This window comes from Lytechinus variegatus, chromosome 2, assembly GCF_018143015.1.
Source record: "Lytechinus variegatus isolate NC3 chromosome 2, Lvar_3.0, whole genome shotgun sequence".
Taxonomy (NCBI): domain Eukaryota; kingdom Metazoa; phylum Echinodermata; class Echinoidea; order Temnopleuroida; family Toxopneustidae; genus Lytechinus; species Lytechinus variegatus.
The window spans coordinates 4,608,040-4,680,128 of record NC_054741.1 but is presented as its reverse complement, the minus strand read 5'-3'; the positions used below and the strand labels follow the sequence as shown (position 1 = coordinate 4,680,128).

At 36.1% G+C, this 72,089-nt stretch overlaps 1 protein-coding gene across 1 annotated transcript; it reads left to right on the top strand.

Moving 5' to 3' along the window:
* Positions 1 to 40,070: 40,070 nt before the first annotated feature.
* Positions 40,071 to 67,953, top strand: LOC121407118 (acyloxyacyl hydrolase-like). Its single transcript, XM_041598048.1, has 19 exons — positions 40,071 to 40,361; positions 43,971 to 44,066; positions 44,551 to 44,611; positions 45,832 to 45,994; positions 46,612 to 46,685; positions 48,194 to 48,257; positions 48,763 to 48,833; positions 49,106 to 49,154; positions 50,038 to 50,181; positions 51,396 to 51,465; positions 51,942 to 51,972; positions 52,900 to 52,982; positions 53,337 to 53,376; positions 54,071 to 54,145; positions 54,742 to 54,817; positions 55,566 to 55,781; positions 56,591 to 56,687; positions 62,361 to 62,437; positions 66,924 to 67,953. Exons 1-19 carry the CDS (start codon positions 40,184 to 40,186, stop codon positions 67,053 to 67,055), a joined length of 1,797 nt encoding a protein of 598 aa, XP_041453982.1. The 5' UTR covers positions 40,071 to 40,183; the 3' UTR covers positions 67,056 to 67,953.
* The last annotated feature ends 4,136 nt before the right edge of the window (positions 67,954 to 72,089 follow it).

Sequence of the window (72,089 nt, the reverse complement as noted above, 5' to 3'; positions counted from 1 at the left end):
CAATTTTGGGCAGTATTAAACCCAACGCGGGAAACACATTGTCCAGTATGATGAAAAATAAGCAGAAATTACTTTAGAATGGTCAAAGTTTTCATAACACTGGATAAATAAAAATGCCCAATGTTGGTTGGACACATAATTACCCTCATGGAGCAGTTTTACCCAATTTTTTTCAGAGTGATATGGTTAAAATAAGCCTTTAATGAATTGTATGAATCGAATTATTTCAACGACTCTTAAATATGGTTTTAACTGTAATCATAAAAAATGAGTACCTCCTTTAAATTCTCTGCCGTGAATGAACTAGTTTTAGTAAGGGTAGGCTTTGGGGGCGGCTTGAGGATTTTTTTTTACATTGGTCATTTATTGCCTCTTATGGGCAGCACGAGGATAGGAGACTATACTGACTAAGCAGCTGGGAATCGGTGTATGTAATTATTATTTATAATTGTAATAAGAGGGAGCACATAACATTCAAACTGCTTTTAAATATTTTCATAACCTTTCATCTACGTGTATAAGACCCACGATTGGGGACAGGAGTGTAAACAGCGGGGGATTCCCTCATTATCAACATCCAATCTCCCAGCATACTTCCCAAGAAGAGAGAAATTCCCTTTTCATGTACAACCATGGGATGTCTATCGCGAGCTTCAGAAACTTCAAGTAGGAAAGAGCGCTGGTCCAGACGGCATTTCTACCCGCTTGATCAGAGAATATGCCCTCGAACTTTCCACACCGATCTGCGAAATAATCAATGCTTCACTGGAACAAGGTATTGTACCACAACAATGGAAAGAGTCAACAATAGTGCCTGTACCTAAATCTTCCCCTGCAACCATTGATAAACTGAGACCGATCGCCCTCACCAGCCATTTTGCAAAACTTGCTGAGAAATTTGTTTGCAAGTGGCTACTCCGAGACATAGAAGGCACATTGGACCCTCATCAATATGGAAACAGGGCTAAGACATCTACCACGCACTACCTTGTCAACTTGTTAGACTTCCTCCATTCCAATGCTGACAAACCTGGTTATACCTCAACAGTAGTACTGACTGACTTTTCAAAAGCATTTGATCTTGTAGATCACAACATTGCTATTCGCAAAATCTTTTCTCTTGGAGCTACACCTGAACTAATCCCATGGCTGTCGAGTTTCCTAACTCAACGAACCCAACGGGTGAGGTATAGTGGTGAATTATCAGACCAGCGAGTAACACATGCTGGCGTCCCTCAAGGGACACGATTGGGCCCCTTGCTCTTCCTCGCACTCGTGAATGATGCCCTCCTTGAATCATCGGTCCCTAGGTGGAAGTACGTTGATGATCTTACACTGGCAGAGAGTCGACTATCAACATCCACTGGCATCATTTCAATCGCTGTGCACGAACTAGAGACTTGGTGTAGAAACGCTAATATGAAGCTAAACCCTAGCAAATGTCAATCCCTTCAAGTGTCTTTCGGTAGAAACCCCCCATTGCCACAAGAAATTAGCATCTCTAATCAAGTCATCGAAAATTCAAATCATGTAAAACTGTTGGGTGTCTCAATCCAAAATGACTTGAAGTGGAGTCTTCACATCACTGACATCGTATCCAGAGCAAGTAAAAAACTGTACATGATTCGTAGTCTGAAAAAGTTCAACCTCTCTAGAAAAGACCTACTAACTATCTTTACATGCTATCTACGACCCATATTAGAGTACTGTGCACCTGTGTGGCACTCGTCCATAACAGCCAATGAATCAAAACAAATAGAATCTATCCAGAAAAGAGCATTGCGTATAATTTTTGGCAAAGATTATTACTCGTATGATAATGCACTTTCAACTTCTGGCCTTACAACCTTATATGACAGACGTGTCACTTTGTGTATGAAATTTGCACTATCCCTTGAAAAGTTCTTTCCTCACTGGCTACCCCCCAAACAATCTGAATTTAGAGCCCTCCGAAATAGCGAGAAATATAGACTGACGAAGTGCCGCACAGAACGATACAAGAAAAGTACCATGCCCTATCTAATCAGGCTTTTAAATGATAGATGAGTAACACATGTGTTTCTATGAATGATCTTATAATGTATTAATTACCCTTTTTATATCCATGATGAATATTACCAATTTCCTATGTATGTTCAAATAATTATATATTCATTGTATAACAAACACCAGATGAACGAAACAATGGCCAATTTTACCAATTATGACTTTATCCTATTTTGTAACAATGCCCCATCTATTTTGAAACTTAAATAATAATTTGCTGAAAGATAGTTTTTACCCCCCCCCCTTCCATATTATTCCCATTATGTTGAACCTTTTCGATTTTGTGTTCAGCAGGACCGTTTTTCCTCTTTATGTTCTACTTGTAAACGCTTCCTTACACACACACTCAAATTATCATTTCTCTTATTTTTGAATCATTATTGTTCAGTGAAATAATTATGGTTAATCGAAATTAGTATTGCAATTAGAATCACTATTTTTTAAATTTGAATTATCACTGTATATTTGAATTATAATGGCTATATTGAATTAAGATTATTATTGTAATTGAGATTTTACCATGTTTATGTGCAATTTATATGTTTTTATTGTAAATTCAATGTCAATTCAGCCTTCGTAGCTGCTAAATTGAATAAAACATATCTTGAATCTTGAATCTTGAGGGCAGGGATTTGGGGGAATACATATGAACAATATATATGTTGACTTACGTTCTACATACACAAATGTATTTCAGTATGTCTGTATGTTTAATACTTTTTCATTGTTTATATTTATTATATGTATGTTATTGTATGCAGGGCCCCCAAGAAAATCAGTGCTTAGTCCACTGATAGGGTTACTCTCGGTAGACAAAACAAAATAAGTAAATAAATGAGATTTTTATCCGATTTTGTTGAAGTTTTTAGCATTTTGCTCTGTGATTTTTTTCATTGTAAGAATATATAGCTAATATCTGTCTGGGAGATGGTATCCTGTGAATGAGCGTACTGGGCTTGCCCCTTAAAGTGTAGGAGAACGGAACGCCCAGTCAGATTATGTTTTTTTTTAACTTTTGTTATTTGTAAGAATGTAGTTAATATCTGTCTGGGAGATGGTGTCCTGTGAATGATGAGCCTATACTGGGCTTGCCCCTTCAAGTGTAGGAGAACGGAACGCCCAGACAGATTATGTTTTTTTTTAACTTTTGTTATTTGTAAGAATGTAGTTAATATCTATCTGGGAGATGGTATCCTGTGAATAATGAGCCTACTGGGCTTGCCCTTTAAAGTGTAGGAGAACAGAACGCCCAGTCAGAATAGGTTTTTTATTTTTTTTACTTTTGTTATTTTTAAGAATGTAGTTAATATCATTCTGGGAGATGGTGTCCTGTGGATAATGAGCCTACTGGGCTTTCCCCTTAAAGTGTAGGAGAACGGAACGCCCAGTCAGATAATGTTTCTTTTTAACCTTTATTTGTAAGAATGTAGTTAATATCTGTCTGGGAGATGGTGTCCTGTGAATAATGAGCCTACTGGGCTTGCCCCTAAAAGTGTAACGGAGAACAGAACGCTCAGTCATATTATGTTTTTTTTTTTGTTGTTGTATTTGCAAGAATGTAGTTAATATCTGTCTGGGAGATGGTGTCCTGTGAATGATGAGCCTATACTGGACTTGCCCCTAAAAGTGTCGGAGAACGGAACGCCCAGTCAGATTTTGTTTCCTTTTTACTTTTGTTATTTGTAAGAATGTAGTTAATATATGTCTGGGAGATGGTGTCCTGTGAATGATGAGCCTACTGGGCTTGCCCCTTAAAGTGTAGGAGAACGGAACGCCTAGTCAGATTTTTTTAAAAAACTCATTTCATTTGTAAGAATGTAGTTAATATCTGTCTGGGAGATGGTGTCCTGTGAATGATGAGCCTACTGGGCTTGTCCCTTAAAGTGTAGGGGAACGGAATGCCTAGTCAGATTATGTTTCTTTTTAACTCTTGTTATTTGTAAGAATGTAGTTAATATCTGTCTGGGAGATGGTGTCCTGTGAATAATGAGCCTACTGGGCTTGCCCCTTAAAGAGTAGGAGAACGGAACGCCCAGTCAGATTATGTTTTTTTTTTAAACTTTTGTTATTTGTGAGAATGTAGTTAATATCTGTCTGGGAGATGGTGTCCTGTGAATAATGAGCCTACTTGGCTTGCCCCTTTAAGTGTAGGAGAACGGAACGCCTGGTCAGATTTAAAAAAAAACTCTTTATTTGTAAGAATGTAGTTAATATCTGTCTGGGAGATGGTGTCCTGTGAATGATGAGCCTATACTGGACTTGCCCCTTAAAGTGTAGGAGAACGGAACGCCCAGTCAGATTATTTTTTTAAAAAAACTTTTGTTATTTGTGAGAATGTAGTTAATATCTGTCTGGGAGATGGTGTCCTGTGAATAATGAGCCTACTGGGCTTGCCCCTTAAAGTGTAGGAGAACGGAACGCCGAGTCAGAATATGTTTTTTTTAACTTTTGTTATTTGTGAGAATGTAGTTAATATCTGTCTGGGAGATGGTGTCCTGTGAATGATGAGCCTATACTGGGCTTGCCCCTTCAAGTGTAGGAGAACGGAACGCCCAGACAGATTATGTTTTTTTTAACTTTTGTTATTTGTAAGAATGTAGTTAATATCTATCTGGGAGATGGTATCCTGTGAATAATGAGCCTACTGGGCTTGCCCTTTAAAGTGTAGGAGAACGGAACGCCCAGTCAGAGTAGGTTTTTTATTTTTTTACTTTTGTTATTTTTAAGAATGTAGTTAATATCATTCTGGGAGATGGTGTCCTGTGGATAATGAGCCTACTGGGCTTTCCCCTTAAAGTGTAGGAGAACGGAACGCCCAGTCAGATAATGTTTCTTTTTAACCTTTATTTGTAAGAATGTAGTTAATATCTGTCTGGGAGATGGTGTCCTGTGAATAATGAGCCTACTGGGCTTGCCCCTAAAAGTGTAACGGAGAACAGAACGCTCAGTCATATTATGTTTTTTTTGTTGTTGTATTTGCAAGAATGTAGTTAATATCTGTCTGGGAGATGGTGTCCTGTGAATGATGAGCCTATACTGGACTTGCCCCTAAAAGTGTCGGAGAACGGAACGCCCAGTCAGATTATGTTTTTTTAAAACTTTTCTTATTTGTAATAATGTAGTTAATATCTGTCTGGGAGATGGTGTCCTGTGAATAATAAGCCTACTGGGATTGCCCCTTAAAGTGTAGGAGAACGGAACGCCTAGTCAGATTTTTAAAAAAACTCATTTCATTTGTAAGAATGTAGTTAATATCTGTCTGGGAGATGGTGTCCTGTGAATAATGAGCCTACTGGGCTTTCCCCTTAAAGTGTAGGAAAACGGAACGCCCAGTCAGATAATGTTTCTTTTTAACCTTTATTTGTAAGAATGTAGTTAATATCTGTCTGGGAGATGGTGTCCTGTGAATAATGAGCCTACTGGGCTTGCCCCTAAAAGTGTAACGGAGAACAGAACGCTCAGTCATATTATGTTTTTTTTTGTTGTTGTTGTATTTGCAAGAATGTAGTTAATATCTGTCTGGGAGATGGTATCCTGTGAATGATGAGCCTATACTGGACTTGCCCCTAAAAGTGTCGGAGAACGGAACGCCCAGTCAGATTATGTTTTTTTTAAACTTTTCTTATTTGTAATAATGTAGTTAATATCTGTCTGGGAGATGGTGTCCTGTGAATAATAAGCCTACTGGGCTTGCCCCTTAAAGTGTAGGAGAACAGAACGCCCAGTCAAATTATGTTTCTTTTTTACTTTTGTTATTTGTAAGAATGTAGTTAATATCTGTCTGGGAGATGGTGTCCTGTGAATGATGAGCCTACTGGGCTTGCCCCTTAAAGTGTAGGAGAACGGAACGCCTAGTCAGATTTTTAAAAAAAACTCATTTCATTTGTAAGAATGTAGTTAATATCTGTCTGGGAGATGGTGTCCTGTGAATGATAAGCCTACTGGGCTTGTCCCTTAAAGTGTAGGGGAACGGAATGCCTCGTCAGATTATGTTTCTTTTTAACTCTTGTTATTTGTAAGAATGTAGTTAATATCTGTCTGGGAGATGGTGTCCTGTGAATAATGAGCCTACTGGGCTTGCCCCTTAAAGTGTAGGAGAACGGAACGCCCAGTCAGATTATGGTTTTTTTTTTAAACTTTTGTTATTTGTGAGAATGTAGTTAATATCTGTCTGGGAGATGGTGTCCTGTAAATAATGAGCCTACTTGGCTTGCCCCTTAAAGTGTAGGAGAACAGAACGCCTAGTCAGATTTTTTTAAAAACTCTTTGTAAGAATGTAGTTAATATCTGTCTGGGAGATGGTGTCCTGTGAATGATGAGCCTATACTGGACTTGCCCCTTAAAGTGTAGGAGAACGGAACGCCCAGTCAGATTATTTTTTTTGAAAACTTTTGTTATTTGTGAGAATGTAGTTAATATCTGTCTGGGAGATGGTGTCCTGTGAATAATTAGCCTAATTGGCTTGCCCCTTAAAGTGTAGGGGAACGGAATGCCTAGTCTTATTATGTTTCTTTTTAACTCTTGTTATTTGTAAGAATGTCTGGGAGATGGTGTCCTGTGAATAATGAGCCTACTGGGCTTGCCCCTTAAAGTGTAGGAGAACGGAACGCCCAGTCAGATTATGTTTTTTTAAAAAACTTTTGTTATTTGTGAGAATGTAGTTAATATCTGTCTGGGAGATGGTGTCCTGTGAATAATTAGCCTACTTGGCTTGCCCCTTAAAGTGTAGGAGAACGAACGCCTAGTCAGATTTTTTAAAAAACTCTTTATTTGTAAGAATGTAGTTAATATCTGTCTGGGAGATGGTGTCCTGTGAATGATGAGCCTATACTGGACTTGCCCCTTAAAGTGTAGGAGAACGGGACGCCCAGTCAGATTTTTTTTTTAAACTTTTGTTATTTGTAAGAATGTAGTTAATATCTGTCCGGGAGATGGTGTCCTGTGAATAATGAGCCTACTGGGCTTGCCCCTTAAAGTGTAGGAGAACGGAACGCCCAGTCAGATTTTTTTTTTAAACTTTTGTTATTTGTAAGAATGTAGTTAATATCTGTCCGGGAGATGGTGTCCTGTGAATAATGAGCCTACTGGGCTTGCCCCTTAAAGTGTAGGAGAACGGAACGCCCAGTCAGAATATGTTTTTTTATTTTTTACTTTTGTTATTTTTAAGAATGTAGTAAATATCTGTCTAGGAGATGGTGTCCTGTGAATAATGAGCCTACTGGGCTTGCCCCTTAAAGTGTAGGAGAACGGAACGCCTAGTCAGATTTTTTTTAAAACTCATTTTATTTGTAAGAATGTATCTGTCCGGGAGATGGTGTCCTGAATGATGAGCCTACTGGGCTGGCCCCTTAAAGTGTAGGAGAACGGAACGCCCAGTCAGATTTTTTTTAAAAACTTTTGTTATTTTTAAGAATGTAGTTAATATCTGTCTGGGAGATGGTGTCCTGTGAATGATGAGCCTATACTGGACTTGCCCCTTAAAGTGTAGGAGAACGGAACGCCCAGTCAGATTATTTTTTTTTAAACTTTTGTTATTTGTAAGAATGTAGTTAATATCTGTCCGGGAGATGGTGTCCTGTGAATAATGAGCCTACTGGGCTTGCCCCTTAAAGTGTAGGAGAACGGAACGCCTACTCAGATTTTTAAAAACTCTTTTTATTTGTAAGAATGTAGTTAATATCTGTCCGGGAGATGGTGTCCTGTGAATAATGAGCCTACTGGGCTTGCCCCTTAAAGTGTAGGAGAACGGAACGCCTAGTCAGATTTTTTTAAAAACTCATTTTATTTGTAAGAATGTATCTGTCCGGGAGATGGTGTCCTGAATGATGAGCCTACTGGGCTGGCCCCTTAAAGTGTAGGAGAACGGAACGCCCAGTCAGCCAGTCAGATCATGTATCATTATTTTTTGTATTTGTAAGAATATAGTTAATATCTGTCTGGGAGATGGTGTCCTGTGAATAATGAGCCTACTGGGCTTGCCCGTTAAAGTGTAGGAGAACAGAACGCCCAGTCAGATTATGTTTTCTTTTTTTTTGTATTTGTAAGAATTAAGTTAAAGGGATGGTCCGGGCTGAAAATACTCATGTCTAAATAAATAGAGTAAAATTCACAAAGAAAAATGCTGAACATTTCAACAAAATAAGATAATAATTAATGAAGTTATTCAATTTAAAAGTTTATCAATATTTTGTGAATCATTTATATGCACATTGTCATGAATATTCACTTGGTGGGCTGATGATGTTATATCCCCACTTTCCCTTTTCTTATGTTATGGTATCCTGTGAATGATGAGCCTACTGGGCTTGCCCCTTAAAGTGTATGAATACGGAACGACAGGTCAGAATATTATTTCTAAATTTTTGTTATTATTAAGAATGTAGTTCATATCTGTCTGGGAGATGGTGTCCTGTGAATAATGAGCCTACTGGGCTTGCCCCTTAAAGTGTAGAAGAGAACGCTCAGTCAGATTTTTTAATTGTTGTATTTGTAAGAATGCTAGTTAATTCTGTCTGGGAGATGGTGTCCTGTGAATGATGAGCCTACTGGGCTTGCCCCTTAAAATGTAGGAGAACGGAATGCCCAGTCAGATTATGTTTTTTTTAAACTTTTCTTATTTGTAATAATGTAGTTAATATCTGTCTGGGAGATGGTGTCCTGTGAATAATAAGCCTACTGGGCTTGCCCCTTAAAGTGTAGGAGAACAGAACGCCCAGTCAAATTATGTTTCTTTTTTACTTTTGTTATTTGTAAGAATGTAGTTAATATCTGTCTGGGAGATAGTGTCCTGTGAATGATGAGCCTACTGGGCTTGCCCCTTAAAGTGTAGGAGAACGGAACGCCTAGTCAGATTTTTTTAAAAAACTCATTTCATTTGTAAGAATGTAGTTAATATCTGTCTGGGAGATGGTGTCCTGTGAATGATAAGCCTACTGGGCTTGTCCCTTAAAGTGTAGGGGAACGGAATGCCTCGTCAGATTATGTTTCTTTTTAACTCTTGTTATTTGTAAGAATGTAGTTAATATCTGTCTTGGAGATGGTGTCCTGTGAATAATGAGCCTACTGGGCTTGCCCCTTAAAGTGTAGGAGAACGGAACGCCCAGTCAGATTATGGTTTTTTTTTTTTAAACTTTTGTTATTTGTGAGAATGTAGTTAATATCTGTCTGGGAGATGGTGTCCTGTAAATAATGAGCCTACTTGGCTTGCCCCTTAAAGTGTAGGAGAACAGAACGCCTAGTCAGATTTTTTTAAAAACTCTTTATTTGTAAGAATGTAGTTAATATCTGTCTGGGAGATGGTGTCCTGTGAATGATGAGCCTATACTGGACTTGCCCCTTAAAGTGTAGGAGAACGGAACGCCCAGTCAGATTATTTTTTTTGAAAACTTTTGTTATTTGTGAGAATGTAGTTAATATCTGTCTGGGAGATGGTGTCCTGTGAATAATTAGCCTAATTGGCTTGCCCCTTAAAGTGTAGGGGAACGGAATGCCTAGTCTTATTATGTTTCTTTTTAACTCTTATTATTTGTAAGAATGTCTGGGAGATGGTGTCCTGTGAATAATGAGCCTACTGGGCTTGCCCCTTAAAGTGTAGGAGAACGGAACGCCCAGTCAGATTATGTTTTTTTAAAAAACTTTTGTTATTTGTGAGAATGTAGTTAATATCTGTCTGGGAGATGGTGTCCTGAGAATAATTAGCCTACTTGGCTTGCCCCTTAAAGTGTAGGAGAACGAACGCCTAGTCAGATTTTTTAAAAAACTCTTTATTTGTAAGAATGTAGTTAATATCTGTCTGGGAGATGGTGTCCTGTGAATGATGAGCCTATACTGGACTTGCCCCTTAAAGTGTAGGAGAACGGAACGCCCAGTCAGATTATTTTTTTTTAAACTTTTGTTAATTGTAAGAATGTAGTTAATATCTGTCCGGGAGATGGTGTCCTGTGAATAATGAGCCTACTGGGCTTGCCCCTTAAAGTGTAGGAGAACGGAACGCCCAGTCAGATTTTTTTTTTTAACTTTTGTTATTTGTAAGAATGTAGTTAATATCTGTCCGGGAGATGGTGTCCTGTGAATAATGAGCCTACTGGGCTTGCCCCTTAAAGTGTAGGAGAACGGAACGCCCAGTCAGAATATGTTTTTTTATTTTTTACTTTTGTTATTTTTAAGAATGTAGTAAATATCTGTCTAGGAGATGGTGTCCTGTGAATAATGAGCCTACTGGGCTTGCCCCTTAAAGTGTAGGAGAACGGAACGCCTAGTCAGATTTTTTTTTAAACTCATTTTATTTGTAAGAATGTATCTGTCCGGGAGATGGTGTCCTGAATGATGAGCCTACTGGGCTGGCCCCTTAAAGTGTAGGAGAACGGAACGCCCAGTCAGATTTTTTTTAAAAACTTTTGTTATTTTTAAGAATGTAGTTAATATCTGTCTGGGAGATGGTGTCCTGTGAATGATGAGCCTATACTGGACTTGCCCCTTAAAGTGTAGGAGAACGGAACGCCCAGTCAGATTATTTTTTTTTAAACTTTTGTTATTTGTAAGAATGTAGTTAATATCTGTCCGGGAGATGGTGTCCTGTGAATAATGAGCCTACTGGGCTTGCCCCTTAAAGTGTAGGAGAACGGAACGCCTACTCAGATTTTTAAAAACTCTTTTTATTTGTAAGAATGTAGTTAATATCTGTCCGGGATATGGTGTCCTGTGAATAATGAGCCTACTGGGCTTGCCCCTTAAAGTGTAGGAGAACGGAACGCCTAGTCAGATTTTTTTAAAAACTCATTATATTTGTAAGAATGTATCTGTCCGGGAGATGGTGTCCTGAATGATGAGCCTACTGGGCTGGCCCCTTAAAGTGTAGGAGAACGGAACGCCCAGTCAGCCAGTCAGATCATGTATCATTATTTTTTGTATTTGTAAGAATATAGTTAATATCTGTCTGGGAGATGGTGTCCTGTGAATAATGAGCCTACTGGGCTTGCCCGTTAAAGTGTAGGAGAACAGAACGCCCAGTCAGATTATGTTTTCTTTTTTTTTGTATTTGTAAGAATTAAGTTAAAGGGATGGTCCGGGCTGAAAATACTCATGTCTAAATAAATAGAGTAAAATTCACAAAGAAAAATGCTGAACATTTCAACAAAATAAGATAATAATTAATGAAGTTATTAAATTTAAAAGTTTATCAATATTTTGTGAATCATTTATATGCACATTGTCATGAATATTCACTTGGTGGGCTGATGATGTTATATCCCCACTTTCCCTTTTCTTATGTTATGGTATCCTGTGAATGATGAGCCTACTGGGCTTGCCCCTTAAAGTGTATGAATACGGAACGACAGGTCAGAATATTATTTCTAAATTTTTGTTATTAAGAATGTAGTTAATATCTGTCTGGGAGATGGTGTCCTGTGAATAATGAGCCTACTGGGCTTGCCCCTTAAAGTGTAGAAGAGAACGCTCAGTCAGATTTTTTAATTGTTGTATTTGTAAGAATGCTAGTTAATTCTGTCTGGGAGATGGTGTCCTGTGAATGATGAGCCTACTGGGCTTGCCCCTTAAAATGTAGGAGAACGGAATGCCCAGTCAGAATTCTTTTTCTCGAATTTTTGTTATTTGTAAGAATGTAGTTAATATCTGTCTGGGAGATGGTGTCCTGTGAATGATGAGCCTACTGGGCTTGCCCCTTAAAGTGTAGGAGAACGGAACGCCCAGTCAGAATATGTTTTATTAATTATATTTTGTATTTGTAAGAAAATCATTAATATTTGTCTCGGAGATGGAGTCCTGTGAATTATGAGCCTACTTGGCTTGCCCCTTAAAGTGTAGAACAGAACGCCCAGTCAGAATATTTTTTTCTTCAAATTTTTGTTATTTGTAAAAATGTAGTTATTTTTGTCTTGGAGGAGGTATCCCGTGAATGATGAGCCTACTGGGCTTGCCCCTTAAAGTGTAGGAGAACGGAACGCCCAGTCAGATTATGTTTTCTTATTTTTGTATTTGTAAGAATGTTAGTTAATATCTGTCTGGGAGATGGTGTCCTGTGAATGATGAGCCTACTGGGCTTGCCCCTTAAAGTGTAGGAGAACGGAACGCCCAGTCAGATTATTATTTGTCAAATTTTGGTTATTTGTAAGAATGTAGTTAATATCTGTCTGGGAGATGGTATCATGTGAATGATGAGCCTACTGGGCTTGCCCCTTAAAGGACAAGTCCACCCCAACAAAAACTTGATTTGAATAAAAAGAGAAAAATTCAACAAGCATAACACTGAAAATTTCATCAAAATCGGATGTAAAATAAGAAAGTTACGGCATTTTAAAGTTTCGCTTATTTTGAACAAAATAGTTCTATGAACGAGCCAGTTACATCCAAATGAGAGAGATGATGACATCACTCACTCACTATTTCTTTTGTATTTTATTATATGAAATATTTTTATTTTCTCATCATTGTCACGTGAAATGAAGTTTCATTCCTCCCTGAACACGTGGAATTCCATTATTTTAACATTTTGTGCTTCAGGCAAGGAGGTCCTAATCGTCAAATTCGTAAAAATTGAAATATTGTATAATTCAAACAATAAAAAACAAAAGAAATAGTGAGTGAGTGACATCATCGACTCTCTCATTTGGATGTAACTGGCTTGTTCATATAACTATTTTGTTGAAAATAAACGAAACTTTGAAATGTCATAACTTTCTTATTTTACATCTGATTTTGATGAAATTTTCAGCATTGTGCTTGTCTTATTTTTCTCTATTGATTCAAATCAACATTTTTCTGAGGTGGACTTGACCTTTAAAGTGTAGGAGAACGGAACGCCAAGTCAGATTTTCTTTTTCTCAAATCTTTGTTATTTGTAAAATGAAGTTAATTTCTGTCTAGGAGAAGGTATTCTGTGAATGATGAGCCAATTGGGCTTGCCTCTTAAACATGTTAAAGTGTAGGAGAACGGAACGCCCAGTCAGATTGTTTTATTAATTATATTTTGTATTTGTAACAAATCATTAATATCTGTCTGGGAGATGGTGTCCTGTGAATGATGAGCCTACTGGCTTGCCCCTTAAAGTGTAGGAGAACGGAACGCCCAGTCAGGTTATCATGTTTTTTTTTAGTATATGTATTTAGTATTTGTAAGAATGTAGTTAATATCTGTCTGGGAGACGGTGTCCTGTGAATGATGAGCCTACTGAACCTGCCCCTTAAATGTAGAAGAACAGACGCCCAGTCAGATTATGTTTTCTTTTTTTAAACTTTTGTTATTTGTGAGAATGTAGTTAATATCTGTCTGGGAGATGGTGTCCTGTGAATAATGAGCCTACTTGGCTTGCCCCTTAAAGTGTAGGAGAACAGAACGCCTAGTCAGATTTTTTAAAAAACTCTTTATTTGTAAGAATGTAGTTAATATCTGTCTGGGAGATGGTGTCCTGTGAATGATGAGCCTATACTGGACTTACCCCTTAAAGTGTAGGAGAACGGAACGCCCAGTCAGATTATTTTTTTTTAAAACTTTTGTTATTTGTGAGAATGTAGTTAATATCTGTCTGGGAGATGGTGTCCTGTGAATAATTAGCCTACTTGGCTTGCCCCTTAAAGTGTAGGGGAACGGAATGCCTAGTCTTATTATGTTTCTTTTTAAATCTTGTTATTTGTAAGAATGTAGTTAATATTTGTCTGGGAGATGGTGTCCTGTGAATAATGAGCCTACTGGGCTTGCCCCTTAAAGTGTAGGAGAACGGAACGCCCAGTCAGATTATGTTTTTTTAAAAAACTTTTGTTATTTGTGAGAATGTAGTTAATATCTGTCTGGGAGATGGTGTCCTGTGAATAATGAGCCTACTTGGCTTGCCCCTTAAAGTGTAGGAGAACGAACGCCTAGTCAGATTTTTTAAAAAACTCTTTATTTGTAAGAATGTAGTTAATATCTGTCTTGGAGATGGTGTCCTGTGAATGATGAGCCTATACTGGACTTGCCCCTTAAAGTGTAGGAGAACGGAACGCCCAGTCAGATTATTTTTTTTTAAACTTTTGTTATTTGTAAGAATGTAGTTAATATCTGTCCGGGAGATGGTGTCCTGTGAATAATGAGCCTACTGGGCTTGCCCCTTAAAGTGTAGGAGAACGGAACGCCCAGTCAGAATATGTTTTTTTATTTTTTACTTTTGTTATTTTTAAGAATGTAGTAAATATCTGTCTAGGAGATGGTGTCCTGTGAATAATGAGCCTACTGGGCTTGCCCCTTAAAGTGTAGGAGAACGGAACGCCTAGTCAGATTTTTTTAAAAACTCATTTTATTTGTAAGAATGTATCTGTCCGGGAGATGGTGTCCTGAATGATGAGCCTACTGGGCTGGCCCCTTAAAGTGTAGGAGAACGGAACGCCCAGTCAGCCAGTCAGATCATGTATCATTATTTTTTGTATTTGTAAGAATATAGTTAATATCTGTCTGGGAGATGGTGTCCTGTGAATAATGAGCCTACTGGGCTTGCCCCTTAAAGTGTAGGAGAACGGAACGCCCAGTCAGATTTTTTTAAAAACTCGTTTTATTTGTAAGAATGTAGTTAATATCATTCTGGGAGATGGTGTCCTGTGAATAATGAGCCTACTGGGCTTGCCCATTAAAGTGTAGGAGAACGGAACGCCTACTCAGATTAAAAAAAAAACTCTTTTTATTTTTAAGAATGTAGTTAATATCTGTCTGGGAGATGGTGTCCTGTGAATAATGAGCCTATTGGGCTTGCCCCTTAAAGTGTAGGAGAACGGAACGCCCAGTCAGATTTTTTTTAAAAACTCGTTTTATTTGTAAGAATGTAGTTAATATCTGTCTGGGAGATGGTGTCCTGTGAATGATGAGCCTACCGGGCTTGCCCGTTAAAGTGTAGGAGAACAGAACGCCCAGTCAGATTATGTTTTCTTTTTTTTGTATTTGTAAGAATTAAGTTAAAGGGATGGTCCGGGCTGAAAATACTCATGTCTAAATAAATAGAGTAAAATTCACAAAGCAAAATGCTGAACATTTCAACAAAATAAGATAATAATTAATGAAGTTATTAAATTTAAAAGTTTATGAATATTTTGTGAATCATTTATATGCACATTGTCATGAATATTCACTTGGTGGGCTGATGATGTTATATCCCCACTTTCCCTTTTCTTATGTTATGGTATCCTGTGAATGATGAGCCTACTGGGCTTGCCCCTTAAAGTGTATGAATACGGAACGACAGGTCAGAATATTATTTCTAAATTTTTGTTATTATTAAGAATGTAGTTAATATCTGTCTGGGAGATGGTGTCCTGTGAATAATGAGCCTACTGGGCTTGCCCCTTAAAGTGTAGAAGAGAACGCTCAGTCAGATTTTTTAATTGTTGTATTTGTAAGAATGTTAGTTAATTCTGTCTGGGAGATGGTGTCCTGTGAATGATGAGCCTACTGGGCTTGCCCCTTAAAATGTAGGAGAACGGAATGCCCAGTCAGAATTCTTTTTCTCGAATTTTTGTTATTTGTAAGAATGTAGTTAATATCTGTCTGGGAGATGGTGTCCTGTAAATAATGAGCCTACTGAGCTTGTCCCTTAAAGTGTAGGAGAATTACGGAACGCCCAGTCAGATTATTATTTGTCAAATTTTTGTTATTTGTAGGAATGTAGTTAATATCTGTCTGTGAGATGGTGTCCTGTGAATAATAAGCCTACTGAGCTTGTCCCTTAAAGTGTAGGAGAACGGAACGCCCAGTCAGATTATGTTTTATTAATTATATTTTGTATTTGTAAGAAAATCATTAATATTTGTCTCGGAGATGGTGTCCTGTGAATTATGAGCCTACTGGGCTTGCCCCTTAAAGTGTCGAACAGAACGCTCAGTCAGAATATATTTTTTCTTCAAATTTTTGTTATTTGTAAAAATGTAGTTAATTTTTGTCTTGGAGGAGGTATCCCGTGAATAATAAGCCTACTGAGCTTGTCCCTTAAAGTGTAGGAGAACGGAACGCCCAGTCAGATTATGTTTTATTAATTATATTTTGTATTTGTAAGAAAATCATTAATATTTGTCTCGGAGATGGTGTCCTGTGAATTATGAGCCTACTGGGCTTGCCCCTTAAAGTGTCGAACAGAACGCTCAGTCAGAATATTATTTCTAAATTTTTGTTATTATTAAGAATGTAGTTAATATCTGTCTGGGAGATGGTGTCCTGTGAATAATGAGCCTACTGGGCTTGCCCCTTAAAGTGTAGAAGAGAACGCTCAGTCAGATTTTTTTAATTGTTGTATTTGTAAGAATGTTAGTTAATTCTGTCTGGGAGATGGTGTCCTGTGAATGATGAGCCGACACGGCTTGCCCCTTAAAGTGTAGGAGAACGGAACGCCCAGTCAGATTATGTTTTTTTATTGTTGTATTTGTAAAAATGTTAGTTAATTTCTGTCTGGGAGATGGTGTCCTGTGAATGATGAGCCTACTGGGCTTGCCCCTTAAAGTGTAGGAGAACGGAACGTCCAGTCAGATTATTATTTGTCAAATTTTGGTTATTTGTAAGAATGTAGTTAATATCTGTCTGGGAGACGGTGTCCTGTGAATGATGAGATTACTGAACCTGCCCCTTAAATGTAGAAGAACAGACGCCCAGTCAGATTATGTTTTCTTTTTTTTTTGGTATTTGTAAGAATTTAGTTGAAGGGATGGTCCGGGCTGAAAATATTCATGCCTAAATAAATAGAGTAAAATTCACAAAGCAAAATGTGAAAAATTCAGCAAAATAGGATAATAATTAACCAGGTTAATAAATTTTAAAGTTTATCAATATTTTGTGAATCATTTATATGCACATCGTCATGAATATTCATTAGGTGGGCTGATGTTATATCCCCACTTTCCCTTTTCTTATGGTATTACATGAAATAATAATTTTTTATTTTTTCATACATGAGTAAATGATGTGTCTCCATTATAATGAAATAGGTTGCGGCAATAAATACTTATTGCACTTAGTCAGTAACCCAATTGTTTTAGTTCTTGGTAGAACAATTTTGAATAAACCTAATCTCATATAATAAAATACAAAACAACAAGTGTGGATATAACATCATCAGTCCACCTAGTAAATATTCATAGACACATGCCTAGAACGGTTTCAGCGGAATTATTCCGCTGAAACCGTTCTAAGCATGTCTCTATGAATAAAATTTGATCAAAATCGGATCACAAATAACGAAGTTATTTCATTATTATAATGAAATAAATTCGTTATTTGTGATCCGATTTTGATCAAATTTTAAGCATTTTGCTTTGTGAATTTCAGATTATTATTTCTAAATTTTTGTTATTATTAAGAATGTAGTTAATATCTGTCTGGGAGATGGTGTCCTGTGAATAATGAGCCTACTGGGCTTGCCCCTTAAAGTGTAGAAGAGAACGCTCAGTCAGATTTTTTTAATTGTTGTATTTGTAAGAATGTTAGTTAATTCTGTCTGGGAGATGGTGTCCTGTGAATGATGAGCCGACACGGCTTGCCCTTAAAGTGTAGGAGAACGGAACGCCCAGTCAGATTATGTTTTTTTATTGTTGTATTTGTAAAAATGTTAGTTAATTTCTGTCTGGGAGATGGTGTCCTGTGAATGATGAGCCTACTGGGCTTGCCCCTTAAAGTGTAGGAGAACGGAACGCCCAGTCAGATTTTTAAAAACTCTTTTTATTTGTAAGAATGTAGTTAATATCTGTCTGGGAGATGGTGTCCTGTGAATGATGAGCCTACCGGGCTTGCCCGTTAAAGTGTAGGAGAACAGAACGCCCAGTCAGATTATGTTTTCTTTTTTTTGTATTTGTAAGAATTAAGTTAAAGGGATGGTCCGGGCTGAAAATACTCATGTCTAAATAAATAGAGTAAAATTCACAAAGCAAAATGCTGAACATTTCAACAAAATAAGATAATAATTAATGAAGTTATTAAATTTAAAAGTTTATCAATATTTTGTGAATCATTTATATGCACATTGTCATGAATATTCACTTGGTGGGCTGATGATGTTATATCCCCACTTTCCCTTTTCTTATGTTATGGTATCCTGTGAATGATGAGCCTACTGGGCTTGCCCCTTAAAGTGTATGAATACGGAACGACAGGTCAGAATATTATTTCTGAATTTTTGTTACTATTAAGAATGTAGTTAATATCTGTCTGGGAGATGGTGTCCTGTGAATAATGAGCCTACTGGGCTTGCCCCTTAAAGTGTAGAAGAGAACGCTCAGTCAGATTTTTTAATTGTTGTATTTGTAAGAATGTTAGTTAATTCTGTCTGGGAGATGGTGTCCTGTGAATGATGAGCCTACTGGGCTTGCCCCTTAAAATGTAGGAGAACGGAATGCCCAGTCAGAATTCTTTTTCTCGAATTTTTGTTATTTGTAAGAATGTAGTTAATATCTGTCTGGGAGATGGTGTCCTGTAAATAATGAGCCTACTGAGCTTGTCCCTTAAAGTGTAGGAGAACAGAACGCCCAGTCAGATTATTATTTGTCAAATTTTTGTTATTTGTAGGAATGTAGTTAATATCTGTCTGTGAGATGGTGTCCTGTGAATAATAAGCCTACTGAGCTTGTCCCTTAAAGTGTAGGAGAACGGAACGCCCAGTCAGATTATGTTTTATTAATTATATTTTGTATTTGTAAGAAAATCATTAATATTTGTCTCGGAGATGGTGTCCTGTGAATTATGAGCCTACTGGGCTTGCCCCTTAAAGTGTCGAACAGAACGCTCAGTCAGAATATATTTTTTCTTCAAATTTTTGTTATTTGTAAAAATGTAGTTATTTTTGTCTTGGAGGAGGTATCCCGTGAATGATGAGCCTACTGGGCTTGCCCCTTAAAGTGTAGGAGAACGGAACGCCCAGTCAGATTATGTTTTATTAATTATATTTTGTATTTGTAAGAAAATCATTAATATTTGTCTCGGAGATGGTGTCCTGTGAATTATGAGCCTACTGGGCTTGCCCCTTAAAGTGTCGAACAGAACGCTCAGTCAGAATATTATTTCTAAATTTTTGTTATTATTAAGAATGTAGTTAATATCTGTCTGGGAGATGGTGTCCTGTGAATAATGAGCCTACTGGGCTTGCCCCTTAAAGTGTAGAAGAGAACGCTCAGTCAGATTTTTTTAATTGTTGTATTTGTAAGAATGTTAGTTAATTCTGTCTGGGAGATGGTGTCCTGTGAATGATGAGCCGACACGGCTTGCCCCTTAAAGTGTAGGAGAACGGAACGCCCAGTCAGATTATGTTTTTTTATTGTTGTATTTGTAAAAATGTTAGTTAATTTCTGTCTGGGAGATGGTGTCCTGTGAATGATGAGCCTACTGGGCTTGCCCCTTAAAGTGTAGGAGAACGGAACGCCCAGTCAGATTATTATTTGTCAAATTTTGGTTATTTGTAAGAATGTAGTTAATATCTGTCTGGGAGACGGTGTCCTGTGAATGATGAGCCTACTGAACCTGCCCCTTAAATGTAGAAGAACAGACGCCCAGTCAGATTATGTTTTCTTTTTTTTTTGGTATTTGTAAGAATTTAGTTGAAGGGATGGTCCGGGCTGAAAATATTCATGCCTAAATAAATAGAGTAAAATTCACAAAGCAAAATGTGAAAAATTCAGCAAAATAGGATAATAATTAACCAGGTTAATAAATTTTAAAGTTTATCAATATTTTGTGAATCATTTATATGCACATCGTCATGAATATTCATTAGGTGGGCTGATGTTATATCCCCACTTTCCCTTTTCTTATGGTATTACATGAAATAATAATTTTTTATTTTTTCATACATGAGTAAATGATGTGTCTCCATTATAATGAAATAGGTTGCGGCAATAAATACTTATTGCACTTAGTCAGTAACCCAATTGTTTTAGTTCTTGGTAGAACAATTTTGAATAAACCTAATCTCATATAATAAAATACAAAACAACAAGTGTGGATATAACATCATCAGTCCACCTAGTAAATATTCATAGACACATGCCTAGAACGGTTTCAGCGGAATTATTCCGCTGAAACCGTTCTAGGCATGTCTCTATGAATAAAATTTGATCAAAATCGGATCACAAATAACGAAGTTATTTCATTATTATAATGAAATAAATTCGTTATTTGTGATCCGATTTTGATCAAATTTTAAGCATTTTGCTTTGTGAATTTCAGATTATTATTTCTAAATTTTTGTTATTATTAAGAATGTAGTTAATATCTGTCTGGGAGATGGTGTCCTGTGAATAATGAGCCTACTGGGCTTGCCCCTTAAAGTGTAGAAGAGAACGCTCAGTCAGATTTTTTTAATTGTTGTATTTGTAAGAATGTTAGTTAATTCTGTCTGGGAGATGGTGTCCTGTGAATGATGAGCCGACACGGCTTGCCCCTTAAAGTGTAGGAGAACGGAACGCCCAGTCAGATTATGTTTTTTTATTGTTGTATTTGTAAAAATGTTAGTTAATTTCTGTCTGGGAGATGGTGTCCTGTGAATGATGAGCCTACTGGGCTTGCCCCTTAAAGTGTAGGAGAACGGAACGCCCAGTCAGATTATTATTTGTCAAATTTTGGTTATTTGTAAGAATGTAGTTAATATCTGTCTGGGAGACGGTGTCCTGTGAATGATGAGCCTACTGAACCTGCCCCTTAAATGTAGAAGAACAGACGCCCAGTCAGATTATGTTTTCTTTTTTTTTTGGTATTTGTAAGAATTTAGTTGAAGGGATGGTCCGGGCTGAAAATATTCATGCCTAAATAAATAGAGTAAAATTCACAAAGCAAAATGTGAAAAATTCAGCAAAATAGGATAATAATTAACCAGGTTAATAAATTTTAAAGTTTATCAATATTTTGTGAATCATTTATATGCACATCGTCATGAATATTCATTAGGTGGGCTGATGTTATATCCCCACTTTCCCTTTTCTTATGGTATTACATGAAATAATAATTTTTTATTTTTTCATACTTTAGTAAATGATGTGTCTCCATTATAATGAAATAGGTTGCGGCAATAAATACTTATTGCACTTAGTCAGTAACCCAATTGTTTTAGTTCTTGGTAGAACAATTTTGAATAAACCTAATCTCATATAATAAAATACAAAACAACAAGTGTGGATATAACATCATCAGTCCACCTAGTAAATATTCATAGACACATGCCTAGAACGGTTTCAGCGGAATTATTCCGCTGAAACCGTTCTAGGCATGTCTCTATGAATAAAATTTGATCAAAATCGGATCACAAATAACGAAGTTATTTCATTATTATAATGAAATAAATTCGTTATTTGTGATCCGATTTTGATCAAATTTTAAGCATTTTGCTTTGTGAATTTCAGATTATTATTTCTCAACTTTTTGTTATTATTAAAAATGTAGTTAATATCTGTCTGAGAGATGGTGTCCTGTGAATGATGAGCCTACTGGGCTAGCCCCTTAAAGTGTATGAGAACTTAACGCTCAGTCAGATTATGTTATTTTTATTGTTGTATTTGTAAGAATATTAGTTATTTTCTGTCTGGCAGATGGTGTCCTGTGAATGACGAGCCTACTGGGCTTGCCCCTTAAAGTGTAGGAGAACGGAACGTCCAGTCAGATTATTATTTGTAAAATTTTGGTTATTTGTAAGAATGTAGTTAATATCTGTCTGGGAGATGGTGTCCTGTGAATGATGAGCCTACTGGGCTTGCCCCTTAAAGTGTAGGAGAACGGAACGCCCAGTCAGATTTTTTTTCTCGATTTTTTGTTATTTGTAGGAATGTAGTTAATATCCGTCTGGGAGATGGTGTCCTGTGAATGATGAGCCTACTGGGCTTGCCCCTTAAAGTGTAGGAGAACGGAACGCCAAGTCAGAATTTTTTTTCTCAAATTTCTGTTATTTCTAAAAATGTAGTTAATTTCTGTCTGGGAGAAGGTATCCTGTGAATGATGAGCCTACTGGGCTGAAACGCCCAGTCAGATTATTATTTGTAAAATTTTGGTTATTTGTAAGAATGTAGTTAATATCTGTCTGGGAGATGGTGTCCTGTGAATGATGAGCCTACTGGGCTTGCCCCTTAAAGTGTAGGAGAACGGAACGCCCAGTCAGAATTTTTTTCTCGATTTTTTGTTATTTGTAGGAATGTAGTTAATATCCGTCTGGGAGATGGTGTCCTGTGAATGATGAGCCTACTGGGCTTGCCCCTTAAAGTGTAGGAGAACGGAACGCCAAGTCAGAATTTTTTTCTCAAATTTCTGTTATTTGTAAAAATGTAGTTAATTTCTGTCTGGGAGAAGGTATCCTGTGAATGATGAGCCTACTGGGCTGAAACGCCCAGTCAGATTATTATTTGTCAAATTTTGGTTATTTGTAAGAATGTAGTTAATATCTGTCTGTGAGATGGTGTCCTGTGAATGATGAGCCTACTGGGCTTGCCCCTTAAATTGTAGGAGAACAGAACGCTCAGTCAGATAATTTTTTCAAATTTGGTTATTTGTAAGAATGTAGTTAATATCTGTCTGGGAGATGGTGTCCTGTAAATAATGAGCCTACTGAGCTTGTCCCTTAAAGTGTAGGAGAACAGAACGCCCAGTCAGATTATTATTTGTCAAATTTTTGTTATTTGTAGGAATGTAGTTAATATCTGTCTGTGAGATGGTGTCCTGTGAATAATAAGCCTACTGAGCTTGTCCCTTAAAGTGTAGGAGAACGGAACGCCCAGTCAGATTATGTTTTATTAATTATATTTTGTATTTGTAAGAAAATCATTAATATTTGTCTCGGAGATGGTGTCCTGTGAATTATGAGCCTACTGGGCTTGCCCCTTAAAGTGTCGAACAGAACGCTCAGTCAGAATATATTTTTTCTTCAAATTTTTGTTATTTGTAAAAATGTAGTTAATTTTTGTCTTGGAGGAGGTATCCCGTGAATAATAAGCCTACTGAGCTTGTCCCTTAAAGTGTAGGAGAACGGAACGCCCAGTCAGATTATGTTTTATTAATTATATTTTGTATTTGTAAGAAAATCATTAATATTTGTCTCGGAGATGGTGTCCTGTGAATTATGAGCCTACTGGGCTTGCCCCTTAAAGTGTCGAACAGAACGCTCAGTCAGAATATTATTTCTAAATTTTTGTTATTATTAAGAATGTAGTTAATATCTGTCTGGGAGATGGTGTCCTGTGAATAATGAGCCTACTGGGCTTGCCCCTTAAAGTGTAGAAGAGAACGCTCAGTCAGATTTTTTTAATTGTTGTATTTGTAAGAATGTTAGTTAATTCTGTCTGGGAGATGGTGTCCTGTGAATGATGAGCCGACACGGCTTGCCCCTTAAAGTGTAGGAGAACGGAACGCCCAGTCAGATTATGTTTTTTTATTGTTGTATTTGTAAAAATGTTAGTTAATTTCTGTCTGGGAGATGGTGTCCTGTGAATGATGAGCCTACTGGGCTTGCCCCTTAAAGTGTAGGAGAACGGAACGCCCAGTCAGATTATTATTTGTCAAATTTTGGTTATTTGTAAGAATGTAGTTAATATCTGTCTGGGAGACGGTGTCCTGTGAATGATGAGCCTACTGAACCTGCCCCTTAAATGTAGAAGAACAGACGCCCAGTCAGATTATGTTTTCTTTTTTTTTTGGTATTTGTAAGAATTTAGTTGAAGGGATGGTCCGGGCTGAAAATATTCATGCCTAAATAAATAGAGTAAAATTCACAAAGCAAAATGTGAAAAATTCAGCAAAATAGGATAATAATTAACCAGGTTAATAAATTTTAAAGTTTATCAATATTTTGTGAATCATTTATATGCACATCGTCATGAATATGTTTATTCGATTATCGAATAAATTCTATTGGGAGAGAATACAAGTTTTAGTATGTAAACAAATATTGACTATGAACCAGTTCACTGCCCTTCAGAAGGAGGTCAAGTTCACGTGTACTTCTGTTGGGGGAAGTCGGTCAAAACGCGCACCCGGAAGGATTGTATCACATTAAAGCGTGCGCGGTAATTTTACACATCCGAAATGCGCTAATGCGCGATCAGCGCGGATGAAATCGAGTCATTCACTTTTTAATTTCCGTCGGGAAAGACATTTTTTATGATCACGGTGGTACTAGGTACGGTACCTTTTACTCGGATTTATTCGGAAACACGATCCCCATGGCCATGCACGGAGATATCTCAGATAGAACTATTTACGGTACTTTATCGCGATCTGGATCTATACACGGAAAACTAAATCCAACCCTAGCCGGACTCTAACCTAATATACCATCGGAACATATTCCACTGGCACTGATACCGTACATGTGAAAACTGTTAGTGTTAAGATGGTTAAATTTAGGGTAGGCCTAGATTTTAAGCCTATACGGTACTCTTCGCTTCGGCCTAGTCCTTTAATTCGGACAGATCTACGGAACCAATTTACTTATATAGGCTACCTCGGCCGGCCTCGGAGACATCTCACACGTGAATTCACTAAAACTCAATTTTAGTCGCATGTACCGGTACTGTAGGCCAGCTACACTGCAGATTGATAAGCTAACTCTTCGACCACATTACGGTACGGTACTGGCTCCTCAATTTCGACGGTCGACTCTAAAGTATGATTATCGCGGCAGACATCAAAACTTGACTGGTTCAATGAAATAATCAATGCCTCAAGATGGGAAAACATAAAGGATTAACCAGCAGAGGAGGCAGGGCCCAGGGGGAAAGGAGCCAAAGGTTCAAGGAGACGCCCACGTCCACGGAGTCTATGCGGTCAGAGTACCGGTACGGGTACCGGTACGACTACGAGCAACGAGAGCCACAACGGAGAGCCCGGCAAGCCAGCAGCCGACCAGACCGGGGGTGATCGAGCCTTCGCTAGGCGATGGACCAGAGATAGAGCTCTCAACAAGCAACCACCTCCCACCCACGTTAACCCACGACGAGCCACCAGTCATCCGGTGAGTTAACGAGCGTTGGGCCTGTAATCCAGGCCTCTGGCTCTGGTGAACTTGTGTCACTCATTCTCATTAGTAGGCCTATTGTGCCTAAAACTAGTAGGCCTAGAAATAGAATGAGGGTTAACTTCGACGGAAACTTAGGGGGTGAATTGTCTTGGGAATACAGCTGACAATATAACGCTAGGCCTAGATTAACATTTCGCTCATTTTGCAGTGATAATTCAACCAGGGCTTGCCTTAAGTCCCAGACCCAGGGAAAATTGCAAGTGCTAGCGATTAGGCCTATTTTAATGTCACGCCATAGCACATGTAGATGTGGACCTAGCCTGCAGTTAATTTTAATCACTTGGCTCTAAATTTGGCTGTGGATCAAGGTCTAGGCCTAGGGGTCTAAATTTTGAAATTGCTACCAATTCAGATAAATTCATACAGAATGGATTGACACATAGGCCTATTAATTGGGTACAAACGTCGTTTAAACTGAAGAAATTAGTGGTATTACCACTGCCGCATAGGTGAAAATATAAATAAATATCGAGCCCGGGCCTAACGTTAGCCTGGCCTGGACCTGGTCTTACTCAGGACTACAACGTAGTGCCCGGCTTGGCCAATAACACTGAATCATTGTAATTCCGAAGCCGGTTGTTTAGATTTTTGGGGTAGTCTAGACTCTACGTCAGAAGTAGGCTAGATTAGATCTGGATAAATTAAAGATCTAATAATGCCTAAATTATATTAAATTTTCATAATTTTGGCCAGATTTGATACGTATAGGGTTAGAATATCTATCTAGGACCAGAATTAGGCCTAATTCTAAGACGCCGTTTTTGCAATTGGAGAAATGCCCGAACTTTTTCAAATTAAATTGAATGGGAAAAGTCAATTCTTCGTCAGATCCAGTCTACTGCCAGTTCTGTGCGCAGCCTACAGCTACATTGTAGGCCTACAGCTACATGTAGGCCTACATCTTTAATATCAACTTCACAATGGAAGTTAGGCTAGAGCCTAGGCCTAGTTCTATTTCTGAGTAGATGTAGCCATAGACTAGACTTGTCTGTTTTAGGCCCTGGTTCAGCTGGCAGATAAACCATAAAGGCCGTCTATATTATGCGCAATAAATCAGCTTGAAAGATAAATGTTGACCTCTTTGATTTAATTTGGATGGTTGGTCGAGCGAGATGGTCTCGAATTTATCCCTGTCCGGCTAGCTTGAAATGTGATTGAATGGAATTCTCTCAGTCTTTCAACAAAAAATGAATAAATAAAAAAAAAAAAAAAATATATATATATATATATATATAATAATGAGAAAAAAAAAAAATTAAATAAATAAATATAGAGATAGATAGAAAACATACACGGTAAATAAAGGAACAATAGAGTTGGTAGTATTGATAATGGAATATAAAAATAAATATCCCAAGATCTACACCTTGAAGCATCAATAATAGTACGGTTCATACGCCTCGAAAGGAGGTTGGTATTTGGAATTAGGTTTGTTTGGAATGGATGTCGATGTTTGGGAGTGCTTTTGAGTTTTAAATCTCGAGAAAACACAGTAACGGTCAATTTACCATGCACTCACCAATGCGACCTACCATGGAACTCCTACCTCAATCTGGATAGTATTATTACCAATAGTGTGCAATATTGTTGCTCTCTTTTGGAAGGGGCAATTTCAAGGGGTTCGGCAAGCAGCGATTGTTTTTTATATAGCGCTTTGTCAATCTTCAACACAATAAAATCTTACAATTTATGGTTGAAGAATAATAGTACAGGAGCCTAGATTGCCCGTGAGTAGTTGGAACTGAGATGATATCGACTATATCATGAATGGCAACAATTGTAATAATAATTTTGCTAGTAATGTTAATAGCGGTAAATATAAATAATGATGAAACAATAATTCCGGAAGGGGTCAAGTGGAAATTAATGGATATAGATAGGCGGGCATGGGCTTGTATTTGGATGTGGCTGAGCCCTGTTAAAAGCTTCGGTCATAATTTCCATGTGTTGCGTTTTTTAATACAATACATGCAAATGAAGTAAGCCATTTAGTTCAAGTGTACATGTAGGTGAACGGGTGAACCTGGAAATGAAGTCGTAAATGTCTTATGTGATAAAATGGGTGGTATTTACCCAACTGTAGTAGTTTGGATAATTGGTTTTCGGGGGAGGATGGCAGTGCATTCTTGTAATTCAGATGATGTTACGCAGATACACATCCATGGTTTATATCAAAAGAAAGCCACGGATTACTTACTCAGCACGTTTCATAAATGTACAGGTGGCTGCTTTTTGGAATTGATCAGTGAGGGGAATATGGGTGACCAGTGGTCTTCTGCTGATTTTGCAAGAGCTTAAAGGGATTGGTTAACATTGGTTTGACTTTTAAAAAAATTTTGAGCTAGAATAGAAGGTCACACTTGTCATCTGCGTCTGTGATATGTTACAAAAATGAAGCCAAGAAAAAATTGCGTTCGAAAATAATTAATTAGTTTTTCAAAAAATTGAAATATAAAGTGACCGGAAATACCATCTTAATTTCATCCCATACACTTATGTGTACTATTCAAGCATCTATAAGACGCCTAATTACAAAATCGGGGTTTGCCTTGTAGTTTTAGCTTTTCATTCTCAATAATGGTTGTTTTCAGGGGGTATTAGTTGTGATACATGCACTTGTACGCATAATTCATCTTGGTTTGAGAAATTTTTAAATCGGCAGCCCGCAAAGTTAAACAATACCTTTAATATTGGCGGGATGTAAAAAAAAAAATAAATAAATAAATAAATGGAAAAAAGGAACTTAACAAAAAATAAAAGAAAGGCGTCTGCAATTTGGCTTATTTCTGTAGTTTTAGAGGTTATAAACAGTGTATGAATATTGTTGATTATGATACTCTTCTGCTACAACTATTAGTTAAAATAAATTGATTAACAAGCCAAAATAAATGAAAAAAAAATAATAATAATAAAGGCTGAAAAAAAAAAAAAAAAAAGAAAAAAAAAAAAAAAAAATATTCATAAACTTGATAACTGGAAAAAAGAGATAAAAAGTCGGGAGCTACGTGCATGAGAAGAGCAAGTAAATCTTAATTGGCCTTAAGTTTAAATAGGCATGCTTCTGCCGAAAGTTCTTCATGTCAATGGAATGTGTATAGTTTACCAAATTAACAGAATTAGGGTATTTACACGCACAATACAACTCCGGCTTAAAGGTAATTAGGTGATTTTAACATGATCCATGACAAATCAACCTGAAAAGGAATTATGGGTATTTTACATGTCCCAACGCAAGTCCAAAGTAAAAAGAAGTATGGGTAATTACAGGTGCCAATTTAACTTCAACTTAAAGATAAATCAGAGTAGTTGCCGTCAATATGAGTTTATATCGCCAGAGATCTGGTACATTTAAATGAATCGAATCTTGTGGAAACATGAAACCTAAGCCGGTTATCAGTTACCATGGGCAACGCCAATACAGGCAAATAAAGGAAAAGACTAGACAAATCCGTGGAATGTATGCTTACATGTACTTTGATTATTCATCAGAACTCACAATTTCTTGCAGAATCCACTGGCATAAATAATGCTCATATGAACAGATGTTGGGGTCATTTTTCAGGTTCAGTAAACTCACTACCACAATTGATAGTTATTTTCGAATATCATTAAGGGTATTTACATGCCGTGTCCCAATGCAACTCCAGCTTAGATGTAATTATATATAATTACATTTACCATATTATATCCATACATCTGGATACCAATACATTTTCTCATACTGACATGCATGTACGGCATAGGCTACCATAAAGAATATATACTCGGAAAGATTTCTGGTTTCTCCTTGCAGGGCTCGAAGAATCTGGCTGTTTGGCGACAGCTTACAATGAGGGCTCGGGAGAGGGCCGTCACCACGGGGAACCACAACCTTGGGGGCTGATTAAAGGCTACGAGGTGTACTAGTTGGTGGAGCCGTGGGGGTACTACGCTTCCCAACTGCCCGAGTGACCTCCAAGGGGGACTGAGATACAGCCCCATACCAACCTTAATAATCATTCACGTGGGATCCAATGGATTCAATGATTGGGCAGCTATATAGTGCCAAAGAAAGTAGACAAGCTGGAGATAACGCACTGAATTCAACCAGAGCTCTACGGCCTTGGTGCGACATATGTTTCTCAAGCATCTTGCCACGCCTTACTATTATGCACAAGAAAGAACTATCACCTCACAGGCAGCTAGTGACAATGTCAGGAAATCTGTGAACGAGTATATATGCCAAGAGAAGGATTCGGTGCATGCACAATGCGTCATTTATCAACCACATCTTACACTATCATGAACACCGGTACTACAACAGAGGTGGCATCCAACGGTCAGACGAAGGAAGTGACATCCTGATTAGTGATTTCAATAGGGCAGGTTAATTCGCCCTCACTGGACAAGACTTGAATGAATAAGAGAGCTCTAAGAGTCCCAGGATTGGCGAGTGCGATTCCTTTAATTGATCTGGGAATAGCGAAGGAAAGACACTGGACGTGCAGGGAAGTGTTGTTTAATTACACAACCCATGATATGGCACTCATACTATTATAATGGTTTTTCTCATGCTTATATTGGTTCGTTATCTTTTTAACCAAACGGTACCTTCGGCTCATACCGAAGAGAAATACAAGAGAAACATTAAGATTTAATGAACGAATGAGTAACACCGACAAATAAATTCAATAGATCATTAGCACGAAGTGCTCAAAGGTTAAGCAACTGGCATTAAGACAAGCTGATAGTTTTGAATTTAGTTTGGTTATACCTTACAATGCAATCACATCTGTCATATTGGCGTGGGTGCATGGACACTCGCACCTGATTGGACATGGGTAATAGTGAAAATAAACTTGGGAGTTAATTAATGAACAGAGAACCTCTTTCTGCCAAATGGCAAGATATACAGAAACAGTGCCTATCCAATGGTTCTTTTCTTGGTACGAAAGCTGCTCGGGTCAGTGCTTAATGGTAACTACTTTGGTGCAAATGAACAAATCAAAGAATTGGCAAAAAAAAAAAAAAAAAAAAAAAAAAAAAAAAAAAAAAAAAAAAAAAAAAAAAAAAATTATGGGTGTTGTTTGGGGGCATTTGTTTTGGGGGTGTTTTTTAGTACTTGGCAATTTCATTATCATTTCTCGAAGCATGCAGGGGATGGAATGACCAAGAGCTCTGTGAGCCAATGGCGGGGAAAGGCCAAGATTATCGGATATTTCGTAGGGGGATCCCCGTCCCAGGCAACTGGGACACTGGGTGGAGCCACCATCCTCCCAGCTGGTCACGTGACTCGTGACCCGGTTCCCCCTATGTGGTTAATTCTTAGCCTTACTCTCTCCTTCCTCTGCAGGCATTGACATTTATTGATATTACTGCGATACACATGTTTGTGAAGTATTGGTGTATTAATTAATGTTTGATATTACTGTGATACACAAGTATGTGAAATATTTGGGTAACAATTCCCGAACGGAAATTAAAAGTTGAGAATATGGCAATATCTGGTATATCGTGTAGTATTTCTTCTCACAATATGTTTATTCGATTATCGAATAAATTCTATTGGGAGAGAATACAAGTTTTAGTATGTAAACAAATATTGACTATGAACCAGTTCACTGCCCTTCAGAAGGAGGTCAAGTTCACGTGTACTTCTGTTGGGGGAAGTCGGTCAAAACGCGCACCCGGAAGGATTGTATCACATTAAAGCGTGCGCGGTAATTTTACACATCCGTAATGCGCGATCAGCGCGGATGAAATCGAGTCATTCACTTTTTAATTTCCGTCCGGGAAAGACATTTTCCCACCTCCCACCCCTCATTCCTCATGTATTGATGTTCCTTAAGGTGCATTTACGGATTCCGTCGATATATCTAATCAGTGGATTTTCTTTTTAGCCAAGGGTTGAAAAAAGAAAGAAAAAAAAAAAATAATAATATATATATATCTTATCAGTATAACATGCGAGACGGGCACGAATGGGTAGCATTAATGAAATAATTAGCATTCACTGTGCTAGGAATGGTAAAATATGATTACTATGACACATAACACATGTAATTGGTAGAAAACCTGGACTATTGGCCAACAGATGGTTGGTACAAAGCTATTACCTCATGGTTATACTCGAGAGGAAGTTTGGACTTTCAGTTGTCAATGGGGTGGCTAAATGAGTTTGCATGTCTTGTTGCTTAGTAAGATTCATTTATGTATCTTCATAGGCTGATTTTACGGTTTTGTAAAGAAATGGATGGCTGGTTGGGGTTGTACCAGGAGTAACTCCTTGGTTGTATACACATATTTTGGTTGGCTGGTTGGGGTTGTTTATTATTTGGCTGGATGGTTGGGGTTGTTATCAACAAAACTTTAGGCCAACAGATGGTTGGTACAAAGCTATTACCTCGTGGTTATACTCTTAGGGAAATTTGGACTTTCAGTTGTCCATGGGGTGGCTAAATTAGTTTGCATGTCTTGTTGCTTAGTAAGATTCATTTATGTATCTTCATAGGTTGATTTATGGTTTGGTAAAGATCTGGATGGCTGGTTGGGGTTGTACACATATTATTTTGGTTGGCTGGTTGGAGTTGTTAAGTATTTGGCTGGATGGCTGGGGTTGTTATTAACAAGATATTGGCCAACAGATGGTTGGTACAAAGCTATTACCTCATGGTTATACTCGAGAGGAAGTTTTGGACTTTCAGTTGTCAATGGGGTGGCTAAATGAGTTTGCATGTCTTGTTGCTTAGTAAGATTCATTTATGTATCTTCATAGGCTGATTTTATGGTTTTGTAAAGAAATGGATGGCTGGTTGGGGTTGTACCAAGGAGTAACTCCTTGGTTGTATACACATATTTTGGTTGGCTGGTTGGGGTTGTTAAATATTTGGCTGGATGGTTGGGGTTGTTATCAACAAGACTTTAGGCCAACAGATGGTTGGTACAAAGCTATTACCTCGTGCTACTCTAGAGGAAGTTTGGACTTTCAGTTGTCCATGGAGTAGCTAAATGAGTTTGCATGTCTTGTTGCTTAGTAAGATTCATTTATGTATCTTCATAGGCTGATATATGGTTTTGTAAAGAAATGGATGGCTGGTTGGGGTTGTTAAATATTTGGCTGGATGGTTGGGGTTGTTATTAACAGGACGTTGTAACCTGTAAACGACATGCATCTTGGGTGTTTTTTAGTACTTGGCAATTTCATTATCATTTCTCGAAGCATGCAGGGGATGGAATGACCAAGAGCTCTGTGAGCCAATGGCGGGGAAAGGCCAAGATTATCGGATATTTCGTAGGGGGATCCCCGTCCCAGGCAACTGGGACACTGGGTGGAGCCACCATCCTCCCAGCTGGTCACGTGACTCGTGACCCGGTTCCCCCTATGTGGTTAATTCTTAGCCTTACTCTCTCCTTCCTCTGCAGGCATTGACATTTATTGATATTACTGCGATACACATGTTTGTGAAGTATTGGTGTATTAATTAATGTTTGATATTACTGTGATACACAAGTATGTGAAATATTTGGGTAACAATTCCCGAACGGAAATTAAAAGTTGAGAATATGGCAATATCTGGTATATCGTGTAGTATTTCTTCTCACAATATTCATTAGGTGGGCTGATGTTATATCCCCACTTTCCCTTTTCTTATGGTATTACATGAAATAATAATTTTTTATTTTTTCATACATGAGTAAATGATGTGTCTCCATTATAATGAAATAGGTTGCGGCAATAAATACTTATTGCACTTAGTCAGTAACCCAATTGTTTTAGTTCTTGGTAGAACAATTTTGAATAAACCTAATCTCATATAATAAAATACAAAACAACAAGTGTGGATATAACATCATCAGTCCACCTAGTAAATATTCATAGACACATGCCTAGAACGGTTTCAGCGGAATTATTCCGCTGAAACCGTTCTAGGCATGTCTCTATGAATAAAATTTGATCAAAATCGGATCACAAATAACGAAGTTATTTCATTATTATAATGAAATAAATTCGTTATTTGTGATCCGATTTTGATCAAATTTTAAGCATTTTGCTTTGTGAATTTCAGATTATTATTTCTAAATTTTTGTTATTATTAAGAATGTAGTTAATATCTGTCTGGGAGATGGTGTCCTGTGAATAATGAGCCTACTGGGCTTGCCCCTTAAAGTGTAGAAGAGAACGCTCAGTCAGATTTTTTTAATTGTTGTATTTGTAAGAATGTTAGTTAATTCTGTCTGGGAGATGGTGTCCTGTGAATGATGAGCCGACACGGCTTGCCCCTTAAAGTGTAGGAGAACGGAACGCCCAGTCAGATTATGTTTTTTTATTGTTGTATTTGTAAAAATGTTAGTTAATTTCTGTCTGGGAGATGGTGTCCTGTGAATGATGAGCCTACTGGGCTTGCCCCTTAAAGTGTAGGAGAACGGAACGCCCAGTCAGATTATTATTTGTCAAATTTTGGTTATTTGTAAGAATGTAGTTAATATCTGTCTGGGAGACGGTGTCCTGTGAATGATGAGCCTACTGAACCTGCCCCTTAAATGTAGAAGAACAGACGCCCAGTCAGATTATGTTTTCTTTTTTTTGGTATTTGTAAGAATTTAGTTGAAGGGATGGTCCGGGCTGAAAATATTCATGCCTAAATAAATAGAGTAAAATTCACAAAGCAAAATGTGAAAAATTCAGCAAAATAGGATAATAATTAACCAGGTTAATAAATTTTAAAGTTTATCAATATTTTGTGAATCATTTATATGCACATCGTCATGAATATTCATTAGGTGGGCTGATGTTATATCCCCACTTTCCCTTTTCTTATGGTATTACATGAAATAATAATTTTTTATTTTTTCATACTTTAGTAAATGATGTGTCTCCATTATAATGAAATAGGTTGCGGCAATAAATACTTATTGCACTTAGTCAGTAACCCAATTGTTTTAGTTCTTGGTAGAACAATTTTGAATAAACCTAATCTCATATAATAAAATACAAAACAACAAGTGTGGATATAACATCATCAGTCCACCTAGTAAATATTCATAGACACATGCCTAGAACGGTTTCAGCGGAATTATTCCGCTGAAACCGTTCTAGGCATGTCTCTATGAATAAAATTTGATCAAAATCGGATCACAAATAACGAAGTTATTTCATTATTATAATGAAATAAATTCGTTATTTGTGATCCGATTTTGATCAAATTTTAAGCATTTTGCTTTGTGAATTTCAGATTATTATTTCTCAACTTTTTGTTATTATTAAAAATGTAGTTAATATCTGTCTGAGAGATGGTGTCCTGTGAATGATGAGCCTACTGGGCTAGCCCCTTAAAGTGTATGAGAACTTAACGCTCAGTCAGATTATGTTATTTTTATTGTTGTATTTGTAAGAATATTAGTTATTTTCTGTCTGGCAGATGGTGTCCTGTGAATGACGAGCCTACTGGGCTTGCCCCTTAAAGTGTAGGAGAACGGAACGTCCAGTCAGATTATTATTTGTAAAATTTTGGTTATTTGTAGGAATGTAGTTAATATCCGTCTGGGAGATGGTGTCCTGTGAATGATGAGCCTACTGGGCTTGCCCCTTAAAGTGTAGGAGAACGGAACGCCAAGTCAGAATTTTTTTTCTCAAATTTCTGTTATTTCTAAAAATGTAGTTAATTTCTGTCTGGGAGAAGGTATCCTGTGAATGATGAGCCTACTGGGCTGAAACGCCCAGTCAGATTATTATTTGTAAAATTTTGGTTATTTGTAAGAATGTAGTTAATATCTGTCTGGGAGATGGTGTCCTGTGAATGATGAGCCTACTGGGCTTGCCCCTTAAAGTGTAGGAGAACGGAACGCCCAGTCAGAATTTTTTTCTCGATTTTTTGTTATTTGTAGGAATGTAGTTAATATCCGTCTGGGAGATGGTGTCCTGTGAATGATGAGCCTACTGGGCTTGCCCCTTAAAGTGTAGGAGAACGGAACGCCAAGTCAGAATTTTTTTCTCAAATTTCTGTTATTTGTAAAAATGTAGTTAATTTCTGTCTGGGAGAAGGTATCCTGTGAATGATGAGCCTACTGGGCTGAAACGCCCAGTCAGATTATTATTTGTCAAATTTTGGTTATTTGTAAGAATGTAGTTAATATCTGTCTGTGAGATGGTGTCCTGTGAATGATGAGCCTACTGGGCTTGCCCCTTAAATTGTAGGAGAACAGAACGCTCAGTCAGATAATTTTTTCAAATTTGGTTATTTGTAAGAATGTAGTTAATATCTGTCTGGGAGATGGTGTCCTGTGCATGATGAGCCTACTGGGCTTGCCCCTTAAAGTGTAGGAGAATTACGGAACGCCAAGTCAGAGTATTTTTTTTTCTCAAATTTTTGTTATTTGTAAAAATGCAGTTAATTTCTAGATCATTTACCACCACATGTTAAATCATTCACAGCCACACTGTAGAATGTGTGTTAAATGTTAACAAATTCCAAGTGTAATCCGCGACAGAATAAGCAATGCATTATGTTCTGTTTGAGAATAAAGCAAACTTATTGCCCTTTGTAACATTATCTGACAATTTACCGTATTAAATCTATTTCAAGTGGAAAAGGCTTTATTTGATATTCCAGTTCAATCTGAAGTACTTAAAGCTCATCGATTCAAGTTCAGCTGTAGTCAACATACACATGGTAATTTCCATATACTTTTGTACGCCTAATTCCTTTTTATCTTCATTATGGCTGATATTCAACGAGATAGCCTTCCGAGAAAGGCAAAACATGATCCCAAAAGTATAGCTCGAAGTCAAACACGACTAACATTACACCGAGTAAGACCTACGGAGCAGATCACGAGGATCGAACCCCCGACAGTCAACTAGACTTACTGCTTGGTACTGTAACCGTCCGTCGTTGACAAGGTTGATCATAATTCTATAATTTCATGTTGTTAGCTGTGACAATCCCGGCTAATTATGATTCCGTGATCCGTTGAAACATGGAGCGCTTGTAAATATCCCTCATTAAAGGTTGGGGCCACGTAGCAGTCGGGTGAAATACACTAGTTGTTCACAAAGAATTAATAGCGCCCCTCCAGAACAAGACACGGACCGGGTTCTTCCGGGCGTTGATTTGTTTTCCCCAAAACTAGGAGCCACCTGAAAATTACAGCAAACTTCCTTATGACAAAAAAGGCTATACATTACAGTAAAACCAAAACTGAATAAATTCTCATTGTTATTAATCTGTCACGTCTTAATTTCAATTTTGTTCTTCTGTATCAATCAGGGCAGAATGTTTTTAGCAAAATCTCTATTTGTGAGGACCTAAATTTGTAATTTCGATATATGATTTCACATGACTCGTTTTACCATAATTATAAATTGTCTAGTAGCGTTATCAATACCAATAATAGTTTAATACTTTCATGACGTCTTAACATATCACCTCGACGAGAAGTTTGATTGTCCAAATTAATACAAGTATAGAAATATCAAAGGCTTACACTTGATTTCTTGGAAGTTGAATGTAAAATAAAACCGCCAGTTGACACTGTAAAGCTGGCAAAACCAGTTGGTATCTCAATAGCTGGCAAGACAAAAACTCGAAGTAGCTCTTCTCAATGAGGCTGATAGTTTCCTCTGCATTAATCAAAATTGTCCTTGCTTTCTGTGGAGACCTCTCCAGCACATCCAATATGCCCAACATAGCTACTATTCAAGTTGTGCAGTCAACCTAGTACTTAGTGGTAAAGTTGATTTGCATAACAAAGATCAAGTGCAGATCCTTTCAAATGGATCATGAGAATTCAGGGTAGAGGTAAAAGTAGTAAAAATATTCAAGGGGCACTCTCACTATCCCCCCCCCCTCCCTTGAAAGAAAAAGAAATATATACATATCTTTTTATATTTAAAATAAAAGACACCTACCATGCCTAATTACCTTTCTTTCTCGTTGAGTTACGTAAAGCCTATAACATACATGTATATTATAATTTCTAAATTACACACCTATCTTATGCTTATCTAGCAGGGACGAAACGTTGCAGGATCTTGGTCCGACCTATCTGTGTCAAAATACTTTCACTTTTATCTGTGATCATTTCGCCTAGATCATCATCATGTACCTCAACTTTGGGTTCTACGGACTCTGTTACCACTTGCATACAGGAAGCTCGGAGGGCAAAGCTCCGAAATCGACACTCATTTGCAAAGTGTCCAACCTTCTTGCAAATGTATCAGGTCCTAGGAAGTCGTCGGTTCGGGGGTACTGATGAAGACCGTGGTTGTTGCCCCTGTACTTTACCTGGTGCAACCATCGCAGGTCGCCGCTGGGAAGCTGATCCAGGCTTTTTCTCTCCTTGGTACACTTGAAAGAAAGACATCTGGCGTGCCTCAACATACTGTTATAGGTGACTTGTCCAAGATCCTTTAAGTTAGTCAAGCTCGCTCCTTCAGAAAGTGAGTCTGGAGAACATTTGCTAAGATATTGTTCACGTATAATGAGAGTTTTCATCAGATCTAGAGAGGTTTCAACATTGGCTAACGTGAACCAGCGGTCAAGCAAACATGATAATCTTTTCATGAATTGTGAAGGATTCTCGTCCTTTTCAGGACGTGCATTTCAAAATTTGCCTCTTAATCCTTCTTCAGTAAAGTTGAATCTTTTGCATAGGGCTTCTCTTACCTCGGGGTAGCTTAATTTGAGCTAAGTGACTTACCTGTAAGAGGCGCACTAAGATTCATTTCCCATGAAGAAGTGGGCCATCCTTGCAAAGTGGCATACTTTTTAAACCTACCTAAATAGCTATCGAGATCATCACCATCTTCATTGAATATGGAGGCAATTTAGAAGCATTTTGTGCAATGAAATTTTCAGAAAACTCTGCATTTATTTTCTTTTAATTTTTGTTTTAATTTATCTTAATCTCATTTCTTTTCAATTCCAGCATCTGCATCCTTCGCGGGCAGATGCATCTCGTTCTTTTACAAAGTTGATCAAATCAATACCTTCTAACCCTGCTTCTTTTCCTAGCTTGGCCCAAGTATCCATATTAAAATCTGACCTCTGCATAAATCAAAATGGTCCTTACTTTCTGTGAAGACCTCTCCAGCACATCCGATATGCCCAACACAGCTCCACATCCCACTACCTACATCATAATTGCTTATCGTCTTCGTTATCATTTTGAATTGTAATTACCTAATATTGTTTTTGTTATTGATATCATGTTCTTTTTATCATTATCACCAACATCATCATCCCTTCTTTCCTGCTCCTCCTCATATTCACCAGTATGATCACAGTCACTATCATCATTAACAATTACAATAACATCACAATTATCATCTCTTTTCCTTTAAATTAATTGTATTCCCTGCTTCATAATTCATTTATCTGTGATTGTATTTATTAAGAAAACGATTTCAAACCTTCGCTCTTTTAGACCATGTGCATCGTAGTACCCAAGGGGATGATAGTTCAGAGGTAGAGCGCTCGCTCTGCATGCGAGAGGCGTCGGGTTCGAACCCCGATACCTCCAAACTTTGATCTATTTTTTTTTACCTCCAAAACTCTCAATCAGATATATGCAACATTTTGTTGTATTTTTTGTTGGTATACACGCCTACTTCTTGAAAATAATTTAAAACTATTGTAGGCCCCGGCCTTTCCGTGATATATGTATTTACACTTCATTTTAGATCATACACTAATTGCCATTTTTTATAAGAAGAATTTGTTATATTACAGTGTAATCATTTTATGCATGCCCTAATTGTGATATAATGTAAATATAAAATGCAAAACATTTAAATCTATTTGAAACTTTGCTCGTTGATCAAAAAACGACGTATTTATAGGCATGTACAGGGGTCTTGTTTACATAATATTTACTTAAGGTTAAGTCAATTGGTCTAATTATTGATTATCACGATTATAATTAGATTTGCTGCTGGGATTCTAAAATTTCAGTAAACTAATTGTTTGAATTGAACATGTATGAAAAAGAAAAATCGCTAGGCTAATTATTTTTTTGTAAACTCCGGGTAAACTGAAAATAAGTCATTGCCATCTCTGCATCGTATGTGCGAGCTCTCGCTTTTTCGAACTCAACACAACTTGATTAGGCTCGATGAGAAGGAAGCAGCGGGCCGGGGGGGGGGGCATTTTGTTATTCTCTGAATATATCTCTCAAACATAATTTCCTTCAAATAATATCAGTTCGAAAGTAAGATGTATCATTTTACATGACAATCATACCACTACAACCAGACATTTTGATAATAGGTGCATACTAGAAATGCTACTACGTGTGGCTTTCAGTGTCAGTAGAAGTGGGAATTATCTTGAACGTCATGAATCTTAATTTATTTTGAATTTAATTCATAAACAATTCGCGCCTAATTATGCTATTGCACAATGTGATGATAATTCATTGAGCATGTTGAGTAAACCTTAAAATAAAACTGTTTTGTTGTTTGCTTTTATTTCTGAGTTCAAAATCACACAATACATACTAGTCATAGTAAAAGTGTTTACATGTACAATATGCAAGACTTGAATAGTAATTGTATTTGTAACGCTTTAGCATATACAGTTGTTCCTATATTATGGCCGGAGGAAGGAGAAGAGGAAGAAGAAAAAGGAAAAGAGGAATAAGAATGTGAAGAAGAAGAAGAATACGAAGAAGAATACGAAAAACAAGAAAAAGGAATAGGAGGATCTCGGCTATTTTTATGTTTTTTTTTTTTTTATAAATGTTATCAATCATTTCTGTATGAATTTAGGACCGAGGATGGGATTGTCTACCAACTCATGGTTCTCTGATATGCATGGCTTGTCTCAGAGCCAAAAATAATCACGTTAATATGTGAGCAGTACAAAGTCCATCACCCTATTATTTAGTTTTGAAAGCTGCGCATATACCATGCTTTAATGCCTCATACTTTATATTCATTAACACTTCAATCTTAAGATTTAACACTCTGAACCTTCCACTTAACCTATATAAAGAGTAGGCCTATCGATAAACGATTTAGTTATTAAGACAGGTATGAGGAATCCACATTCCACTGTGGATTTGATTCGAGGCATATCCCTAGGAAGTTGAGGTATCAGGTTCTTCGTAGGATATCGGGCCCGAGTTTTGTTTTAAAAAGATTCGATAAAATGACGAGGGTGATGTTATGGGGAAGTCTTCTGCTGATTTCAGTAGGGACTTTGGTTGTTTTGGCTGCAGCCGACCAGCACGACCAGGGAACTACGGGAAAGACGATAGTGTCTCTGTCGGGAGCCTGGAAAGATTCGATATTGACAAGAGGGGTAAACGGTGGTACCACTTGCGCTGGTAAGTAGAGAAGTGGTGGTGGACTGGAGGCGGTATGCGGGGTAAATGATGGTAAAAATAATGGTATGAGGATATTGAATGATTTGAAGAAATAGTGTGTTGGAGTAGACTAATAATGTAAGAATGGTATGGGAGATGATGATTGGATAGAAATAATCATAATAACTGAATTGATTCATATTTGCTTATACCTAGTATAGGGAATTCAATTTCCTGGTGAATGGAGTAGTGGACAGATGGTGAGAAAAATTTATGGTGGTGGTGGTGGTAGAACAGTATGGTGTGTGGTAGAATGTAAAGGTGGTAGAATATTATGGTGGAAGAATGGCATGGTCGTGGAGACACTAGCTCCATGGTATGGTACATGTAGTTTGGTGTAGAGATAGAATGGTATAATGGTAGAATGGTATGGAAGTATAATGGTACATGGTGGTAAAATGGTATAATAGTAGAATGGTATGGTGGTAAATTGGTATGGTTGTAGAATTTCATCAGTGGCGGATCTGGGGGGCACATCCGGCCCGTGCCCCCCCCCCCCCCGAGAGCCATAATAAAAAAAGCAATGTAGATATACCGTTTTTACCTTTGGGGGGGGGGGGCTTGTCAATTTTCATCCGGAAAAGGTGCCCCCCCCCCGGAAAATCCTGGATGGTAAGATAATAGAACGGTATGTTGATAGAAGGGTATGGTGGTAGACTGGTATGATGGTAGGCTGGTATGGTGGTAGACTGGTATGGTGATAGACTGGTATGGTGGTAGAATGGTATGGTGGTAGAATGGTATGGTGGTAGACTGGTATGGTGATAGAATGGTATGGTGGTAGACTGGTATGGTGGTAGAAAGGTATGGTGATAGAATGGTATGGTGATAGAATGGTATGGTGGTAGAATAGTATAGTGGTAGACTGGTATGGTGTTAGAATGGTATGGTGGTAGACTGGTATGGTGGTAGAATGGTATGGTGATAGAATGGTATGGTGGTAGAATGGTATGGTGGTAGAATAGTATAGTGGTAGACTGGTATGGTGGTAGAATGGTATGGTGATAGAATGGTATGGTGATAGAATGGTATGGTGGTAGACTGGTATGGTGGTAGAATGGTATGGTGATAGAATGGTATGGTGGTAGACTGGTATGGTGGTAGAAAGGTATGGTGATAGAATGGTATGGTGATAGAATGGTATGGTGGTAGAATAGTATAGTGGTAGACTGGTATGGTGTTAGAATGGTATGGTGATAGAATGGTATGGTGGTAGAAAGGTATGGTGATAGAATGGTATGGTGATAGAATGGTATGGTGGTAGACTGGTATGGTGGTAGAATGGTATGGTGATAGAATGGTATGGTGGTAGACTGGTATGGTGGTAGAAAGGTATGGTGATAGAATGGTATGGTGATAGAATGGTATGGTGGTAGAATAGTATAGTGGTAGACTGGTATGGTGTTAGAATGGTATGGTGGTAGACTGGTATGGTGGTAGACTGGTATGGTGGTAGAATGGTATGGTGGTATAATGGTATGTTGGTAGAATAGTATAGTGGTAGAATAGTATAGTGGTAGACTGGTATGGTGGTATAATGGTATGGTGGTATAGAATGATTACATAATTATACATGTATATATATATATATATATATATATATTATGTGCGTGTCTGTGTCTTCTTAAAACCTTTTCTTTGTTGAATTTTACCATCGCTTAAATACCTATAACTGATTTTACGTTAGAGCTTCGTCTTCTTGATATAGATAGATCATTGACTGCTTTCTTCATTGTTAAACAATTAATTTCCTGTTACTATCATAAGTGCATTTTGAGATTGAATTTTCCATTGTTTCTCTTTTTTAACCGATATGGAAAAACGTAATTGATTTCAATGTTTGGAAGTCAAGAACGACGTATGAAGAATGGTAGAAATCTAATATACTTTAAGTTTTACACAAAATAGTGATAGTCGGTTAGTCAAATATGGTTGACAAACCGGTGATGATTTCGATTTTAAGATTTTCCTTTTGTGAGCTTTATCTTTTTTATAAAACGTTTTTGTTTTTCAATCCATTAATAGTATTTAAAAGTTTTTTGCAATAATAATATTATCATAATCACGATGATGATGATGATGATAATGACGATTATCATCATTGTAATAGTAATGATGATAATAATTATAATAATAACAATATTATAGGTATATTTACACATGCAGGGAAGCCACTACAGTTCTGAAAACTCCCAGCGGACCCTGCTTTAATTACACCATTATATTAATATTATCATTATTATCATCATCATCTTCATCATCATGATTATTATTATTATTATTATCATTATTTTATTAACATTACTACTATTACTTTTAGTAGTATAGTAATAGTAGTATTAATTTATCTCTATTAACATTATTATTGTCAATAAGGGTCTATGCAAGAGTATTGACATCGTGGATTTTTCTTTTTCGTTTCATTTCGGTGGGCTAAACACGTGATGTTGAATACTGAAAGGTAAATCAAATTAATAATAAACAATATTACTTCTTGTTTCTTAAACATTATATTGAGATTGTAATTTATATTTTGGGCTACTCAACCTCCTTAAGTTATTAACAACATTATAAACCGAAAATCATATTGAACCAATGACTTCTTCTTGAGCGGTTTTTATTAGTTAGTGTACCTAACATAATTATATAAATTTTATGATTGTTTTATCATTCGAAACTATTTAGGTTTCATATAACAAGGAGATATTACTTTGTATACTCATTGTTGTAATTAATTATTTTTCTAGTTTCGATAAAACCTTCGGAATAATTTTAGCTTTTGCGCTCACCGGGAATAAACATGATAAAGGGGGACATCATCAACCCACTCCCCTGCAATATTTGCTAACATTCTGAATAACATGCCCTATAGGAGAGCAGAACTATCCACTTGATATTCTCAAGTAGTTACTATCACCTCCTTCTCTCACTCTCGAATGATAATTATTTCCTTTTTTCTTGCACCCGTGATCGGCAATTAGGGGGTAATACTAAATTGTCTTTCCTCCATTGTAATGGTGGTATTATACGATGTGAACGGATTCGAAACTTTAATCATATATTGGTTTCATTATTATCTTGTACATTACGATGATAGGGGAAATGTTTATTCATTTTTGCGTTAAAATCAGTATTTGCAGTTGGAATTGCTAATATAATTACACTTATAAGTTCAAACATATATTGTCTGGCGCTTATTCAGAGATGACTGATTAATAATTTGCTTTTTAAAAATTTGCAATTATATCATCGTTATTATAATTATTATTTTTGTCACACTAGGAAGGTTTTTTACGATTATATGACCACAATTTTTAATTCATTTCATTCCATCCAACCCTCATCATTCTCAAAATATATGAAAATTTACTAGTATTCATACAAATATAGTTTGACACTAATGATTATTATTGATATTCATTATCAATTGTAATTTGCATTCTTTAACATTTTTTTTGTTCATGCTGATTTCCTTAAAACTAATCAATTGCAGTGAGTGTTCTTTGTGGTTAACTCGTTATATTTACATATATTTTTCTTTTTCTCTCTCTTATCTTTTTCTATGTCCAGTATGTTCGTTACTGGTATCCCTCGCCGAGCAGGTAGCCGAGATTCATAATGAAACCATAGTTCATGGAATTGATAGGATTTGCTCCTTTTTACCTGGTAAGCAATCTCCCAATCGCAATCAAACTATTAAAATATATAATATCGAAATAAGTGTGATTATTCTTTCACCATTATAATAGTATTTCTTTCTTTCTTAATATTCCATGCAAACAATTTTAGTAATTTTTTTATTAAAAAAAACGCCCTTTCACACGGTAAAAAAAAATCGAAATTTGAATGATGATTCCAGGCTAATGACGAATATTTAGCACGTGTGAAACCAAACTATATAGAACATGATTAGAATCACGAACGCCAATCACAATTACGAATTCAATTCTACTGAATTCCATTTAAGTTTCACTCAAATCAAAGGTTCTAAAGACGAATTACAATCATTTTTACAATGATGATTCAAGATTCACGTGTAAAAAGGCCCTACGATCATTGGAATCAATATATATATATTATGATTGGAATGCTTATATTACAATTCAATTTTGATGATATCTATTAATAAACTTTCACAATTACTGTATAGGGAAGTTCCAGGCGACTTGCAACACTTTCGTGGAAATAGCAACCCCAATTCTTATGGAGATGTAAGTTAATCAAATCCATACGATTTCAAAGGCATGCATGTTCAATTTAAATTCTCCAGCTTAACTAACCATACCTTTTTGAACGTCAAATATATTTCATGTCACTCTAAATTGATGGCGTAATGAGCAGAATAATAGAGAGTGCAACATTTCGTATGTGACAACATTTTGAGAGGATAAAGTCTCAAATAAGAAGCGAGTGAGCGAAAATGTTTACCTTTTTGGCATGTTTGTAATTAAAATCTATTGTTATAAAAAAATTTTGACCGAGATCTACAACATATACATTTCATCCTAATCTCCCTGTTCTCCTTGTACTTTCTTTTTTGCTCACTTTTTTGGAGTGGATCTCTTGGGACCTGGGGAGGGGGAGGGGGTCTCCATAGTGCGCTTTCGGAATGCGGAAGTTTTTTCAATATCCAAGTTAACCTAAGTTTGAGTAGTTTAGAGTGGCCGGATCCTGGAAAGGGGGGGTCCAGATTCACTGCCCCTCCCCCTGTTTGATCCCCAATGAAATATGTAAAGAAAAGAAGCCCCCCCCCCCCGATTCGAGATTTTTTTTTTGGGGGGGGGCAAAAAAGAAGAAAAAAATGCACCTCCTGATCGTGAAAATGCCTGGCCCGCCACTGGTGGCTCTCAATATTGTTTATGGACCTGAATGAAACAAACATTCGAAGCAACTTTTCTTTTATCATTATTTTGTATACATGTCAGCAGCGAATGCAGTATGAGATTATGTGCGTTCTTTTATTTATTCGTGGGGATATGTCAGATGACCCCCTACATCCACATAAAATGAATGAATTATGAATTAAAAAAGATGAATAGATAATTAATGAAAAATGAATTCTAAAAGAAAGAGATAGAGAGGGGGGTTTAGATAGAAAGGGTAATTGAACTCATCTCTTTTAGATAGTATAGAGAAAATGTTTGTAATCACTAGCGTACCTACGGGGGGGGGCAGGGGGCAGTCTGGCCCCCTGACGAGCCACAACCCATGCAAAGGACGTATCCCTGCCCCCCCCCCCCCTGACGAGCTTGAAACACCTTTTTTGCCCCCCCCCCTTACAAGCTTGAAGCTATTTTTTTTTTGCTTGTCAAATTTTTTGGTGGATGTTTCCCCCCCCCCCCTGTGGAAAATCTTAGGTACGCCACTGTTTGTAATCAGTGGACTTTAACCATTTCCTTATTTTAATTACATTTAATATCAACAATAAAAGGGCCTTTGATGAATTCATAACTCCCGATGTGGCTTGCCAGCTCCTAAATCTCTGCTACACGGAGCCTGGCCAACAAACCTGCCACCTGTTCCCCCTACCAAACCCTGGAATGGAGAGGGTTGTCAAGAAGGCAAGGCAGAGACTGGAACTCAAGAACACAAAGGTGAGATCTTTTCGTTTTATTTTATATTTTACAATTATATAAATGATCTCAATCAAGAGATATCAAATCTGATGGACCCCCCAAAAAAGAAATAAAAATAAACATATAAATAAGTAAAGAATGAATGAATAAATAAATAAATATATTCATTGATTAATTAAATAGCTAATTAATCAATTAAAACCGATGATTAAAGAACTAATGAAGGAGAGTGAGGATGAGGAGAATGAGAATATTTGAAGCTGAACAAACTTTTTCTTTTTATGAATGTTTTACATTTCAGTTGTATTTGTTTACAATCGTAATGAACATCCAAATGAGGGGGCTGAAGTTTTAACATGCGCCACTCGATTCAGACTACAGTCCTCAAACATTATTCAATATTTTTTTTTCTTAGATTTCGGATGATTCCAGTGTATCCATTGTTGCGAAAAGGACGTTACAAACAATAAGAAAAAGTCTAACATTATAATGTTGTAAATAAACGTAATAATCTAACAGATTTCCCAAACTAAAATGCATTTCTTTGAGACGGGCGGGAGGGGAGACTCGCCCCACTTGACCAGTTTTGTTTTTATAAATGTAAAAAGTTTAATCTGATTTCTCTCTCTTTTCAGGTGGATCGTCTTGGAATTGATGTGGATTGCTCAACACTGCCCATCTTAAAAGAACTATGTGAACTCATTAAAACGTATGAAAATCTTATTATATAAATATATACACGTAAATCAATATATCTTATAATTTTATTTTCACGACAAAAAGCAGACAGTTTCCATGATAATGATTAACGGACACAGCATTATTGTATTTCAAATATAAATCATATACTTCGAAAATTTTCTTTATTTTTTTTTTAAATTGAATACTGTATATCGTCAATTGTGGAAGCTTAAAAGTGCCACCGAGATGTTGAGATAATTATCTCGGGAAGTCGACATCTTGATAGCAAAAGATAAGATGACGAGATCCCAGATCTCATCATGTCGACATCTTTTAGAAGAGATGATGAGATGACAAGATCCCGAATCTCATCATGTCAACATCTTTAAGAAGAGATGATGAGATGACAAGATCCTGGATCTTATGTCAACATCTTTAAGAAGAGATGATGAGATGACAAGATCCCGGATCTCACCATGTTGACATCTTGTAGAAGAGATGATGAGATGACAAGATCCCGGATCTCATCATGTTGACATCTTGTAGAAGAGATGATGAGATGACAAGATCCCGGATCTCATCATGTTGACATCTTTTCGAAGAGATGATGAGATGACAAGATCCCGGATATCATCATGTCAACATCTTTTAGAAGAGATGATGAGATGACAAGATCCCGGATCTCATCATGTTGACATCTTGTAGAAGAGATGATCAGATGTCATGATCTCGTAACTCGTCATGTCTACATCTTTAAGAAGAGATGATTAGATGACATGATCATGGATCGAAGATCTTGTCATCTGACCATTTCTTCTAAAAGATGACGACATGACGAGATCCGGGATCTTGTCATCTCATCATCTCTTCTAAAAGATGTCAACATGATGAGATCCGGGATCTTGTCATCTCATCATCTCTTCTAAAAGATGTTGACATGGTGAGATCCGGGATCTTGTCATCTCAACATCTCTTCTAAAAGATGTCAACATGATGAGATCCGGGATCTTGTCATCTCATCATCTCTTCTAAAAGATGTTGACATGATGAGATCTGGGATCTTGTCATCTCATCATCTCTTCTAAAAGATGTTGACATGATGAGATCTGGGATCTCGTCATCTTATCTTTTGCTATCAAGATGTCGACTTCCCGAGATAATTATCTCAACATCTCGGTGGCACTTTTAAGCTTCCATAGTCAATAGAAATATGGAAGACCGCCATCTTCAGCTTGGAGCTTGAAATTGATGGACGCCTCGATTTAAGGTATTGAAACCAACTATTTGTTTCCAAGTAAACAATATTAAGCGAACATCATTTCAAGTGGGGGGGGGGGGGGTGAAAGGGAGGGGTAGTCAATAATAGCTGTACACACGCGCCACCACAAGTTTTCGAATGCACCCGTATAAGCTCGAGATACGAGGCCTATATGACTTTTGGCTTTGTAATACTTTTGATTGTATATATTTATTATTATTTTACGTTCTGATATTATTCATGGTAATGTAAATCTTCTTTTTTTTGCGTTACAACAGGAGGTTTGGGGATGACCACTTACCCATAATAGATGTCGATCAGGACAGATTTAGCCAATATAAGGTATGATATTCTTTTATGATTATGACAGGCGTGATAGAGTAATGCAAAGTGTGTATTTCGTTGAATATTGTGGTGGTGGCCACTGGCGGATCGGAGGGGCATATCCAGCCCTTGCACCCCCCCCCCCTTTGAGAGCCATAACAAATTGAAGTGAAAAAAGAGATTAACTCAGACTATCACTTTTTGAAAATACCTACATATGATACTTTCCATGGGGCCCTGGGAGCGATTTTTGACTGGGGGTGCTGATGTATATTTGACAAGCCAAAAAAAAAGAAAAGAAAAAGGGTTTCACTACATAAAGGAGGCCATTTTCGTCTCCAGGTATATTTTGACAAGCAAGAAAAAAAAAATCTTCAGCCCCCAGCACCTTCGCTTCACAGGGCCATGAGATCTTCGGTTTAGTATTTTTATTGGTATTTTCGTTTAGATGTATCAGAATTTTTTTTATCTGAATGTGTTGACCTACATTTTTCATAAATGAATATTTGATACTTTAACACAGACACTCCGGGGCTCGCATTGGAGAGGGAAAGATTGCTCAGATCTATCAGCTGAATTGTATCCAGGAAGAAAGTAAGTAAAAGTCGTGAGAACAAATTAGGCGAATCCAACTTTGGAAATAAAACGATTTGTGTTGAAGTAAAATAAAGGTGATGGTTCAAAATAGATTGGAAAGGATTAAAAAAGATCTGGCTAAGATCAACTAGACTAATCTGTTAATTGGTGATTATTAATGCAGATTAATTCACATGAACCATTAGTGATATCTTCAAATACTTTTCTCAACTCGTCTTGTTTGTTAGATTTTGTTTTTCTTTCTTGTCATTTATCACTCCATCTCACAGAGCTTTAAGACAAGATGAGGTATTAGATTCCAACTGCAACGGGATTTATGTAAGTTCATAACATAATGTTAGTAAAGTTTTATCCAAGATTAAATTGTCATTTCTCCCCATCCACTTCCTTTCTCTCTCGGTCTTTTATTCCATTTCCTCTTAGCTAATTAGGAGCCAACTGCATGGATACAAATGATGGTTTAGGTTTGTTTAATCATGGAAAATTAAGTGGAAAATATTCAAATAAATCTAAAACAGTTTCACCAAGTCGATGCTTTCATATTAACTATATTACTATCATCGTATATTTTTTTATTATCATTATTATCATTATTATTATTAATATAATCATCATCATCATCATCATTATTGTTATTATGACTATCATTATTATTATTATCATTATTATATTATTCTGCATTTCAACAAAGGAAATTCAGAACAATTATGTAGGTTGCATGGGAAAGGGAAAGGTAAAATCAATAACTGTATAGCCCGGCGCACGTTTTCCTCACCGATCTGGGGCCCGTTGCAGAAAGAGCTGCAATCAAACACAACTCTAAAAATCACGCGCAACTTGATTTTCAACCGTTTTCAACCAATCAACAGCGCGCATTTTGGACTTGCGATTTATTTTTTTTACTTGCGTTTAAACGCAACCCTTTCTGCAATGGGCCACCGGACTTGTAAGGTGACATCCTCATGAATAAAAACATACATAAACTCTATATCGAACAATAATAATTTATCTAGAAACTGCATTTTAAAATGTGATACGTAGAAGAAAATATATCTGTTTTTAAAGATGGGTCGACTTAAGAGAAAATTGACATTTTAAGGTAAACATTAACATTAGCCAGGTAAATAATAATTTCAAGTAAATAGTAAATAATAATTTACAACTAGTAGAGACGTTCTATTCTTTCCCGCGGTGTATATAGGGCATGGATCCGTCCGTTCTGAAACCGTTCGAAGAGACGCTTTGTAGCGGTACCAAGCGAATGGGCACCATACTTCTAGGCGACTCTGCTGGGGCACACTTCCATATTCCTCCTGAATGGTTCACCGCTTCAGAACTGAGCTTGGTAAGAATGAACTTTAATTATATTGATTTTGTAAAATTGCCTCCAAAATGGATGTATATAGGCATTTTTTATTTAATTTTATTGATCTTAATCTTTCAATTTTTAGCTGTCTGGTCGGGATGCTGTTTTATCAGTTTTGTCACAGATTATTGTGCCCTCTTGAGATTGCGGTGCAACCCCTGATAAAAAATTGATGTAAAAAAAAAATAAAAATAAAAATCGCGACCGGATGGATACAGATTCACGTAAAACTGTGGAATACTATTTTCTTATATGTTTACGAAATATATATTTTTAAGTTATTGGGCGACTGTATATGTCTACGAAGTACATTATTCTTAGGCTATTGGGCCAAGTTTCCAACTTTAACTTAATTTTTTTTCATTGCCCCTTTGGTATTGACCACTGTATACCATCAGAAGATGGATCACAGTGTGTCTTTTTACTTATACATGTAGAGTGACAAAGACAGAACTGGATTGATCAGTCTACAAAGGTTAACCCCCGGGGGGGGGGCACTTACATTGACGAATGGATACCATGCGCGACCAAAAAAACACGTAAAAAGGATGTCTTTTTCACGATAGGGCACGTTACGTACGTAACGTGATAAGGGTGTCAAAAACACAAAAATAATGAAAAAAAGGGTATCTATTTTGCTAGGAAAATTACGTGTTTAGGGTCGAATTTGAGGGGATGATAAAACAAAATCAAAATGTTTTATAAAGGATGTCCTTTTTGCCCCAACACTTCGTGTTTAGAGTCCGATTTGCGCGAGGTGTAGAAGGTGGAGGCGTACTAAACCAAAAAGGTAAAGCCGACGACCGAAGGACCCGTAACAATAAAACATTCCTGTACTTGTTTAGGGATTCATTTCAGGGAATATTTACCAAGAGTATCGTATTATTTCCAATACTTGTTAAGGGTAGGGTTTCACACGCCAATATTTGTTAAGGGGTGCATTTTCAGAATATGGAAATTACGTGTTTAGGGTGCTTTTCGAGACCCCATGGTCGCACATGGTATCCACTCGTGAATGGAAGTGCCCCCCCCCCCGGGGAGGTTGATATTTATGATTCATTTACATGATAATGTATAGAATCCTTGGTTTTAACCGCATCTATAAAGGGACTGCCACGCCCGGCATGGTTAAAAATGTAATGATATTCAACCTCGTTAAAATACTTAATCGATTTAATCTGCTCCTAAAACAGGAAGTGTTCAGAGACGTTGCAATGATTGTCGAGAACGAATTCGACTGGCCCATGACGTCCGCGGTAACCGGTAGGCTGCACATTTTGTTTTTCTTTCGCATTTCCTTTTACATTTTTCCACCATTCACTTTACGTAGCAATATTCTTTTCGTACGGCATATCCTTTATGGACAAATAAAAATGCATTATCTCAGCGAATCGAAAAACAAACAAATTTTTCAGTGTAGTAAAAAATTATCGAAGATCGCAAAATTTATCCATTTGACATTTTTGACAGATTCCCCTTTCAGTGATTACGATTAAAAAAATATTTAAAACATCGATACTCTGCTTTTAAGTATTTTTAAATTCCCCTTAGTTTATGAATTTATATGATAGGCCTATTTACTGCATAGACAAACTCGTAATTTGTGTAACTTCAGCATTGTTTTCGTTTATAGGGTTAAAAAATTCATTGGAAGTACATGCGTTGTTAAAAGCCAGTAATCTCATTCTGTTTCTTTCATTTGCTTTTTCATATCTCTTATCTTTTATTTTCACATACAGGGTACATGAATTCAACTTGGTCTGTTTTAAAGTAAGTAATATTATAAAATTCGATTGATACAAAAATATTAACTTTTTCTCTTATGACATTATACTAACAAGATCTTTTACTATTTCCTTCTTTATTTTCGCCAACAAATTTTCATTTTATTATACTACAATCAGCACATCTAATATCATCAGAAATCTGTATTTTATGTATATTTATTTTCCCCTTGTGCTTATCAAATTTAAGTTTTATGATGTTGAACTATATGCCACATATTTCAAAGTCACAAAGTCAAGTATTAGGGGTAAAACATGTAAATGTCTATAAGTAAGATGAACAACGAGTTATGAATTTGAAGGGGTAGTAAGTTATTCCTGGAGGTTATTAAGTTATGTCTAGTTTTCTACTGTAATATTGTATTTTCCTTCTTCATGCTGCGCTTATTCCATTTTCTATTAATGTGGAGTTTTTTTGTACCCCCCTCATGCCCTTATGTTCTCATACCCTACCTATTTCATTTATGTGAATATAGAGTACCTAAGTGTGATGTCATCAATTTTTATTTTTTGCATTTCAGCACTTTTTATACCATATTGTGGTAGAGCATGATGAAAAACCCCCACAACCCAAATTTGGTAAGAATCGTTTCGTGAGGCCCCAAGTTATGACCTCATAAATACATAATTAGCCCAATAGCCTCATTGAAGTCAATGTAATAATGCCTGGTTCTAAAAGTTAGGAACCTGGCTAATAATACATTGACTTCAATGGGGCTAATTAAATTATGTATTCATGATGACATATCTCAGGCCCCCATGTACCGATTCTCACCATATTTCGCATAGTGGGGGGTTTTTATCATGCGCGACCAAAAATATGGTATCAAAACGCTGAAATGCAAAAAAAGATAAGTTTTTGTGACGTCATCACTTCGGTACTTTATTGATTCTTCTCCTAATTCCATTCCAGCGGGCCAACCAATTCGTTGTACCTTCGTCTTCGAGAGCTGAATCACTGCAACCATCGAGATTTTCAGAATACCGCTGTCAATGGTAATTAGCATGATTATTTGTATTAAAAATTGTTATCATTATTCTTTGTTTCCGCTATCATAATTTTCATCATTGATATATCACCATCCTTATTATCATCAATCAGTATTATTGTTTTGATTCGAAGGAACCATCGGCAGTGGTACCGGAGTACCTTGGAGATAGATATGTGTCCTGTAATAGCTACTTCTTCCGTACAATGATGATGGTGATCTTGGTGGTGATGATGATGATGATGATGAAGAGACAGTGGTGGTGGTGATGATGATGACGATGACGACGATGATGATGATGATTATATCATCACCATCACAATCAATAATGGAAATATCAATTCTCTTTTACGAATCCTAGGAGCCAACAGTCGGAACATGAACAGTTCAGATCAATACGGGTAAGAAAATCATCAATATAAAGCCATTTTCATTTTTTTCTTTAAAGTTTGTACTTTGGGCCTGATGTTGACATGACAAAATCCGGGGATAAATTGGTGAAAAGTGGCCAATGACTGCCACGTAATAAACCATGGTTAAATTAAACCAGAAAAACCAGAAAAAAAGACAAAGGTTTAAAGTAAAGAATAATTAGAAATATTAAACAAATGAATGATAAATCAGGGAAAGGAGCATGAAGGATGCTCATTTCGATAACACCTATATATCATCTTCAGAAAAGACCTATAATTGATCTTAAAATGCAATATCAAAAAAAAGAAAATATTTGAAATCCAGTCTGCACACTATTAGACTAAACTATTGCATGTCTTAACAAGCCTCTGATAAACTTTCAGGTTGGCAAAAACAACCTTTGTTAAAAAAAAAGTGTGCACTTAAAGATTAAATGTTAGTAATTAGGTCTTATCTTAATTTTGTCGAGTCCACCTCCCTCTTGCGTCGTATTTCTACTGCCACCTTTGTTTTTACTGTATTTTTTTTTAAATAATGGGCATAAAATTTCAGGAAAAATGTAATCCTAACAGTTTTTTTTTTTTTGGGGGGGCGACTATCCCACTTCCCCGCTGTGTATATGCAACCATGAGGGTTTTTTGCTCAACTTATTTGAAGACTATTCATTTATTCATCTCACAGATTTAACCGTGATCAGTCACATGATCATCCAGCTATGGTTATCTACAGCCTGATTGGCAATGACGTATGTAATGGGTATGTCACGTGACATGTGTTTTCATTCTTCAAAGTACATTATGAATGGTCAATGGAATATTTAATGGTAATAGATTACACAGTTTGCAGTTCTAATTATTTGAAAACACTCTCTATTAATTGATTAAAGTGAAAAGGGGATTTTCTTTTTCAAAAAAGAAAAAATGTATCAGTATACATGGATTAAGTATAATGATCGGTTCAAATTACATAATGAAACCAAACATGTTTTGGATATGATGCAAATTATGTTGAAAATAAAATGACTACAGAATAATTCCCACTCGGAAAAATAGTAATTGCCACTCTATCCTCAGATGAATAAAATCCCATTGCACTTTCTCAAACTATAGAATATGTAGGGTTGTAGTTACTAAATAAAAAGAAACATGAAACTGTGACATTAATAATTTTTTTGAATGATAGATATCAGATAAATCATTCTTATCTCTTCACATGAATTATCTATCCTTAATAACAATGAGCTACAATGTCCCTATTAGCAGGGAATATTGCTAATAGTATGATACCCAATTTATAATATGCCACGTGGTTTACATTCAGTATTAATAACCCCAAATTATTTTCCCATGAAGACATAGTGACACCATCAACCATATGACTACCACAGAACAGATGAAGAGCAACTTCTTATCAACACTGAAATATTTGGTAAGAAAACGAGAAGCCTGCATACACCGTACAGCAATAATCATTAAATAATGTACTGGTCCTTTAATATTGATTAACTCGATACATGTATGTTCAACTTTATTTTGTGTTGATTTTCAATTCATTCATCAGGTGAACGTTTTGTTAATCATTCAAGCTCTATATGTAAGCTAGATCTGCTAACGACCGAATATGTTGCTGACCATGTTGACGACTGATTGAATCTTCCAATAATTCCATCTTTCGAGATATAGTTATCCTTATGCATGCAATCAAGGCCGGTACTTTGGACTCACGACTCGAGGCCGCTGAAAAAAGGGGAAAAAAAACCTTCTCCCATAGACTTAGTACATGAGACCAAGGCCAAGGCCGGCAAAATTTGGCCTCGAGGCCGGTCTCGATTACATTCCTACCTCCAAGGTTCTTCATACTTTATTGATATCTATCATGTCAATGTAGAATATAGATTCTGTCACAAGGGGGCGTTTCATATAGCTGTTCGTAAGATAATGTTGACTGTAAGAATTTTGGTGTTATATATATTAGAGTCAATAATTCACCAATCAGTTATACAGTTTAAATCACACCTCTGTTCATTAAAATTAAGCATTCATATCGTTCTATCATTATTCTTATATCATAGCATTTCAACCATTTAACTTCTGTATTCGTTGTCCCCCGTTCCCCTAACATTTTCTCTCATTATGTTTCTCCTTCCAATATCCCTGTCCCTCTCCCTCTCCCGCAGGACACTAAACTCCCGAACGGTAGCTACGTTATCGCTACCGGTCTCGCAGACGGTCGAATACTTTACGATACCCTCAAGAACCGTGTGCATCCGATCGGTCAATGGCGCCATGATGTGAAGTACCCGGATGTATACAACTACCTGAGCTGCCTGGAAGTTTCGCCCTGCAATGGCTGGATGTCCTCCAACGAGTCTCTGCGCAACTTCACATCTGAGGTATACTGTTTTGTCCTTCAACATTGATATTATCCACAATAATATCAAGCACTGGCTTTACAGGAGACTATGCAAAGCGCCAAGTCTACTCTCCACAGCACCAGACTTGAGTTTTATTACTGTTATCTAGAATTAAACAAGATTATTTGAAACATTTTTTATTTCTTTTAATGGAAAAGTTCACACAAAAGGGAAATCAAACAAAATATAATCCTGAAAAATTTCATCAGATTTGAAATAACAAAGTTATGATATTAAAGTGTTGTTTTATTTCTACATAACAGTTTCTCACGAAAGTTGAGGGAGTGTAACGTTGAAGCTATTTTTTTTCGATTTGAATATTACTTTTGGTGGTCTACCCTCTATCGATAATGTTTTGCATTTTTCTTTTTTAAAAGGGTATTTTGAACAATGTTATAAATTTAGTGCATTTCAGAAAGCTACAGAAATTTTCAGCCCATTCCAATTACGGAAGTGGTATTGTTTAAAAAAAAAAATCGTATAGTTATTTTCATTTTGGTAGGAATCCCGCCCAAAATTAATTTAATGCAAAATCGCAAAAATACTTGTCTTCCCTCTCCTTGAAGTATTCAAGTCACGATATTTCCCATTTATACAGAGCATGCCATAAATGACAGGCACATTGTCATTTAAATTTTATTGATGACAAAGCGAACTTGAAATCTTTTAAAAACCAAGACTTGATTGGCTTCCTTTTTTTCACACAAAAGTATTCTCCCTGCAGTTTTATGTTTTTAAGTTCATTTTAATTAATTTTTATTTCAACCATTTATGTTTTTTACTTTCAGAGGGCAGCAAATTTGAGTAGAGCTCTACAGCAAGTAGCCACCTCCTATAACGCAAACAATTTTGAAGTAAAATTCATCGAATTTGATTTTCAAACAGGTATTATTTATTTACTTACCATCCTAACTTAAAAAACAACCATAATTATTTGCTATATTTCGTCCAACAAATGATAAATAAATGAGATTGAATAGATAAAGACAAATATGATAGAATAATGATATAAGATTTTCGGGAGTCTATGTAGGAGCTAGACCAAAAAGGTCGTAGAGCAAACTACACAAACTAGTCCCTATCTTGTCTAGCTCGTGCTGTCTGGCTCACGAGCTTTCATATTGATGATGGGTGAATATCTCGGGTAGTCCGGCATTGCCATTGTTTGCCACCCGAGCTGTTTCGTAGGTCTTTGGTAGTTTCTCTAGTGGACCATGGATCCTTGTGGAGCCGTGATATGTGCAAACGCCGGGATATGTGCAAACAACGGTATATGTGCAAAATTTCGCCGGGATTTGTGCAAACAACGGAATTTGTGCAAACGCCACGCCGGGAAATGTGCAAATCTGTCAAAATTTATCAACGGCATCTGTGCAAACGTGACGACGGGATTTGTGCAAATGAACAATTTTCACGGGAAAAGTGCAAACCTCCGGGATATGTGCAAATCACTGCATTTATCCATATAAAGGCTGTTTCTAATGAAATGTTTCATAAAATTACTGTTAAAAATGAGAAACATGCCTGCATAAGGGAGAAGCTATACAGTGACATCGGCAATGAAAAGCTATTCAGAGAGGCAGGGGGACTGTTGCACCCACAAATGTAATAACACTTTACCCACAAATGTAATAATTTTTGATCGCCCACAAATGTAATAATGACTTTACCCACAAATGTTATAAATTTGAAGGGCTTTTTGGCAAATCCGTTCTCAACTAAAATCCAATAGTAATGCGTTCATATAGCAGACAAATGCAAAGTCTCTTTTCTTTACCCGGTTATTTAACAAACTATAATATAAATTCAAAGTCTTTATTCCAGACCCGGTTGTTTCAAAAATAATATAAACCCAAAGTCTCTTTTTCCAGACCCGGTTGTTTCAAAAATAATAATATAAATCCAAAGTCTTTTTTCCATACCTTGTTGTTTAAAGAATTATGATATAATTCCAAAAGTCTTTTTTCCAGACCCGGTTATTTAAAAAATTAAGATACAATAATGATATTCCAGTGGAATAAAAATGAGAATCGAGCTTAGTCTTTTCTCCAGACGCTAATAGTAAATTGAGAATCAAGCATAGTCTTTGCTCCAGACCCGGTAACTAAAAGCTGAAACCCTATAGTAATGCATTTATATTGCACAAAAATGCGAAATCTTTTTTCTATACCCGCTTAATTCAAATATTATAATATAAGTCCAAAGTCTTTTTTCCAGAGACGGTTATTTCAAAAATTATAATAATTCTAAAAAACAAAGACCCATGATGCTATTTATGCTAAATAACATTGTTGTTGTTGTTAGCTTGGGTTTTGAGGCGCGTGTCATTCAGATATGAATGTCATTCAGATATGAAAATATAGCGTAGTCTTTTTGTCAGACCCAGTTATAAAAATCATTAAAAACACAACAATAACAACAACAAAAGAACGACCCTGCAAACCATAAAAAATAATTTCTTGTATATTCCTTCTTTTTTATGAAAAAAAACACACAAATAACAGAACTTTTAATACATGAAAAAAACTGAGAAATAAGAATTCAGTAACCAATAGGGGGATTACTTCCCGAAAACGATAAGGTTGTTGATCAACGATCTATGATATATTATATAAAAGAAAAACATTCGATCAAGAGGGGATAACCATTCCATTCCATGTTTTCATTTGGCAATAAGTCATGATTGACTATTTTTGCCACCCACTGTATGAGAAGTAGGGTAACAATTTTAATTAGTGTCATGTTTATTACTTCTTTTTTATCATTATTATTTCTTATATATTCATTATTTTTTATTCTATGCAAAAAAATAAAACACAACCTTTAAATATAAAACAAATAGCTGAGGAATAAGATATCAGCACACAATATGAGGATTACTTTCCCAAAACGATAAGGTTGTTGATCGACGATCTATGAGATATTATATAAAAGAAAATTATTCTAACATTAGGGGATAACGTTTTAACAAGTTCTTCGGTACTTTAAATTTTCAGTGTACCAAGCACCATTTGTAATATATTCAGCTTTTTTTTTATTAGTTACAATACCAATAAATCTCAGAGGTATTAATGTAGAATAACGTTGTTGTTATTTTGGGTTTTTAAGGCGCGTACCATTCAGATCTGAATATTTACGCCTTTTATTAATTTGTCGTTTTTGTGGTATGCGTTATCACAGGTTTTTATAGTTTGGGAGAGGCTGGTGTCTAAATTTTCCTGATTAATCTTTTGCTTAATTTGTATTTTTAAGAGAACTGGGTGTGGGGTAAAGACAACTCTCTAAACCCAAGCATTTTAACTGGGTTTAATTTAAAAAATTGGTCTTAGCTTTGTTTTTTTTTCAATATTTTTTTATCTTATAAATAACTGGGTCTAGACGAAGGTCTAAGCATAATATCCATGTTATTCAACAGGAATAAGAATATGACAAAGTCTAATGTTTTTAAGAATGTTTAAATTAATTTCTCAATGACTGGGTCTGTAAAAGAGACAACGCTCTAAACGTGTGCTTTTCTACTTGGTCTTAATTTGGAAGATTGTTTGTTCTTAGATTCGCTGTTGGGGGTTGGGTTTTATTGGTTTTTTATTCATGAAATAATTGTGTCTGGAGAAAAGTCTGCAATCGATCTCCATGTTATTCCACAGTAGTTAGATTATTGGGTATTCGTTTTAGAATATGGGTAAAAACTATTTTAAAAAATAGTAATAACAAAGTCTGGAGAAAGGACGTTTGCTATATCCATGCATAATTACAATGTTTTGTAGGGGTCTTAGTATTATTATATAAAGAAAGAAACTTGGTGTGGGGTAAAGACATATTTTTTTAGTGGGTGTAACTTTTGAAAATTGGTTTTAGATTTGATTTTCTTTTTTAATTCATTTTTTTATATAACCTGGTGTGGAGGAAAGAGAACGTTTTAAAACTTGTGTTATTCCAAAAGAATGTGATAGGGTCTTAAGTTAGAAGATTCTTTTTTGTAATTTTTGTAATGATTAGGTCTGGAATAAAGACAACGTTCTAAACTTCTTTTTAAAAACAGGTTCTTAGGTTCAAGGATTGCTTGGTCTTAGATTTGGAGTTATTTCTAATTTTACTATTAGCGTTATTTTGAAAAACAAATGACTGAGTCTGGCTGAAAGACTACGCTATATGTCCATGTTATCCAGCATTAATAAGATTATGGAGTCTTTATACAGTTTTTGTTGTTGTTGTCGTTTTGTTATTTACAATTTTTGAATAACAGGGTTTGGAGAAAAGGCTAAGCTCGATTTTTTTCCCCACTGGAATATCATTATGGTATCTAAGTTTGGACTTATATTATAATTTTTGAAATAACCGGTCTGGAATTTTTTTTTTTTGGACTTGTATTATAATTTCTTGAAACTACCGGGTCTGGAAACGAGACTTTGGACTTTTGTGCTATATGAAGGCATTACTAGAGGGTTTCAGTTTCTAGTTTTAAATAACCAGGTCTGGAGAAAAGACTATGCTTGATTCTCAATTTACTCATGGCGAATATATTCACAATACATTCCGTATAATTCAAAACAACAACAAAGACATTGATTCCACCAGTTTTAATTAACTGGGTCTGGAGAGAAGAGTAAGCTTGATTCTTATGTTTATTCCACTGGAACATTTTTATCATATCTTAGTTTGGACTTATATCATAATATTTGAAATAACGGGATCTGGAAAAAAAAGACTTTGGACTTATATTATAATTTTTTTAAACAACCGGGTTAGGAATAAAGACTTTGGATTTACCTTATAATTTTTTAAACAACCGGGTCTGGAGGAAAGACTTTGGACTATATTATAATATTTGAAACAACCGAGTCTGGAATAAAGACTTTGGATTTATATTATAATCTTCTAAACAACCGGGTCTGGAGAAAAGACTTTGGACTTATATTATTATTTTTAAACAATCGGGTCTCAAATAAAGACTTTGGGCTTATATTATTCTTTTTTAAACAATCGGGTCTGGAAAAAAGACTTTGGACTTATATTAGAATTTTTGAAACAACCGGGTCTGGAAAAAAGACTTTGGACATATATTATAATTTTTTAAACAACCGGGTCTGGAAAAAAGACTTTGGACATATATTATATTTTTTGAAATATCCGGGTCTGGAAAAAAGACTTTGGATTTATATTATAATTTGTTAAATAACCGGGTCAGGAAAAGAGACTTTGCACTTGAGTGCTATATGAACGCATTACTATAGGATTTTCGTTAAGAACGGATTTGCCAAAAAGCCCTTCAAATTTATAACATTTGTGGGTAAAGTCATTATTACATTTGTGGGCGATCAAAAATTATTACATTTGTGGGTAAAGTGTTATTACATTTGTGGGCGTTATTACATTTGTGGGTGCAACAGTTCCCCCCCCCCCCCTGCCTCTCTGAATAGCTTTTCATTGCCGATGTCACTGTATAGCTTCTCCCTTATGCAGGCATGTTTCTCATTTTTTAACAGTAATTTTATGAAACATTTCATTAGAAATAGCTTTTATATGGATAAATGCAGTGATTTGCACATATCCCGGAGGTTTGCACTTTTCCCGTGAAAATTGTTCATTTGCACATATCCCGTCGTCACGTTTGCACAGATGCCGTTGATAAATTTTGACAGATTTGCACATTTCCCGGCGTGGCGTTTGCACAAATTCCGTTGTTTGCACAAATCCCGGCGAAATTTTGCACATATACCGTTGTTTGCACATATCCCGGCGTTTGCACATATCACGGCTCCACAATCCTACTAGAAGGATCCATGGGTGAACTGAACGGATATGACTCGTGGGCTGGATGGCTTTACGGAGCTGTTGTTTGCTCGTGGGTTGGATGACGCTTATGGCGCGCCATCTGCCCCAAAATTCCAATAAACTCTTTATCATTGAAAATCACTGTTCATCGGAATTACTTGGCATACGGCTCACCATAGACGCATGGGCAAAAAATAGCAGCTTTTGGTTAGCATGGAAGACTCGCGACCCGTAAGAATCGTGTATTGGACGGTGAGTAAGTGCCGGATGATCCCAGTTGGGCCCCGAGTTTGGCCCCTAGTGTGAGAGGGTAGCTTTTCCCCAAACATGTCGAAGCTCAACTTGAAGAATCAAGCCTCACAGAAGTGACATTAACCGCCAATCTACTCAGTTACTATTCTAAAGTGGAGGGGGAGGGGTAAATATGAAATTTGTGAATCTTCCTTTTTGTTGGACTTTGGGGGAAAAGTATACCTTCCCTCTCACAAAGGCCAACCCGGTGGGTGTTTCATAAAGCTGTTCGTGAGTTAAGAGCGACGTTAAGAACGACTGGCGATCCTTTCTATTTATATATGGTATATTCATTGGCGATAGTTAAGCATGTAAGAAAGGTTCACCAGTCGTTCTTAAAGTCGCTCTTAACTTAAGAGCAGCTTTATGAAACGGCCCCCAGGCTCTAATGTGATATAGGCCACTGGTTCGTAGAAAGTAGGCCTATATGGCTCGAGGTTGCCTATATTATTCTATAATTTACTTATTTCTGATGATGTCATTTTTTTCTAGTTGTGGATAAGTGGAAGGCTCTGGGAGGGGAAACGTGGCAGCTAATCGAACCAGTAGATGGGTTTCATCCAAGTCAGGTGAATTAATCTTTAATGGAAAAAACACATATTGATGTGATTTAATCTGGATCTTTTAACTTTCAACCTTACATTGTTAGAATATACGGTTTCACCTGTTAGCTGCCAATAATTGTTGTAAATTGTATTTTATACCGCGTAGATAGATAGCCGTCCCAAAAGATCAGGAACATCCGCACACCTACTACATGTATAAACACAAAGGTTTAAACATACGGAGAGTTATCAACAGCAGCATCATCCACTTTACATTCATCCTATATCAGTTTTTATAGACTTCACCATTTCTTCATCTCATCACCATTGCCAACATCATCATACTCTTACGATACAGAAAAAAATGCATACAGTTCAGTTGCCAGACAAATAATATTTCTTCTCATTTTCACTCAGTAAAATGCGGAGCTCCTCACGGATCGATTCAAGACCCCTTTGTATTAATGATTTGGCTACTATACAGTGCTTATCAAAAAAAGAGGGACAGATTTGAAAAGTCTATAAATTATTTGTTTCAAACTATGATCTCTATATTTTGGTGTCACTAGGTGCTCTGAAGTCTTATCCTTCAAATGCCATTAAAATAATTTAGTTTCGTTCATGCTTGAGCGAACACGGAATGTTTTTGTCTGGGGTGAAAAAGGAGGCTTGCGCCAAAATGGCATAAAATGATAAATATGATGGTCGGACTTTTTGCTAATCAGCAGAATTCCTCTTAACCTTTTCATTATCTTTGCTATAATTTTCGAATTATGCGGTCAAAATTCATTACCAAATCTACTTATTTGCTTGAATAGTTCTGTTGTTGTTCCTTTCTAATGTGTTCTCTTTTAGCTTTGAATATTCCTTTTTTAGACAAGAACAATTTTTTAAAACCGAAGTATGGGAGAGCGTGTTTTTTTTCTTCAAATCCTTTCATCGTGTTGCTACAAAGTTTATGGTGCCTTTGAACAGTGGCATACTGATGGGTGGGGGCTCGGGGTGCTTCCCCCCCCAAAAAAAATTAATGAAATAAAATAAATCATGACCGAGAAAAAAAGTGGAAAGGAAAATAACAGAAAACATAAAAAGTTGAATAGGATATCATTTTCTGAATTTTAGGTCAAATTCACAAAATTTGATATTTTAATTAAGAAAGTGGAAATTTTTTCTTGCTCGCTTCACAAATTTTTAATACGTTTTACCCAATCTGCCATATCTTGCTCCTTTAAAATTGACTCAAAACGTCATTCCCAATTAAAGACATGAATCCTTTCCTGTTTCTCCTGTCAAGCATATAATTAAACATGGTGAAGGATTCAATAACCCCTTGAAAATAGGATTCATGTTTTTCATAGGTACCATAACATAATTTGTTTCACATAAAAGGATTTGAATAATTACAAACTCTCCCAATTAATAAGGCAAATCTTCTTACTTGGGTAATATTGACGAAAAGTCTAATCAGCAAATTTCTCATTTCTGCCATTTTGGCGCAAGCCTGTTTTTGGACCCCCGACAAAAACGTCCCGTGTTCGCTCAAGCATGAATAAAACCTACTTTTTAAGACGGCATTTCAAAGATAAGACATCAGAAAATCTATAAACATCAAAATATATGAAATAATTTGAAACAATTTTTTTATAGACTTTTCAAAACTGTCCCGTTTTTTATACGCACTGTATTTTCTTATCATTTGTATTATTTGCAGTTGACACAAACATTTTTTAGTTCAAACAAAAGCTAAAAACCTTTTATAGATACAATAACTCGTGAATTGCCAAAATATTTTTATGGTATATTAAATAGGCTTTCACTTAACAAATTCACATGTCATAGTAGTAGATAGGCCTTGACATTCTATTTACAAATCAATCAAATTTATTGCTCCTACTTATGGTGGAAAAGTGTATTTAACGATATCTGTTATAGAGCCCTTTTTTTTAATTAGATCATATAGTGTTTTAGCTATATAATTTCTTTATTAATCGCGGGAGGCTACATACTTGTACTCTCTTGCCTTTAACAGCATATCTTTTTATAATCATCCAATCGAGAATTTAAATCATTTTCTACTGCATAATTAGCTTCGATTACCTGAAAAAAAAGATAAAGCATATTTTGCCCAAATGGAATTACAAGCTTGCAACCTGTCAACTTTATTTCCTTTATGTCCTTAGAAGATTTTAGCGGCACCAGAGTAAAAGTGTTTGAAGTGCATGATATCGCTAATCTGTGGATAATAGCGGCTTAAATTAAAAACAATTAAAAGCGAGGGTCTTTAATGACCAATTCTAATGAAATTTTGGAAACTCGAAACTCGATACTCGAAACTCGAGACTCGAAACTCGAGACTCGAAGTTTAGCAACACACGTAGTAGTAGTAGTAGTAGTAGTAGTAGTAGTAGTAGTAGTAGTAGTAGTAGTAGTAGTAGTAGTAGTAGTAGTAGTAGCAGTAGCAGGAGTAGTAGTAGTAGTAGTAGTAGTAGTAGTAAAAGTAGTAGTAGCAGTAGTAGTAGTAGTAGTAGTAGTAGTAGTAGTAGTAGTAGTAGTAGTAGTAGTAGTAGTAGTAGTAGTAGTAGTAGTAGTAGTAGTAGTAGTAGTAGCAGGAGTAGTAGTAGTAGTAGTAGTAGTAGTAGTAGTAGTAGTAGTAGTAATAGTAGTAGTAGTAGTAGTAGTAATAGTAAAAGTAGTAGTATAGTAGTGGCAGTAGCAGTAGCAGTAGCAGTAGCAGTAGTAGTAGTAGTAGTAGTAGTAGTAGTAGTAGTAGTAGTAGTAGTAGTAGTAGTAGTAGTAGTAGTAGTAGTAGTAGCAGTAGTAGTAGTAGAGTAGAAGTAGAGTAGAAGTAGAGTAGTAGAGTAGAAGTAGGGTAATAGTAGTAGTAGTAGTAGTAGTAGTAGTAGTAGTAGTAACAGTAGTTGGTAATAGTATTTATATAGATTTAAATCCGTATTGAATAATATACGGTTGATTGCCTACATCTAGCTTGAGTGGCACAGTCATCTTTGTCTTCCGTATAGAATCTCAAGAAACGTTGCGTCGGTGAACTATAGTTCATATATACAAAATGAAAAACATAATTTCACATACAACCCTTGTCAAACTGTACAACTCATTTATCGTATACTGTAATACTTTTTTTTTTTTACTTGTTTGGGTAACCTGTGCAAAAACTAGAATTAAGACTATATACTTATAACAGAGAATTTTAATCTGTATTGATTCGCAATTTTATCATCACACACAAATCCATTATTCTACAAACTAAAGACTCTCGATCTACTACCTTCATTCCACAATTTTATACTATGAACACATTATAACCTACCCGGATTTTCATTTATTAATCAAGCCTAAATTGTTTACTGCGCAGAGATCCATAAGATACCATATGGTCCTGATTTATAGAACTCTTAACAAGGGTCTTTCAAGAGGATATCGTCTCTTTACTCATTTAAGGAAAACAGAAGAATATTGGAAGTAAAATTTATGCAACAATGTTTCAGTTGATCATGAAATCATTCTTATTTTGACTCAATCGGCACCAATATCTCCATCATAACTATTATCATCTCCATGGCCTTCGTGTAACACTGTCATCATCATCCTTTCATCTCCATCTTCATTATTTACCTTGGAAGTAGGCATAAAGTTATACACAACTTATTTTCCCCATTTATGAAGTGATTTTTTTTCACATAAAAAATATTCCGCTGTGTAAATGTGCATTAATCAGTATGAGATCTGGGGTTGTCCTTTTTTTAAGCGATCTGCTTATGATGACGGTCCTTCTCCTGTTTATTGTAAATGTTTAATAATTTTGTAGTAGATGATTTTTCTTTCGAATTAATTGTTTTGTGATTAATTGGTTTGTTTGTTATATGTTATGAAAATGTACCGAATAATATGAATGTATGCGCATGAGACCAATAAATCACATTTTAAATATAAAGCGGATATACACTCTAAATCACAGGGATTTAAAATAAGTCCACATGGACTGTAGTTAGGGACCAATCGAATTCCGGATTTAGTATGAATCCTTAAGATTCATTTTTAAATCTCGAAAGATTTAAATTTAAATAATTTGAGATTTAAATTTAAGTCTTTAGGATTAAAACTAAATCCAGAAATCGATTGGTCCCTACCTACAGTCCATGTGGACTTATTTAAAATCCCTGTGATTTAGAGTGTATGAAATAAACCGTGTAAGCCATATTAATTTCTAGACTATTCTCTATACCAATCTTCCGTTTAGGAATGAGTTCACATGATTTTATACTCTTAAAATGTTGGGCAACATGTTGTCCACACAACAATTGGTTAAAAATGTATCCAACTCTGGTAGTTTTCAACCAATACTGTGTAGGTTACACCCAAAGCACACAGTATTTGTTAAAACTACCCAGAATTGGATTAAGTTAAAACCAATTTTTTGCGTGGACAGTATGTTGCCCAACATTTAAAGAGCTTACTTGTCTATTCATGATTTATTTTTATTGTCGAACAGATTGCAATGTATTTATCATCGGAAGTGCTATGGCAGGAGATAGTCCAACAACTACCTGACGTCATCAAATCATTGACCAATCCAAACAACGCACGTATCCGAGCCGTTTTTGGTGATCAAGGCGGTTATTAAATCACGTTCAGAATTTGGTTATTTTTCACTCAGGATTTATTTGATTTAGTTCAGGGACGGATTTAGAATTTCTTAAGGAGTTGAGACTATGTCTACAGAATTTTTGGAAAACAAATATTTTTTACAACTTTTAGACGGGTTACAGGTATTGGCGCAATTAAAAACATAATAAAACAAAACAGCATCATATTCATTCTTCCGATTGTAATCATTTTTTTTTATCAATCTACTATTTTTTTCTGTTTGCTTTTAAACATCATTCCATTTTGTTTGAATCGCCTTAAAGTCAATTGCCGATATCTGTTTGCCAGTTAGAAACAAAAAAAAAATGTCACAGAACAATGCATACTCCTGGTTATCAATATTTCTATTATTTGAAGTCACGGTAATTAAAATCAAATGTGCAATAGGCCAGTAAGATTACTAGCAATGTTTGGACATGTAATATATTTAGAAATGATGATTTTCATAATCTAATTATTTTGAGCTTGGAGACTTGTTTGTAGCTGTTTTTTTTTTGGGGGGGGGAGGCTGTCACCAAAGATTAATAAATAAGAATGCTGCCTTCTGATTAGTGAATGTTAAAATATGTGAAGTTTTAGATTTGCCGATCGAACAAAGTGCGATGATCTAGTTCACTGATGTATGTTTTGTTTGTCTGTCTGTTTGTTTTAATCCGGGGTGGGGGGAGGCAAATACATTGCTGTTCACATGCGTGACCAATTTCCAAACACCCACTAAACGAGTTTTTCTCTGTGTACACAATAAACCCCCAAACAAGTTTTTGCGGGCTTCATTTACACATTTAGCCCCGAACAAACACGCATTTGCTTTTTCGATGGATCCCTCTATTTCTACAGATTTTTGTTGTCTACAAGGCAATTTATCACCTCACAAATCCCCAATTAAAGGAAAAAATATTTATCGAACACATAATTATCATACATGGCGTGAAAGAGTAGCTTCTCTCAAATAATTTGATATAGTATTTATATGGTGTGTGTTGACAACGCTTGAATAATCAATGTCCCTGTGATGTATAGTTCGATTTGGTCAATGAACGAATCCAGAGGCCAATGATGTCACAATCTTAACATGAGTCGTTAATCGAGAATTGATACAAACATGTGTTAAATAAACAATGATAATGTTAATTATTGAAAATGTGTTTTGCAATGGATTTTAATGCAACCTTTGTATGATGATTATGACATCATTGATTCATAAGTTGGAGTCATGCCTTTTCTTTCATTGGCGCAAGTCAAAATTTATTTTACTGCAAAGAATATTTACTGATCATCCAAGCGTGAAGACATACCACCTATTATTATGATATCAATTTATTTGGTAGAACATACTCTCTCAGGCTATACATAATAATGATATGTTCACATATTTTTATTACTCACACGGAATATTATACATATATTACCTCAGTTCAAATTGTTGGTGTTTTCTTTGCTCTGTTCATGCTGTTGGGAATGAAATAAACCCTTGAATTGGAACGACCAGAGTCACAATATGAAGGTGTATTCTGTTAGCTATCTGTGATGTGTACTGATTACCTTTCACTGTATCTTAAAGTGATTGGTTAACATTGGTTTGACTTTTAAAATATCTGAGCTCGAAGGTCACACTTGTCACCTGTGTCTGTGAAATGTTACAAAAATGAAGCCCAGAAAAAATTGCGTTCGAAAATAATTATTTAGTGCTTCAAAAATTGAAATATAAAGTGACCGGAAACACCATCTTAATTTCATCCCATACACTTATGTGTACTATTTAGGTGTCTGTAAGACGCCTATTTACAAAATCGGGGTTTGCCTTGTAGTTTTAGCTTTTCATTCTCAATAATGGTTGTTTTCAGGGTTTATTAGTTCTAATACATGCACTTGTACACGTTTCATCTTGGTTTGAGAATTTTTTAAATCGGCTGCTCACAAAGATAAACAATACCTTTAAGGGCGATTATACGCGGGTGGGTGGGTGTGTATGTGTTTGCGGGAGGGGGGGGGGTCATTGCAGAGTAAAATATGATCATTTCATGACATGTTTCTCTTTGTAATCATATGCGAATGTTTAGTTTACAAAGTCATGATCCTTGCCAATGAATTACATTGTTTTAAATCTAAACCATGGATTATTATAGGATCCATGCATATTTAACGTGTTTAACAAACATACACTGTTAGAAAAAATAGAAGTTCCTGCAGCAGAGTCTCGAGAACACCTGTAATCTTACCGAATTGCGTAATAATCATTCTGTAAATTCATAAAACAAGAATTTTTCTGCAATTTAACAGAACAGGTCTGTTTAAAAAAGGGGAAAAGGGTGTTTTATTCAAGGAAATTTGTAAGATTCCATACATCAAATACCAATTTCCTGTAAGATTACGCAATTCGGTAAGATTGCAGGTGTTCTCGAGACTCTGCTGCAGGAACTTTTATTTTTTCTAACAGTGATGTCTTTTGAGTGTATTTTATAAAGCTATATATATCTAGCTAATATCTCAGTCTTTGTACTTAATATCCCTTTGCGCCTTAATGGTCATTAAAATTATGTTCCAAAAACGATTTCTTAAATCACTTTTTCAAACAGCCTTTGCAAAGAAATCGTGTCGGCCCTGATTTAGATGACTGGTGACCTTTTCATGAGTGATTTTGCGCCGAATTATTTTAAGTCACAGTCAAATGATTTCAGTAGCTTGTTACATCCGTTGGTAGAAATCACTGACAGAGGACTTTTCACGAAACGCTTCCCAGATCTGACAAGATGGGAGACCGAAGTTGAGATTTAAAAAACAAAAAAAAAATAAATCAAGATGGCTATATTTCAGATAAACATACAAATCTATATGATAAGAGAGCATTACTTTCTTGAGCTTTATTCTCAATTCTGAAAAGTTCAAGATGTCACAATAATCGTGATGATATTACAGATCCTTCTCTTTCTTCCATGAAGCATGAATATTATTATCGCTAATTATATTTTTTCGTTTTACATGTTAATACTGACTTATGCTGAATAAGTAAAGTATGCACATTTGATGGATGAATGATATAGAAAAACAAACAGGATTTCGATAATGATTAAACTGATACAACGTGATGAGTCATAATGGTAGAATAAGTATTTTGATTCATTATGGTATGATCTAAATAAATGTTCAATCATTTCACTTTGTTTGTGTCTACACTAACTATATTTTCTATATTTTCATTGACTGAGGGTCTATTGCATGGATTTGGTTGCTTTGTATGGGGTTTTTTAAAAGATATTGGGGTCAGTGTTATTCACATTATTATTTATATGCGCTATACACAAAAAGCATCACAGCGCTTACAATAATTGTCAGAAATAGAATATTATAAATGTTATAAGTAACAAAAAGTATAGAATTCTATACATTAAATTGCATCAACTATTGGTGTTCTCAACAGCGCCAGATGAGGCCTGGTGGCCTCTTGCTTGCTGCTTCGTTCACCAACAGTTTAAGGGACAAGCCCTGTCAGCACACCATTCACCATGTTCACAGAAGCTCTAGTATAGCACTTGAGGCCACCAGGCCCCATAAGGGCTAGCCAAGGCAAACCAAACAGTGATAGCAAAAATCATTAAAACAAAAATACATTAAATAAATGAAAATAGAAAACTAGATATTTGGAAAAAGATATGACTTGAGTTGTCGTTTGAAAGATGATATGGTCGGTGTTGTTTGGATGGTAGAGGGGAATGTATACTCAAAAGTCTAGATCCTGCTCTTTCTGCAACGGGTCCCTGGTTTTGAAGTAGAAAATGACGTTTCACTATTATTATTGTGAAATATGAACACGAGATTTATATATGCATCATAGAATATTAAGACGTAATAATTTGGACACTCATACTTGTCTTGTGAAAACATTCTTTGTTGATAACTGCCTAGCCATATAAAAAACGATTTAAAGGGGAACCCCGAAGCTAAAATAACATGATTTAAACGGATAGAGTGAAATCAAATTTAAGAAAATTTCATCAAAATCGGTCAAGGAATAACAAATTTATCATGGTTATGGCATTTAAGTTTGGTATTATTTTGGTGACACAGTTCAATGCATGACTTCATGAATTTATACAATTAATGAGCAAGCTGCTGAAGTTATATTATTCTTTTGTATTTTATTTTATGAAATTACATTTAAATTTCGCCCATCACCAAGATCGTATAAATGGGAATGGAAACTGATTGTATATGCAAGGTAATCGATCATTGCTGGAACTTATTTGTACGGTAACGAGAAAGACACCAAACAACTTACAATTTTATTTCATGTAATAACATAGTAAACTGGGAAAGGGGACAGGGAGGACATCACCAACCCAAAGTAGGACTACTATTTGAATATTCATAACTACGTGCATATAACGGATTTCCCCGGCGGCTTTCACAAAGTAATAAAATTGTAACCTAGACAAGCCTGTGCACCCCTAGGGGTGTAAATTTGAACCCGAATTTCTTGGTGTGTACGCTCTTTTGCACAAAATAGAAACCAGTGCCACACCGGGGGTAGGCGCATATTGTTAACGCCAATCACAGGCTACCTAGTCATTCTACCACACCCATTCTTTCCATCACGCCTGCCATTTTCCTTTAATATTGAAATCACAGACGTTACACATTTACAATACCCAGATTATTTTCTAGGCATTAAATTTTTGTGTTAAATTTCCGTCACAGAATTCAAATTCAATCTTTAAAAGGTCAATTTTTATTCATTATTTTCATAATTATCATTATATTTTATTCTTTATTTTATTTCATTTTATCATTATTATCATTATTAATACTATTATTTATTTGTTTTTTACTTCATTTCATTTTTTATTTACTTTTATTTAATTATTTATTTTATTTATTTTTATCTTTATTTTTATTTTATTTATTTATTTATTTATTTGTTTGTTTATTTATTTATTTATTCATTTAATTACTTATTTATTTTATTTATTTATTATTTTTTTTGGGGGGGGGGCTTGCCAGCGACTGTTTAGAA

Coding starts and splice junctions, on each gene's coding strand:
- LOC121407118 (XM_041598048.1), top strand. CDS start 40,184: ATGACGAGGGTGATGTTATGGGGAAGTCTTCTGCTGATTTCAGTAGGG. Junction 51,973..52,899: donor TCAACTTGGTCTGTTTTAAA/GTAAGTAATATT, acceptor ATTCCATTCCAG/CGGGCCAACCAATTCGTTGT. Junction 54,146..54,741: donor GGCAATGACGTATGTAATGG/GTATGTCACGTG, acceptor TTTCCCATGAAG/ACATAGTGACACCATCAACC.